Source organism: Nicotiana tomentosiformis, chromosome 12, assembly GCF_000390325.3.
Source record: "Nicotiana tomentosiformis chromosome 12, ASM39032v3, whole genome shotgun sequence".
In the NCBI taxonomy this organism is placed as follows: domain Eukaryota; kingdom Viridiplantae; phylum Streptophyta; class Magnoliopsida; order Solanales; family Solanaceae; genus Nicotiana; species Nicotiana tomentosiformis.
In genome coordinates this window covers 21,075,639-21,147,727 of record NC_090823.1, presented here as the reverse complement: position 1 = coordinate 21,147,727, position 72,089 = coordinate 21,075,639, and the positions used below count along the sequence as shown (strand labels likewise).

General features: G+C 37.1%; 5 protein-coding genes and 2 long non-coding RNA genes across 10 annotated transcripts in view; 5 read left to right on the top strand and 2 right to left on the bottom strand.

Moving 5' to 3' along the window:
- The first annotated feature begins 4,468 nt into the window (after positions 1–4,468).
- On the top strand, positions 4,469–5,077 carry LOC138902335 (secreted RxLR effector protein 161-like). Its single transcript, XM_070190188.1, has one exon. It carries the CDS (start codon positions 4,469–4,471, stop codon positions 5,075–5,077), a length of 609 nt encoding a protein of 202 aa, XP_070046289.1.
- A 1,278-nt stretch (positions 5,078–6,355) lies between these two features.
- LOC104110498 (probable E3 ubiquitin-protein ligase RHG1A) lies at positions 6,356–11,314 on the top strand. The gene is made up of 6 exons (XM_009620010.4): positions 6,356–6,509; positions 8,193–9,326; positions 9,424–9,474; positions 9,557–9,655; positions 10,089–10,253; positions 10,927–11,314. Exons 2-6 carry the CDS (start codon positions 8,217–8,219, stop codon positions 11,059–11,061), a joined length of 1,560 nt encoding a protein of 519 aa, XP_009618305.1. The 5' UTR covers positions 6,356–6,509; positions 8,193–8,216; the 3' UTR covers positions 11,062–11,314.
- A 16,147-nt stretch (positions 11,315–27,461) lies between these two features.
- On the top strand, positions 27,462–32,161 carry LOC104110499 (cytoplasmic 60S subunit biogenesis factor REI1 homolog 1-like). Its single transcript, XM_009620011.4, has 5 exons — positions 27,462–27,783; positions 30,425–31,021; positions 31,103–31,272; positions 31,579–31,797; positions 31,877–32,161. Exons 1-5 carry the CDS (start codon positions 27,679–27,681, stop codon positions 32,034–32,036), a joined length of 1,251 nt encoding a protein of 416 aa, XP_009618306.1. The 5' UTR covers positions 27,462–27,678; the 3' UTR covers positions 32,037–32,161.
- A 1,069-nt stretch (positions 32,162–33,230) lies between these two features.
- Positions 33,231–56,882, bottom strand: LOC104110500 (protein KAKU4). Its single transcript, XM_070192255.1, has 11 exons — positions 56,491–56,882; positions 53,665–53,720; positions 51,119–51,195; positions 42,290–42,408; positions 42,038–42,165; positions 37,195–37,368; positions 34,558–34,774; positions 34,400–34,479; positions 34,176–34,263; positions 33,943–34,036; positions 33,231–33,871 (listed from the first exon to the last, which is right to left on the bottom strand). Exons 1-11 carry the CDS (start codon positions 56,744–56,746, stop codon positions 33,556–33,558), a joined length of 1,605 nt encoding a protein of 534 aa, XP_070048356.1. The 5' UTR covers positions 56,747–56,882; the 3' UTR covers positions 33,231–33,555.
- A 4,361-nt stretch (positions 56,883–61,243) lies between these two features.
- On the top strand, positions 61,244–65,597 carry LOC104104770 (uncharacterized). Of its 3 annotated transcripts, none has more exons than XR_688192.3 (4): positions 61,244–61,410; positions 61,733–63,751; positions 63,948–64,804; positions 64,875–65,597. It is a non-coding gene; the product is annotated as an uncharacterized lncRNA (long non-coding RNA). The 3 variants fall into 3 exon arrangements; XR_688190.3 differs by having other exon boundaries at positions 63,909–64,804; XR_688191.4 differs by having other exon boundaries at positions 61,250–61,410; positions 63,568–63,751; positions 63,909–64,804.
- A 1,880-nt stretch (positions 65,598–67,477) lies between these two features.
- Positions 67,478–68,351, bottom strand: LOC104104769 (uncharacterized). Its single transcript, XR_688189.4, has 2 exons — positions 68,031–68,351; positions 67,478–67,930 (listed from the first exon to the last, which is right to left on the bottom strand). It is a non-coding gene; the product is annotated as an uncharacterized lncRNA (long non-coding RNA).
- A 2,126-nt stretch (positions 68,352–70,477) lies between these two features.
- LOC104104768 (U3 small nucleolar RNA-associated protein 18 homolog) overlaps positions 70,478–72,089 on the top strand; it is a 3,884-nt gene continuing 2,272 nt past the window's right edge. The window contains exon 1 of one of the 2 annotated variants that reach the window (XM_009612926.4): positions 70,478–70,728. The gene's annotated coding sequence lies outside the window, so the exon portion shown is untranslated. Of the gene's footprint in view, positions 70,729–71,853; positions 71,917–72,089 lie in introns of those variants that run through there. The other variant, XM_033658331.2, reaches the window with a different exon arrangement.

Here is a 72,089-nt window from a genome sequence, read left to right as displayed (position 1 = left end):
CTGCATTGATATATAATTTTTTGAATGCACTATGGTATAGTGTAACAAATTTTATCTAATATTGCTAGTGAGGCGCTGGTAAATTTTTTATATTACAGATAAACATTTATAGTAAAAATTATATTGAGATGACATGTTTATAAAACAAAAATAAACATATTTTTGTGTAATTAATTGTCAAAAATAAAAAGAGAGTCTATTATTCAAATTTCAAGGGGAGGTAGACCTTTTGTATTCTACATATTGAAATTGGAAATTGTAAGGGTTTTATTTTATTTTTTATAACATAGGCAGCCAATTTTAAGCGCACCTCATAATCATTTCACTAATACCAAATTGTAAGATCCATTTTCATTAAATCCTAGAGATGCAGTAAGGTTTTTCACCACACAAATTATATTGTTCTTCTTCAATCCAACTTTTCCACCACTAAAAGAATAAAAAATAAAAAAAATAAGGAAAGTGATTCATTATACTTTGGTAAAATTAATTTTTGTTATAAATATATTATATTATGGATGTTCAATTAGAACTCTATTGTAAATAAGCTTCTCGAAGAAGCTTATCCATATGGGACTCCACTGTAAATATATTTATCTATTTAGTACTCTATTGGAAATAAGCCTCCTGAAGAATTTTATCCTTTCGGTACTCCATTATGGATAAATATTACCCCCGGTAGAAGATTATCTATATCTGCTACAATGAGTTTATCCCTTCGGTACTCCGTTATGGATAAATATTACCTCCGATAGAAGATTATTTATATAGGGTACAATAGCAGCTTACACAACAACTTGCAATAGCAGCGTGCAGTAGCAGCTTACACAGCAGCGTGCAGTAGCAGCTTACACATCAGCTTCCTTTCATCTATAAATAGAGGAGATTTCAGTTCATTATGTACATGAGTTTGAAGTTGAATAATATATCAATCTCTCTCTATACTTGTCTTCGATTTATTTACTTCACAATATTTATTTTATAACACGTTATCAGCACGAGACTCTGCCATTTTGAGCACTTACTTCGAATTTAATTTCTATTTCAGTATTCATCTCCGATGTAAGGCGACAGTATTACGTCCGTGATTAGATCTTATTCATTCCGAGCATCATAAGGCAGATTATATCCTTGAGGTGGTGAGTTTTTCTTCTTGGCAGTTATAATGTGGATATTACTTACGCTTGGAGTGGCCAAATTTATGTAAAGTAATTTGAGCCTTTTACTTATATTTGGTTTAATATCTTTATCATCGCTTGCTTAGTTATATGCTACGTATACAATACCTATTTTGGTATTTGTTTTCATCCTTACTATCTTAATAAAAGATTATAAAGTGGATAATATTGTTAGATCCACTTAAACTCTAGCAGAGTTTGCAAGAAATATACAACCACCAGAAGTGGTTATGTATCTTATATCTTATTGTAACTAAATTTTATTAACCACCAGAAGTGGTATATGCCTATGACCACCAGAAGTGATAATTTAGGCTTTCTATGGTTACAATTGAAGATAAGCTAGAGAAATATTCTCTATATTACATGCATGTATCGATTTGCTCCTGAAGTAGCATTATATTAAAAGAGCTTCTAAGTCATCGCACAATTTGGTGTGATTAATGCACATTCAAATAATTATGTTCCGTTCCCTGAAGAATGAGAACTTTTGATAAGTATTAATCCATTCCCTAAAGTGAATGTGACAATATTAATAAAGCTTGTAAATATGAACGCACTCTTGATGTAAATATATAACAATTCACCTCCAGAAGAGGTAATATGATTGAGAGAATATATACTCAACATTTTATATTTTAAATTTGCTCCTGAAGTAGTAAAACAATTGAAATTTTCTCATGAAGTAAGAAAATATTTTGAAGCAGTGTCTTTATGTGGCTCCTGAAGTAGTAAAACAATTGAAATTTTCTCTTGAAGTAAGAAAATATTTTGAAGCGGTATCTTTATGTGACTAAATAAAATAATGAGCTATTCAAAGTTATTTTTGAAACATATTTTTATTCCCTTGAGTGAATGAAGAAATATCACAACTCACCTCTTGAAGAGGTGGAATAATAAAGGATATAAATATTATTTTTGTGGCATAAAGATCTTAGCCGCATGTACCTGTTGTACGTCAAACATCTTTGAAATTTTTTTATTCTAAGGCAAAAAGATTCTTGTAGAATACTTTCTATTATAACCACATTGATATGTTATGGTTAGTTGTTATTAACTATCTCGAAGAAAATAACAACTCGTGTATCTTTCCCTGAAGAATGTAATGATTATGTGGTTGCCGCTTTGATATAAAATATTCAGATGTTAATAGCGTTTCTCCCTGAAGGAGACACTAGTCACAAAGTTGGTAAAAATACTGAAATTCTTAATTTATGATATTTATAAATTTAGAATTGTCTTTATATTGTTCATTTGATTATGATTTTCTCTCATGATACCAGAAGTGTCTGAGCAATATTTGATAGTACAAAATGTATCAAAAACTCTTGAAGAGCTAACTGCTTGTCTAGAAGACACATGACACAAGTAGTGTCCGAATAATATTAGATTGTGGATAATAAATGAAGGCTCTCGAAGAGCTTATATACAAATATGTCATTCATATTATATGATTATGGTCAAAACATATGTTATGATAAACCTGAAGTTTACTAATACAAATGACAATCATACTGAGACTACAAATGATTGAAATATTGAAAATCTTCATGTTTTCACAATCATAAGGGGTAAATATATATGTGAGAAATTACCCCCTTATTATTTAATTTGTACTACATCACGTAGCAGTCACAGTAAACCATAAATTTTAACTGAGGCAAAAGTAACTATAGTAAATCAGAAATTTACTGATACAAAAGTAGCCACAGTAAATCAGAAGTTTACTGATATAAAAGTTTGCACCATAGTAAACTAGAAGTTTACTTAAAGATAGCATATGCCATAATAAATTGAAAGTTTTTATTTGCCATCTGGTTTAAATATGATGAGCTAATTGAGAATTCTGATAAGCATATATTGAAAAACTAGAAGATTCTTCAAGAATTCTATTGTGTTGTTTGTTCTCATAATAATATGATTATACTAGCCAAAGTTGGGACTATGACCTCTAATTCTGAAATATATAAAAGGTGAATATGGGTCCATTCACCTATCATGTGAACCACTTATAGATGCATATATGAAATGGTTACATGTGCGATCATTGTCAACCTGCAGTTTGGTATTTGAATTGCTTTTCTCAATTAAGAGCATAATTTTCAGATTATAAAATCAAGACAGTTCATCTTGATAACGCTGGTTTATATCCAAGATGGTTTTGCATTAAATACTTCCTATTAATGGCTAAACTATTGCTTATGAGAACAAAGCTTCATGTGTTGGTCTAAAATTTTCTAAATTGCATACAACAACACTTGTATGCATCAGACCAATAAAATATGATAAGTCTTCCCCTCAGAATTGGTTTAGGATCAGAAACCAAATATTTTTATTATCTAATAACTTTTGATGTGTTGTATATGATTAATTTCTCTACCATAATGCACAAAGATAGGTTTTCCAAAGAAGATTGGGGATATATGTTAGTTTTTCTAATATTTGGGGGATGAAATAAACAGCTGAAAAATATGCTATATGAATTGAATTACCATTAATATGATCCTCACTTAGAAGATAATTCAAGTCAAATGCCAGAAGTATTTGTTGATCCAAAATTATATATCATATTTCAGCTACAAATACTCCTATTAAAATTAAAGTGCCTGAAGGATAAAGTTTACTGCACGCATAAAGCGTAGTAAACCGATCGGTTCCAAAGGTAACAATCCTTGACAAATGATAGGAGCAAATGATCAAAATGATTATAATGAGGAGGAAATAAGATCTAGAAGAGCTCACGTTATAACATTTCATGAAACTCCAGAAGAAGTTCAGGTACCTGAAAATAAAGAAAGTGATGAGATCTCAACAAGTTATGTCGCTTAGGAACCGATACAAAATGATCGTCGATGATATATTTGATACAATATAATTCACAATATTATAAAAAATTATGAGGATCGGACATATAGTCCAGACACCTGAAGATGTCATGATATCTAAATGCTAGTCATAACCTATATAACTCATTTGATTAAGTCTATATGAAGATCCCTGAAGGATTTAAAATGCTTGAAGCATATAGTTCAAAGTATCATAAAATGTACTCAATAATATTACAAAGATCTTTATACGGTTTAAATCAATCTTGGCGCATGTGATATAATCGCCTCAGTGTATATTTGCTGAAAGAAGGTTACATAAATGATGTTATTTGTCCATATATTTTTATAAAGAAAACGGCATCAAAATTTATTATACTTGCTGTTTATGTTAATGACATAAATCTTGTTGGAACTTCAGAAGAGCTCCAAAAGACAATTGAATATCTTAAGAAATAATTTGAGATGAAAGATCTTGGAAAGACAAAACTTTGTCTTGGTCTGCAAATTGAACACTTAGCAGACAAGATCTTTATCCATCAATCTGCCTATATAGAAAGGGTCTTAAAACGCTTTTACATGGACAAAGCGCACCCATTGAGTACACCAATGGTTATTCGATCACTTGAAGTGAATAAGGTTCTGTTCCGACCTCCAAAAGAGGATGAGGAACTCCTTGGTCCCGAAATACCTTATCTTAGTGCAATTGGTGCACTTATGTATCTTGGTAATGCTACAAGGCCTGACATAATATTTTTTGTTAATTTACTAGCAAGATATAACTATTCTCCTACACATAGACATTTGAACGGGATTAAGCATATATTGCAATATTTAAAGAAAACTCTTGATATGGGTTTATTTTATTCTAATAAAGGTAGTGCGGATCTTGTTGGTTATGCAGATGCATGTTATTTATCTGATCCACATAAAGCTCGATCTCAAACCGGGTACGTATTTACATATAAAAGTATTGTCATATCATGGCGCTCCACAAAGCAATCTATTGTTGCTACTTCTTCAAATTATGCCGAGATAATAGATATTCATGAAGCAAGTAGGGAATGCATATGATTGAGATCACTGATTCATTTTATTCAAGGAAAATGTTGTTTGGAATGTGATAAAAGATCTACAATTTTATACGAAGACAATACTGCATGTATAACCCAATTAAATGGAGGATTTATAAAAGGAGATAGAATGAAGCACATTTCACCAAAATTATTCTACACACATGATCTTCAGAAAATGGTGACATTGATGTGCAACAAATCCGTTTAAGTGACAATCCAGCAGATTTATTCACTAAATCTTTACCAACTTTAATTTTTGAGAAGATAGTATACAAGATTGGAATGCGGAGACTCAAATATTTGAAACAAGATTTTTATCACGAGGAGTAAAATACGCGTTATACTCTTTTTTTCTTACTAAGGTTTTTCCCACACGGTTTTCCTTATAAGGTTTTTAATGAGACAACTAGTTATGCGTATTACTAAATATGTGTAGTCTTTTTCTTTCACTAGATTTTTTTTCCACGGGGTTTTTCCTAGTAAGGCTTTAATGAGGCACATTATCTTTTAATGAACATCCAAGGGGGAGTGTTATAAATATATTATATTATGGATGTTCATTTAGTACTCCATTGTAAATAAGCTTCCCGAAGAAGCTTATCCATATGAGACTCCACCGTAAATATTTTTATCTATTTAGTACTCTATTGGAAATAAGTCTCCTGAAGAAGTTTATCCTTCCGGTACTCCATTATGGATAAATATTACCCCCCGTAGAAAATTATCTATATCTAGTACAATGAGCTTATCCTTTCGGTACTATGTTATGGATAAATATTACCCCCCGGTAGAAGATTATCTATATCTTGTACAATACCAACTTACAAGCAACTTACAATCAACTTCCTTTTTTCTATAAATAGAGAAAATTTTAATTCATTATATACATGAATTTGAAGTTGAATAATATATTAATCTCTATATACTTATATACGATTTATTTACTTCACAATATTTATTTTATAACAATTTTTACGTTTTCATGTCTCCCTTAAAAAGAGAGAACATATTATCATTTTTTAACAAGAAAAAACTGAATATTTTACCTTTTCTTGTCCCTCGAAAAAGAGTGAACTCATTACCTTTTTTTTGTTTTGTTTTGTTTTTTCTAAGAATTGGTAGTCCGTGGTACTGTTTTAGTTGAGTGGGGACAAGTAGTAAAAGTGGTCCATATTTTTTGACTTTCTAATTAATTCTAATCCAACGGCTGATATCTCTTCTTGAATACATTGGTAGGACGGCATTTCAGTATATTTATCCGTTTGCTCATATTTTTCTCTCTCTCATATTTTTCTCTCTTATTAGTCCCTCTCCACCTGCTTAGGATCCTACATTATTCACACTTTTCTCTCTCTCTAAAAAGGCCTTTTCTTCACATTTTCTTTTCCTTTTGTGTAAAGAAGACGAAGAACACGAAAGAAGAGAACAAGGTAGAGAATAAAACTGTGTTAATCTCTTTTTTACGACTAATGATATGATAACTGGAATACACTATTTTTTATTTTATTTTTTTGTATTATTTGATATGGGTTTTGAGTGTAAAGAATTGAAAAGGCTATTCCCAATAGTCTTTTGACTGATGATATATCAATAATATGATTTTTGATAGGCTCTTATTGTTGTTATTTGTGCTCAATTTCATTTGGGATTCTCCCCCTTTCTCTTAATATTTTGATATTTACAGAAATTAAAAGCTATTTTCAATAGTCTTTGACTGATGATATGATAACTGTAATACACTTTTCTTTTTGGTAATATTTGATATGGGTTTGAGTTTTAAAGAATTGGAAAAGCTTTTTCAATAGTCTTTGACTGTTGATATATATAAAAAAAATGATTTTTTGTCCTTGTGTTTTTTCTCCAAGTTGCTAATTTTGATGTTGTCTGGTTTCTTCTTATTATGCTCAATTTTATTGGAGTTGATATTTCCCTTTTATTTTATCTTAGTATGCTCAATTTTATTGGAGTTACAGTTTTGTTTTGTTTTTATAATTTCTCATTGTATTTTGATATTTAGAGAACTAAAAGAGCTATTTCAATGGTCTTTGACTAATGATATGTGAACAGTATGATTTTCTTGACATGTGTTTGTCTCCAAGTTTCTGTCCGATGTCTTTTTCTTCATTTTTGAAGTTTGAATTTTAACTGGATTTTTCCTTGTTATGCTCAGTTTTATTGGGATTCTCTATCTTTTTATAATACTTATATGCCAAAGATGAAAATTTTTATATGTTGATTTTGTTTTGTGAGGTTTTCGTGATAGCTTTTGTTTCAAATAGGATGTAAAAGGTTCAATCTTTGAATGATAACTAAGTCCTTTTAAGTATTTTCTTTAGTTAGTTCTTTTTTTCTGATTGCTGGATAGTTCTTTATGTGTATGATTCTTGGATTATCTTATAAGGAATTGATGAAAAACAAGTGGTATTCACTGTTAGGCAGCTGTGGTAAATGCTTAGCCATCTTTATAATATTATTTGTGGGCAAATCATCCGGTCAAATTGAGGCATATATTCATAGATTATATTTGTATTATTCAGAGTTGTGTGAGCAATTTTAGTAGTACTTAGGTTTACTTGCCACCTATGCGAGTTCGGTCCCAAGTCCCGAAAAAGGAGAAGTGCTGCTAAAAATGGTCAAATTATGACAAATCCTCGTTATATTGAACGCATTTGGCCGTGGTCTCCTAGACACGCGCTATGTAGATGATAGTTGATTAACATGCAATAGATGTTATTACTAATTGCCACTATCGTTACTGTTGTCTTAATAGTAATACTACTATTGGTCTTTCCATTAAAAGATTCACAAGTTTCTGAAGAAAATACTGAGTTTGATATTAGGATTTGGAGAAAGTTTTTGTCATCCATGAATGGTTATGACTTCATGAATTTATTTTGCTTTGAAGTTTTCTATATATTTATCACCCTGAAAGTGAATGAAGTTTCTTCTCTATTGCTATGAACTTGATCATTTTTTTTGGAATTTGGAGATTGCTATAATATCTAATTGATAAAATTATTTCCTAGTCCTGTCTTAATTTGCTAAAGCAAGTGTTTAACTTCTTGATTCTAAGGCCTTGTTAATACTAACCTTCGGCTATTTGGTTTTAACAGAAATAAGGAGGTTGTATGTAATCTATGGATGAATATTCGAGCAAAAGAGCTGTTAATGGGCTTTACGTTCCCAGAAGAGGTTTGAGAGATATAGCTGACAGCAGGGATGAAAATGTTCAGTTGTGCTCCCGATATGGATGCAGCAGCCGACTCAACTCTATGAAGAGCCCGCAAGTTAAATGTACAGAGAAACCAAGACCTCTCAAGCCTTCTTTCACTTCTTCAAATGGAAAAGACGTTGTTGGGAGTTCATCTCGAACATCGTCTAGTGCTAGAAAGTCACTCAAGGAATCCCACATTAAATCCTTTTCTCACGTTGAAAATGATCAATCTGAAACTACTTGTTTACATGGTGAGCAGCCTGATGTTCCACGCCACATGAAGTCATCAAAAGCGCAGCAACCCCAATTCGATTCAGTAATGCGAGATACTGGATCAAGTAAAATTATATTGGCAGAAGTAGGTGGCTCTAGTGGAGCTTCAAGCAGTAAACCTCGTAGATTATTTAGTCCAAAGTATTCCAATCAAAACAGTCCAGTAGGTTCCTCTGTTTCTTCATCATCTAAGGCCATTGGTGCAGGGACAAGGGGAACTTCTAGTGGGGCTGGATATGTGCCGAGAAATCTAAAATGCAATTCAGGATCAGATGTCTCTTTAACAACAAATTCAAGATTTAGTAGAAGGGACATGGTAAAAAGAGGGAACTCAGAAGGTGAAAGCAGTTCATCCTCTAAAGGGAAGAAAGTAAGTGGGGCATCACCAAAAGAAGGAGATGTCATTCGTCCAACGCGTGGTGGTATCACAATTTCTGATTCAAGGGGTAGTAAAAACTTCGATGTTAGGGTGGATAATCGTGCTGTATCAGTTAGGACTCGTAGGTCAATGAATGTGCCTAGGTTTAGGGATTCAATACGAGATTCGTCATCTCAGCCTGAATCTCCAAATCTCAGTCTGCAATCATCAAGTCAGTTTTTCTCAGATGCCTCTTCGAGCGATTCCAGTGCTTATAGTTTTCCTGGAAATGATGTTGAAGATTTCCCAGCTGAAGTGCATGGCACTTCTGCAGAACTAGGCATCAACCAATTAATAAACCGTGACGCGTTGCAGCGATATAACATGGATGGAGTTGCTCAGGTATTTTACTCAGAGAAATCGCGGTCAACTCTGTATTCTTCCTGAGGCTTACCTGATGGTTACGGTATTTCATTTTGGTCACTGCTTTACTGTACAGGTACTGGTGGCACTAGAGAGAATGGAACAAGATGAAGAATTAACATATGAGGTATTCCGTCTTGGAGTATTTCTGACCACTCGGGAAATTCTTTATTTGTATTTATGATGACCTCTTATTTTTACATGTGCAGCAACTACTTGTGTTAGAGACCAACTTGTTTCTTGGTGGCCTTAACTTCTATGACCAGCATAGAGGTATGAGACTGGATATAGACAATATGTCCTATGAGGTCTGTATTTCCTCTCCAGTATATGATTATTGACTATGTTCAGCAATACACATTTTCATCAGAAAGTCAAGTTTTTTTGGGGATAATTACATTTTATGGCCGTCATAAAAATAATAGCCGGAAAATGTATATCTTTTGTATATTAAGTATTAATATACATATTATACATAATCAGTGTATATGTTTTGTATATTTGGGCTAGCGGCCATAATTATTTTCGGCTGACAGGACAAAAATGAGAAAGCCCTTTCTTTTGGGGAGGTGAGGGTGGGAGGGGGATGGGGCTGTGTTCACGCTTCACACGATAGCTCAAAGGGTTTTTGATTAATCTTTTCATATGGAGCAAAAAGAATACATTTCGGGGTCGTACAATTTGAAGTTTCCACTATCTTCTACCGCCTACAGAACGTATATCTTTTTTGCTTGTTAACAGGAATTATTAGCTCTTGAGGAAAGGATGGGCAGTGTTAGCACAGCTCTACCAGAGGAGGCATTGCCAAAGTGCCTCCGGAAAAGCATATATCAGGCTATGCCTTCAGAAATGGGGGAATTTGGTAGCGATGGGAATGAAGATGAGATCAAATGCACTATTTGTCAGGTCTTTCCCACTTATTTCAAGTGATATTTTCTATATTCCAAATTGCCTGATGCTTTATACTTGATCTAGTTCATCGTACGGGAGGTTTTTCACCTTCCTTTTTAAGTTCATAGCACCTTGCATTTTCACTTTGGTATTTTTTTCTATGTGATGTTATTTGAAGTGCAGTTAATATTAGTTTTACGTTGTACATACTAAGATGTTTTAGTTCTTGAATTAGGTAACTTTTATTTAGGGAAGGTTCTCTAGGTTTATGCCTTATCAAACTCTGTTCTTGACACGACGGGGTGGAGATATTTTTGACCTAATAAGAGACATAATTTGAGTGGATGTCTCTAAATTTACTTCTGCTATTAGTACTTCCAATCTTTCAACACTTTGGTCAAAGATGCATTCGACTGTTTTATGCAAGTCTATCCTATCCTAGACATAGTTCCATGCATCTAGTAACGTACGCAGGATTTTGTACATGTGGTGGCAACATATTATCACTGCTCGACTTTTATGTGGTTTCGGGTCTGGGTTATTAGAGGTTCTAAGGCTTTTTCACTTGTTCAAAATTGATGTTTTCTCTGCATTATTTTCGGATAACACCCGTTGTAGGAAGATATATCCGCCCTGGCGTGATCTAGGATGTTGCATATCAAAATGAATTCAATGACATGTTTTGCAGGAGGAATATATGATTGGAGATGAAATAGGAAGGTTGGAATGTGACCATGGTTATCATGTGGAGTGTGTACAACAGTGGTTGAGGCACAAGAATTGGTGTCCTATATGCAAATCTTCAGCAGCTCCATCATCTTAGTTTCCATTTTTAGATTTCCAACCCCAGATGTGGGAAAGCTCAAATAGTTTCCCTATGTACAAATTCATCAAGTTGGGTGGATTGCAACTAAACCTTTTCTTTCTGTTCATTGTTTGAATTTTTTTCTTTTTGTGTACATATACAGTTCTTGTTACATCAACCAATAAACCCAAGCCCCACTACAGGCTTTGTGGTGATAGCTGATAAACTTTGATTACTTATATACTTAAATCCTTGTGGTTTTTGTAATTTACTTACTGGTGTTGTCATCTCAACTCAACTTCTGGATTTTGATCTGCTACTCTATCCGCATTTGGTTTAAGGATTATTTAGGATTATAAGATAAGTTAACCTTTGGAGAGAGGTTCAATAAGATAAGTTAAACCTTAGGAGAGAGGTTCAATAAGATAAGTTAACCGGAGTTCTGGAAATGCAGTACCTTTTCAGCATTTTCTGTTCACATTTATTTGTTTTATTTTATTGTTGGAAATTTATTAAAATTGCTCACACCATTTGAAGTGGTGGTCAATCTAGACCGTTGGTTGATGAACTATCAAATCTCAAATATCCAAAGTAGGCAGTCAAACCAAAAGTACAGAAAATACACCTTCTAAACGTCACTTGTCTGCTTTTATTTTTCTATTTTTCCATGTAGTGGTTTGTGGTTCTCTTTCAATTAGGTATCTTGTACTAAGAGTTTATTGATGAAGTATATGTTTGTTACTAATTTCACAAGCAACTGAGAAGCAAAACACTGTTTTTTACTTCAATCGATATGCACTTAAGCACGGTCATACATAATACATAAATCACATTTGGAAAAGGTGGAGGAAATAACCATGTGGAAAACAAAACATGAATCCTCTACAATTATACTATCAAACAATTGAAGAGATGTGGCACAACTTGGTAGCGCGTTTGTTTCTGGTACAAAATTCACGGATTTAAATCCTCTCATATTTGAACCCAAATATCCAGGAAAAAGCAGAATATTGATGGAAAGACGAAAAAAACCTTTTGAATAATCTGTTATAGAAAAAAAGCCTTATATCTTGAAATTAATTCATCAAGTTGATGATAAAATTCATAGGTATTCCAGCGCTTGTTACACAACCCCTTAGAGAAAGAGCCAAACAGAGGGAAGAAGGGGTAGAGAAAATACCTCGAGCCAATTTTTAAACACCAAACGTTGAAGGAGTGGGTAGGTAAAGAATATCAAAAGGTGCGAGATAACTCTCTAAGGAACTCGGCAAAATAGCTCGTAACTTCACGAGAAAGGGTGCCTCCTCGCAAGGGGATTGCAGTGACCAAGCCCGAGCGACTGTTTACTAAAAATACAGGTCTTCGCAAAGTTGTAAGACTATGTATAGGGGATGACACCTGCTCAGTGCCTGAATGTCAAGGAAGTTGGTAACTTGTCGCCCGTAATGTTCTTCAAACCCTTGCTTGGATAAATTACTTTGCAACACACTTTTGCAAACTATTATCTCAAACCCTATGCATAGGTCCGAGAGAACTTACAGTAAAGTACAACTAATGCAGTTAAGGGCTAACGAACAAGGTTGCAATAAGGACTAAGGAGTTGTTTGGTAGAATGTATTAGAGAAAATGATGCATGCATTAGCTTTTGGTATTACGAATCCCTTGTTTGATACATTTTTTTAACCTATGTATTATTAATATAAGTATTAGTTATACAACCTATTTGATATTATCCTATGTATAACTAATACATAACAAACCATGGTATTAGCAATATCAAATCTATTAATGCATGCATTACCATGGTTAAAGACAAAATTATTGTTAAAGTCTCTTAAAATTAAAAACTATGGAGGGCATTTTTGTAAGCAACTAATTTTCTTAAAAATTATGCAATGCATTTTAATTTTTAATACACAACACCAAACAGTGAATAAGAAATAATATCTGCTTAACTAATGATTGCATTACTAACTCATATATTATTAATCCCTGCATTATTAATACACCTTATTCATCACTATTCTTATACACCCTGCCAAATGAGCCCCAAGTGTTTTCAATTCTGGCTAAATAGTGGCTCCTAACCTATCTCACCCAATTCAGAACCACTTTTTGATTATATACCATACTTAAAAAGAAGTTTTGTTGTTCCCGATTATATCTAACAATCAAATCAAAAAAATATTTTTCTTCTATATTCTGATATTTATACAAATTGACCCGAATATGGACATGTTTTTAGCCTAATTTATTAAGTTATATATGTAAAGATTCTTTACACTATAACCTGTAACATGTTAGTTACCACTATTATCATATTACACATTAATGTCTATCAAGATTCAAGAGGCTTACTAATACCTAACTAGTATTAGTACTCGCTCAATGCGCGGACATAAACCATATCAAATTATGATTTAGTTTATTTGAATTATGTGCAAATAACCTTAAAATTAAACCTTCTATATAAAAATTATAAATAATTATTTGATATTAATTAAGAAGCAGGACATGAAACCATTTTTTAAATCACATAGTGGATAACCTGATGTCACGACCCAAAATTCCAACCTGTAGTAATGGCGCCTATCTCGATACTAGGTAAGCCGATAATCTCGATAAACCACAATTTATCTTAAGTTTGAAAATACAATAATTTAATACAATATAAAATCTCATAAATACTGACACGAACACTCCCAAAAATCTGGTGTCACTGAGTACATGAGCATCTAATATGGATATAAATCTGGAGCATAAGGTATATAATAGTCAAAGACCAAAATACAGCAAACAAGGAGATAAGGAAAGAGAGACAAGGTCTGCGAAACACGGTAGCTATCTCTGAATCTCCTGAAAATCAACTGCGCGAAATGATCAACACCCGCTATGTCCGAAAATACCTGAATCTGCACACGAAGTGCAGGGTGTAGTATGTGTACAACCAACTCAGCAAGTAACAATAATAACTAAGGAACTTAAGATAATGATGAGCTACACAGATACAGTTCACTTTCAATAATTTCAGGAAAGAATAGACATACTTTCAAATTTGGCAGTTTAAGTCAAATTAATTTTATACAGTTCAATTTCATGTAATTCGGATATAAAATCTTTCAGATATTTCACCACAATGCCAGATAGCAATCAAGTGCAATAATAAATGCCAAGCAAGTACAGCCTCTCAGGCAACAGTCACTCAACTCATCACTCGGCTCTCAGCCCTCAGCACTCACACTCAATGGGTACCCGCGCTCACTAAGGGTGTGTACAGACTCCGAAGGGACTCCTACAATCCAAACGCCATAATTTGCACGGACAACTCACGTGCTATAATATCCTGCACGGACAACTCACATGCCATAATATCCTTACCTCACCGACAGGCCCTCGGCCTTACTCAGTCCTCAACCTCTCTAGTCTCTCGAGCTCTCAGAAATCACAAAGATCAACCCAAACAAAGATAACATAATATATCAATAAATATCCAGAAAGACTGAAGTATAATACGCAAGAAATCATAACTGAGTACAAAATAACAATTAGTAAATAATTCAACAAGTATGCGACCTCTGCGGGTCCCAACAGTACTATAACGTAGCCTAAACATTATTTACAGTCAAATTTCTTCAACACATAGAGAGCATATAGCTAACAATAAATTATTCAACTATACAATTTTCACGGGACGGACCAAGTCACAATTCTCTCGTTGCACGCCCACACGCCCGTCACCTAGCATGTGCGTCACCTCCAAAATAGTAATATGACACAAAAATTTTGGGGTTTCATACCCTGAGGACCAGATTTAAAACTGTTACTTACCTCAGAGCGTGAAATTCTTTACTCTGCTATGCCTTTGCCTCGCAAATCGGCCTCTGAATGCCTCGAATCTAGTCACAAATAATTTATTTCAGTCAATAAAATTTATTGAAATTAATTCCATAAGAAAATGCTAATTTTCCATAAAAATCCAAATTTTTAGCTCAAATATTGCCTGTGGGGCCCACGTCTCGGAACTCGATAAAAGTTACAAAATCCGGAAGCCCATTCAATCACGAGTTTAACCATACCAATTTTACCAAAATTCGACCCCAACTCGACCCTCAAATCTTCAATTTAAACCAAGAGGATTTTTAAACTTTTTCAACTTAATTCACCAATTATATGATAAACACAACCATAGATTCGGGTAATTTAACCAATATTGAGTTAAGAACACTTATCCCGTTGTTTTCCATGAAAAACTCTCGAAAATTGCCTCTTCCCGAGCTCCAATCCGTCAAAAATTAAAAATAGGACGAAGTCCAATTTGCAGAACTTAAACTCTTTGTACAGACCTCTCTTCTTCGCGAACGCGACAGGTCCCTTGCGTTCGCGAAGCACAAAATGTGCTTCCCAATATTTGCTCTTCACGAACGCGATACCCCAAACGCGAACGCAATGCACAACCCAGCTCTTCTTCGCGAACGCGAGACCCCCTCGCTAATGCGGAGAGTAAATCATGCCTACCTGAAATTCCTCTTCGCGAACGGGAGGGCCCACTCGCGAATGTGAAAGAGAAAATCCGAAAAATGTAGCAACAGATATGAGCAATCTTACCAAGGCCAGAAATGATCTGTTAACCATCCAAAACTCACCCGAACCCCTCGGGACCTCAACCAAAAATACCAACAAGTCCAAAAATATCATACAAACTTAGCCGAACCCTCAAATCACCTAAAACAACGCTAAAACCATGAATTACACCCCAATTCAAGCCTAATGAACTTTGAAATTTCTAGTTTCTACAAACGACTCCGGAACCTATCAAATCACGTCCGATTGACCTCAAATTTTGCACACAAGTCATAAATAATATAACAGAGGTATTTCAATTTTCAGAATCGGATTCCGACCCCGATATCAAAAAGTCAACCCCCGATCAAACTTCTCAAAAATTAAACTTTCGGCATTTCAAGACAAATTCTTCTACGAACCTCCAAATAATATTCCGGACACGCTCCTAAGTCCAAAATCACCATACGGAGCTATTAGAATCATAAAAATTGAAATCCGATGTCGTTTACACATAGATCCATATCCGATCTACTTTTCTAACTTAAATTTTCAATTATGAGACTAAGTATCTCATTTCACTCAGAATCCCTGCCGGACCCAAACCAACTAACCCGGTAAGTCATAAAATAACTATAGAGCATAAATTGAGCAGTAAATGGGGGAACAAGGTTATAATACTCAAAACGACCAGCCGGGTCGTTACATTCTCTCCCTCTTAAACAAACATTTGCCCTCGAACGAGTTTAGAACAATAACTTGAATCTCAAATAAGTGTAGATATTTGCTCCGCATCTCCTGCTCAATCTCCCAAGTAGTTTCTCCGGCTGGCTGGCCTCTCCACTGCACCTTCACTGGTGCTATGCTCTTTGACCTCAGCTTTCGATCCCGCCGATTTAAAATAGCCACCGGCTCCACATCATAAGTCAAATTATCGTTCAGTTGTACTGTACTGAAATCCAGAATATGAGACGGATCTCCGACATACTTTCGGAGCATGGATACATGGAACACTGGATGGATACCTGATAGACTAGATGGCAAAGCAAGTTCATAAGCCACCTCTCCAATTTTTTTAAGTATCTCAAAAGGCCCAATATACCGAGGGCTCAACTTGCCCTTCTTCCCGAACCTCAACACACCCTTAATGGGTGAAATCTTGAGTAAAACCTTCTCCCAAACCATGTGAATAACATCACGAACTTTCCTGTCGGCATAACTCTTCTGTCTAGACGGTGTCTTGCGAAGCCGTTCCTGAATTACTTTGACCTTCTCTAAAGCATCCTGAACCAAGTCAGTACCCAATAGTCTAACCTCACCCGGCTCAAACCAACCCACCGGAGACCGACACCGTCTCCCATATAAAGCTTCATACGGAGCCATCTGAATGCTTGACTGATAGCTATTACTGTAAGCAAACTCCGCAAGTGGAAGAAAATAATCCCAAGAACCCCCAAAATCAATTACACAAGCGCGTAGCATATTCTCCAATATCTGAATAGTGCGCTCGGACTGTTCGTCCGTCTGAGGGTGAAATGTTGTACTTAACTGAACCTGTGTGCCCAATTCTCGCTGCACTGCCCTCCAAAACTGTGAGGTAAATGGCGTACCCCGATTTGAAATAATGGACACCGGCACACCATGTAGGCGAACAATCTTGCGAATATAAATCCCAGCCAACCACTCCGAAGAATAATTAGTACCAACTGGAATAAAATGTGCGGACTTGGTTAGCCGATCTACAATCACCCAAACAACATCAAAATTTCTCAAGGTCGGTGGGAGCCGAACTACGAAGTCCATGGTAATACGCTCCCACTTCCACTCCGGAATTTCAAGTCTCTGTAGCAATTTGCCCGGTCTCTGATACTCGTACTTTAGCTGTTGACAATTTAAACACCGAGATACAAACCCAACTATATCTTTCTTCATTCGCCTCCACCAATAGTGTTGTCTCAAATCCTAATACATCTTCGTCCTGGATGAATAGAGTACCGCGAACTGTGAGCTTCCTGGAGAATCAGCTCATGCAAACCATCTACATTAGGCACACATAGCCTGCCCTGCATCCGTAATACACCGTCATCTCCAATAGTGACTTCCTTGGCATCACCGTACTGAACCATATACTTAAGTACAAGCAGATGTGGATCATCATATTGGCACTCTCTGATGTGATCATATAAAGAAGATCGAGAAACCACACAGGCCAAAACTCGATTCGGCTCAGAAATATCCAATCTTACAAATTGATTAGCCAAGGCCTCCGTCTGCCCAAACTGCCCAAACTCTCTGTCTTACGACTCAAGGCATAGGCCACCACATTGGCCTTTCCGGGATGATAGAGAATGGTGATATCATAATCCTTAAGCAACTCCAGCCACCTTCGCTGCCGCAAGTTAAGATCCTTCTGCTACTGGATAATTCTTCTCGTGTACCTTTAACTGTCTGGATGCATAGGCAATCACCCTACCATCTTGCATCAGCACTGCGCCGAGACCAATACGCGACGTATCACAATACACAGTATAAGATTCTAAACCTATAGGCAACACCAATACTGGAGTTGTAGTCAAAGCTGTTTTGGCTTCTGAAAGCTCTCTTCACACTCATCCGACCACCTGAACGGAGTACCTTTCTGGGTCAATTTAGTTATAGGCGATGCAATAGACGAGAATCCCTTCACAAAACGACGATAATAACTGGCCAAGCTGAGAAAACTCTGAATCTCAGTAACTGAAGATGGCTTGGGCCAACTCTGAACTGCCTCTATTTTCTTTGGATCCACCTTAATTCCTTCACTGGGCACTATATGTCCCAAGAATGCCATCGAACTAAGTCAGAACTCACACTTAGAGAATTTGGCATAAAGTTTTTCCTCTCTCAACCTCTGTAATACAATACCCAAGTGTTGTACATGCTCCTCCTGGCTACGTGAGTACACCAGAATATCATCAATAAATACTACGATAAATAAATCAAGATATGGTTGGAACACACTATTCATCAAATGCATAAATGCTGCTGGGGTATTGGTTAGCCCAAATGACATCACAAGAAATTCATAGTGGTCATAACGAGTTCTAAATGTCATCTTTAGAATATCCGAATCTCGAATTTTCAACTGGTGATACCCTGATCTCAAATCAATTTTGGAGAACACCCTCGCTCCCTAAAGTTAGTCAAATAAGTCATCAATACGCGGCAATGGATATTTATTCTTGATTGTAACTTTGTTCAACTGCCTATAATCAATACACATTCGCATAGTATCATCTTTCTTTTTGACAAACAGAACTAGTGCACCCCAAGGTGACACACTAGGCCTAATAAACCCCTTTTCAAGGAGTTCCTGAAGTTGTTCTTTCAATTCTTTTAACTCAGCTGGTGCCATGTGATACGGAGAAATAGAAATAGGTTGAGTTCCCTACACCAAGTTAATACCGAAATCAATATCCATGTCGGGTGGCATACCCGGTAGGTTTGCAGGAAATACATCCGAAAAGTCTTGCACGACCGGTACTGAATCAATAATAGGAGTATCAACATCAACATCTCTCACAAAGGCCAAATATGACAGACATCCCTTTCCAACCATACGTTGGGCCTTCAAATAAGAAATTACCCTACTAGGAAAAAAATCTAGAGAACCTCTCCATTCAACCTTTGGCAACCCCGGTATCGTCAACGTCACGATTTTTGCGTGACAGTCTAGAATAGCATGACATGGATACAACTAATCCATACCCAGGATTACATCGAAATCAACCATACCGAGTAATAAGAGATCAACTCTAGTCTCTAGTTCCCCAATAGTTACCACACACGACTGATACACACGATCCACAGTAATAATATCGCCCACGGGTGTAGATACACAAACAGGTGAAACTAAGGACTCACAAGGCATATTTAGATAATGAGCAAAATATGATGATACATATGAATAAGTGGAACCATGGTCAAATAATATAGAAGCCTCCCTGTGGCACACTGAAACAATATATGTGATCACTGCGTCTGAGGCAACAACATCTGGCCTGGCAGGAAAAGCATAGAATCAAGCATGCCCGCCACCTGATCGGCCTCCCCCTCTTGGGCGACCCCTAGCTGCCTGACCCCCACCCCGAGCTGGCTGGGTGGGTGATGTAACTGCTGGAGCTGGTGTCGTTGTTCGAGAACTCTGCTGTGGAGCCCCACTCAACAGCCTAGGACAATCTCTCTTGAAATGACCTAATTCTCCGCACTCGAAACAACCCCTCCTTTGACGGAATTGCTGCTCCTGATAACCCGAAGAATTACCTGTAGAAGCCTGAGCAGACGAGGCATGATGAGAACTCTGCGCTGGTAGTGCACTGAATGATGAATGGCCTGAGTGAGCACTGTAAGAACCGTGGCTAGCTGATGCACCGCGATGAACTGGACAACCCGCCTGAGCGTGTCTGTAAGAACGGCCCCTACCGCGGTAAAACTGACCCCTTGAAGGAACACCGCTGAAATCACCGGAACCACGAGACCTCTTAGCTCCCTCTCAACCCGTTCCTGGATGCAAACCATCTCAATCTGATGAGTAATGTCAACAACCTCGTCGAAAGTAGCACCAGACACTCTCTCTCTAGTTATAAGTAATCGCAGCTGAAAAGTGAGGCCATCTATGAACCTTCTAATCCTTTCCTTGTCTGTAGGAATTAACCAGATAGCATGACGGGCCAATTTTGAAAATCTCATCTCATATTGTGTCACGGATATATCACCCTGTCGAAGCTACTCAAACTGCCTGCGCAGCTCCTCTCTGCGGGACTGAGGCACGAACTTCTCCAAGAATAGACCGGAGAACTGCTGCCAGGTAAGGGGTGCTGCACCGACTGGCCTACACCTCTCGTAAGACTCCAACTATCTGAAGGCAGCCCCAGAAAATTGAAAAGTAGTGGATGAGACCCCACTGGTCTTTAGAATACCCGTTGTCCGAAGCATCCGTTGACACTTATCCAGAAAACCTTGGGCATCCTCTGACTCAGCACCGCTAAAAGATGGAGGTCAAAGTCTCTCAAATCTCTCAAGTCTCCTCTGCTCATCATCTTCCATAATAGGAACTACCAGGGCCTGAGCAGCTGCAACCAGATGGGCTGGTAGTGCCCCCGGTATCTGAGTCCCTGTACTACCTGTTTGGAGTACGGGCAACGGGGGTGTAAGTACCTCCCCCGGCTTGAGAAGAGACAGGTGCGGCCTGAGCCGAAACCACCTAAGCAAGACCAGTGCAAGCTACCAATTTCTGGGCCAAAGTCTCCTGAAGGCCTGGAATCTCAATAGGCACAGCTAGTGCCTTAGCTGATCCTGTCGGCTCAACTATATCTGAAATTTGCTCCTGAGCTGGAGCAACTGGTGGTACTACATGTGCTGGTCCAACTGTGGTATGAGCTACACCTCGACCTCTACCTCGGCCACGGCCTCTACCACTGCCTCGGCCTCTCACGGCCCTAACTGGTGGCACTGGTAGCTGAGCGTCTGATCCGGTAGTACGTGTCCTCACCATCTGTGAGAAAATAGATTAATAAAAATTTAGTTTCCGGAATCAACAAATTCGCATGACAGAATACAAGAAAGTGAAATTTTTCCTAAGAGTTCTGTAGCCTCTCGAAGATAAGTACAGACGTCTCCGTACCGATCGGCAAGACTCTACTAAACCTGCTCATGACTCGTGAGACCTATGGAACCTAGGCTCTGATACCAACTTGTCATGACCCAAAATCCCAACCTGTCGTGATGACGCCTATCTCGATACTAGGCAGGCCGATAATCTCGATAAACCACAATTTCTCTTAAGTTTGAAAATACAATAATTTAATACAATACAAAATCTCATAAATACTAACACGAACACTCCCCAAAAACCTGGTGTCACTGAGTACATGAGCATCTAATATAGATACAAATCTGGAACATAAGGTCAATAATAGTCTAAGACCAAAATACAGTAAACAAGGAGATAGGGAAAGAGAGACAAGGTCTGCGAAACATGACAGCTATCTCTGAATTTCCTGAAAATCAACTGCGCGAAATGATCAACACCCGCTATGTCCGGGAACACCTGGATCTGCACACGAAGTGCAGGGTGTAGTATGCGTACAACCAACTCAGCAAGTAACAATAATAACTAAGGAACTGAAGATAATGACGAGCTACACAGATATAGTTCACTTTAAGTAATTCCAGCAAAGAATAGGCATGCTTTCAAATCTGGCATTTTAAGTCAAATCAATTTTATACAGTTTAATTTCATGTAATCCGGATATAAAATCTTTCAGAGATTTCACCACAATGTTAGATAGCAATCAGGTGCAATAACAAATGCAAAGCAAGTACAGCCTCTCAGGCAACAGTCAATCAACTCATCACTCAGCTCTCAGCCCTCAGCACTCACACTCAATGGGTACCCGCGCTCACTGGGGGTGTGTACAGACTCCGGAGGGGCTCCTACAGCCCAAGCGCCATAATCTGCATGGACAACTCACGTGCTGCACGGACAACTCACGTGCTATAATATCCTGCACGGACAACTCACGTGCCATAATATCCTTACCTCACCGACAGGCCCTCGGCCTTACTCAGTCCTCAACCTCTCTAGTCTCTCGGGATCTCAGAAATCACAAAGATCAACCTAAACTAAGATAACATAATGTATCAACAAATATCCAGAAAGACTAAGGTATAATACGCAAGAAAAATCATGACTGAGTACAAAACAATAATTAGCAAATAATTCAACAAGTACGCGACCTCTGCGGGTCCTAACAGTACTATAACGTAGCCTAAACATGACTTACAGTCAAATTTGTTCAACACATAGAGAGCATATAGCTAACAATAAATTATTCAACTATACAGTTTCCACGGGACGGACCAAGTCACAATCCCCTCGGTGCACGCCCACACGCCCGTCACCTAGCATGTGCGTCACCTCCAAAATAGTCATATGACACAAAATATTCGGGGTTTTATACCCTCAGGACCAGATTTAAAACTATTACTTACCTCAGAGCGTGAAATTCTATACTCTGCTATGCCTTTGTCTCGCAAATCGGCCTCTGAATGCCTCGAATCTAGTCACAAAAATTTTATTTCAATCAATAAAATTTATTGGAATTAATTCCATAAGAAAATGCTAATTTTCCATAAAAATCCAAATTTTTAGCTCAAAAATCGTCTGTGGGGCCCACGTCTTGGAACTCGACAAAAGTTATAAAATTCGGAAGCCCATTCAACCACGAGTTTAACCATACTAATTTTACCAAAATCTGACCCACAACTCAACCCTCAAATCTTCAATTTAAACAAAGAGGGTTTTCAAACTTTTCCAACTTAATTCACTAATTATATGATAAAAACAATCATGGATTCGGGTAATTTAACCAATATTGAGTTAAGAACACTTACCCCATTGTTTTTCTTGAAAAACTCTCGAAAATCGCCTCTTTCCGAGCTCCAATCCGTTAAAAACTGAAAATGGGAAGTCCCATTTTCAGAACTTAAACTCTCTGTCCAAACCTCTCTTCTTCGCGAACGCGACACGTACCTCGCGTTCGCGAAGCACAAAATGTGCTTCCCAACATTTTCTCTTTGCGAACGTGATACCCCAAATGCGAACGCGATGCACAACCGAGCTCATTTTCGCGAACGCGAGACCCCCTCGCGAACGTGAAGAGTAAATCCTACCTTCCTGAAATTCCTCTTCGCGAGCGCGAGGGCCCACTCGCGAACGCGAAAGAGAAAATCCGAAAAATGCAGCAACAGATATAGCAATCTTACCAAGGCCACAAATGATCCGTTAACCATCCAAAACTCACCCGAGCCCCTCGGGACCTCAACCAAATATACCAACAAGTCCTAAAACATCATACGAACTTAGTCGAACCCTCAAATCACCTAAAACAACGCTAAAACCATAAATTACACCCTAATTCAAGCCTAATAAACTTTGAAATTTCTACAAACGACTCTGGAACCTATCAAATCACGTCTGATTGACCTTAAATTTTGCACACAAGTCATAAATGATATAAAAAAGGTATTCCAATTTTCAGAATCGGATTCCGACCCCGATATTAAAAAGTCAACCCCCCGGTCAAACTTTCCAAAAATTAAACTTTTCAAGCCAAATTCCTCTACGGACCTCAAAATAATATTCTGGACACGCTCATAAGTCCAAAAATACCATACGGAGCTATTGGAATCGTACAAATTCAAATCCGAGGTCGTTTACACATAGATCCATATCCGGTCCACTTTTCTAACTTAAATTTTTAATTATGAGACTAAGTGTCTCATTTCACTCAGAATCCTTGCCTGACCCGAACCAACTAACTCGGTAAGTCATAAAACAAGTATAGAGCATCAATTGAGCAGTAAATGGGGGAACGTGGTTATAATACTCAAAACGACCGGCCGGGTCGTTACACCTGATTTCTTTTTTTATATCTCTAATAACCTAACCTCTTGATTTTGACCCTTTTATTATATTTTACGTCAATATTAAAGAATACTAAACATGTAACGTTGTGATATGTCTTGCTTGAGCATATTAAATTATATTATTTTAATAAAATTATTATTACCACTTTATTTATCATCTCAAATTCAAATAAGTCTTATTCTTCTACCTTTTTAGACATAATTGTTTCTCTTTTTTGTTCCTTACTTATAGTTTTTGTATTATTTATTATTTAATATTGTTATACTGTAATGTGATATTTTATTACCCTTTTAATAATTATCAATAAATGTAAAAAAATTATTCTTGAAATTTAATATATTTTACACTATTTTCCTCTTATTTCGATATCTTTCATAATTTAAATCTATTAATAATATTTTTTAGTATTATTTAATAATTTTATTTATTTATGTTTAAATAAATCTAAAAATATAAGTATCCTCTCACTATCTCTATTTTTCTCTATATACATTCTCTTCCCTACTAAGAAAATTTAATTAGCTTTTTACATAAATATTTTACCTATACTCAAAATAATATCATATTTTATTTTCAAATATAACTTTGAATTAGTCAAAAAATTAATACATAATTTCTTTTATAGTGTTTCAAAGCTATTAAATTTTCTTATAATTATTTTTTATATAACGTGCATTTATTTTATTTTCCCTTTTAGTTTCAAGAAACAAATTTGACTTTTAATTTTCATTTGTGAAATGACCTACATGAGATATTTATTTAGTATATTTAAATTTTTAATTTAGTATCAAAATTTTATTTTTCTTTATCTAGCAAGACTTTAATTCTGTGGTCATATCCGTATTTTGAGCGTTTTTATCGTAACTTTAAGAACTTTTTAATCTCAAGTTCAAACAGTCTTTTCCTTTTATTTTCATTATAGATTTTTTTGAATTTTAATTATTTTTTCTTTTATCTATTAGACTTTAGTTATGTGGCCTTATGCACATGCATGTCATTTCTTATCATACTTAAACAAAACTTTCTCATCTCAAATTTAAATAAGTTTTATCCTTCTTTTTTTGTATGATAAAACATTTGATTTTTCTCTCTATTTGTTCCTTAGTTTGCTATTATATTATTCAATACTTAATATTATTACATTGTCTTGTAGCTTTTCATTAGCTTATTTAGATTTAATATCCATTTTTACCATACTCATTCTAATACAATACAAAAAAATATAAAAATATTTCAATAGTAACTTTGATTCTATTGCTCATATTTCAAAGTGTGATTTTTCTTATCATATTTTTTTATAAAATAAAATCTTATCTCAATTTTTTACAATAGTGGTTCCACTATCATTTATTTCTACATAATGTTTCCAAAAATAAATAAAAAATATGGAACGGAAGAAAACGGATCATGTTGTTAGTAAATAATTACTAAAATAGAAATTCTTATTTTTGAAAAGTTTTTGAATCTATTTACAATGAAAATAGGAGTCAATCTTAATTGATTTATACCTTTAGATTAAATTTGATCAAATCTGATTTGACTTAACTCTTATTAGATTTTGTCCTAAAAGTACCAAGTGATTTTTTTTCAGTACGCCACTTAAGTTTATATTAGCTTGACTACCGTCTTTTTAATATAATATAGATATAGATATTTATATATCTTTCAAATCATGCGCTTAAATATATATATATATATATATATATATATATATATATATATATATATATATATATATATATATATAGAGAGAGAGAGAGAGAGAGAGAGAGAGAGAGAGAGAGAATTAATTATACTTTATGTATATTCTTTCGTATAGTAATCTATTTACCATTTATCCAAGTGTTTAAAATTTGTTCTTGTTAAGTTTAAATTTTTAATTATATAAGAAATATTTATTTACTTATAAAATATTTGTTTTCCTGATTTTTCAATATTAATGTGACTTTATTATTCCTTCTATTAAAATATTTTTAATATTTATTTAAGTTTTTCTCTTACTTTATAAATAATTTTTATATTTTATGTAAGATCATATTTTTGTGCTTGAATTTTTTTAATTTTTAAAGTCTTCAAATCTTTGATATCTTAAGTAAATTTTAGTTTTATTAACCTACTCTAAAGTATAAATAGTCATGGGTTATCTCAACTTACGTCTTTCTATTTTTCTTATTTTTTATTATAGTTTTTAATTAATTCTTTACCTCCATATTTGTAGCTAATATGAAAGAAAATCTATGAGTGGATCAATATATATATGGATAGGTATAGATATAGATATATGTATATATATTAAATTTGTCTAAGGTATATTTCATTCAACTACTTCCATTAATTATGTTCCATTTATAATTCTTAATTATTAATGTTGTCCTAAAATTGCCAAGTGGCTTCTTTTTAGCTTGTCACTTGGCTTAAACACAATGCATACTACCCTCCTTTTAATATAATATAGATTTTTAATTATATAAGAAATATTTATTTTCTTATAAAATATTTGTTTGCTTGATTTGTCAATATTAATATGACTTTATTATTCTTTCTATTTAAGTTTTTCTCTTACTTTATAAATAATTTTTATATTTTATGTAAGATCATATTTTTGTGCTTGAAATTTTTTAATTTTTAAAGTCTTCAAATCTTTAATATCTTAAGTAAATTTTAGTTTTATTAACCTACTTTAAAGTATAAATAGTCATAGGTTATCTCAACTTACGTCTTTCTATTTTTCTTATTTTTTATTATAGTTTTTATTAATTCTTTACCTCCATATTTGTAGCTAATATGGAAGAAAATCTATGAGTGGATCAATATATGGATAGGTATAGATATAGATATATGTATATATATTAGATTTGTCTAAGATCTATTTTATTCAACTATTTCCATTAATTATGTTCCATTTATAATTCTTAATTATTAATGTTGTCCTAAAATTGTCAAGTGGCTTCTTTTTAGCTTGCCACTTGGCTTAACCACAATGCATACTACCCTCATTTTAATATAATATAGATAAGTAACTTAATTTTATTAGTGGTGAGCCGAGGGTCTATCGGAAATAGTCTCTCTACCCCAGGATAGGGGTAAGGTCTGCGTACATATTACCACCCTCCCCATACCACATTAGTGAGATTATATTGGGTTGTTGTAACTTAATTGTGTTAATATTTTAAAAATATTATGTTCGTACATAGACCTTATTTCAAAATTTTGAAATAGTAGGTGGAGATTATTTCAGTTAACTTCCAAATACTATTTTTTAACTTAATTTCAAATAATACAATTTTTTCAAATATCATCCATTTTATATCCAAACTCAATAAATTTCAATGAGCTAAATTTGATAACTTCCAATTGTTTGGGATAAATTTAATATTAACTCAAAACACAAGGACCAAAAGTGCCAAAAACCCTTTCCCCTGTAGTATCTGGCAAATACGTTTGTGCTTGCGACAGCATTTGGTTCAGAGTATCTCTTCCTTAATTTGGCCGACCTGCGATCAGCCGATCACCGCCAAACAACTCCTTACGCTGCTATATATGGAGCCTTCAATTTCAAAACGGAATTCGACTCAAACAAAGAAGGAAATAGAAAAAGATTTCAAATGCGGGGCTTAGCTTGTAACGCCTGTAACAAGGAGTTTTTTGATGAAAATGAGCAAAAACTTCATTACAAATCTGAATGGCACCGTTACAATCTTAAACGCAAGGTACTTCTAATACCCTTTCTCTTATTGTTTTTTTACATAAAGATTCTTTCTTTTTTTATAGTTTATTTAATGGGATTTCTTCTTTCTTTTGTGTTTTACTGCCTGCAAAAACTCTGTTTTGTTTGTTTGGTTTTTGTTTTTTTTGTTTTTTTTTACTTTTTAATGACTGATTATGAACCTTATCATGTTTGCTACTACTTGAAAATGAATACTAGATTTGGTTCTCTTGGAGTTTTTGTGTTGATCATTTTTTACTTGAATTATCTTTTTGTTCATTTAGAATGATTTTTCTTGCATAAAGATTCTTTTTTTTTCTCTGTATTTTGATGGTATATTTTCTTTCCTTTTTGTTGTACTTTGTTGAATGGTGTGATTAAATTTTTAGATGAGAGAATTAAGTTTTTAGGTGAGGTGTTCTGTTTTTGCTATTGATGCAAGTTGAGTGAGGAACTAAAAGCAATGATGATTAGAGAATTGCATTTTACCAAATTAGGATAAGTGTTGCATTAATCACCCGAGATGCACAGGGATTTCGGGTATTGTAGGCGCATAAGAGTAGTGGAGGTCGAGGGGGTTATGCGTAAGATGCACAGGGGTAGAGCTACCGGGCCAGATAAAATAACTGTGTAATTTTGGAAGAATGCGGGTAGGGCATGTTTGGAGTGGCTCACTAGGCTGTTCAACGTCATTTTTAGGACGAAGAAGATGCCCGATGAATGGAAGTGAAGTATGATGATTCCTCCGTATAAAAACAAGGGCGATATCCAAAGTTGCAATAATTATAGGGGGATTAAGCTGCTAAGCCATACTATGAAAGTTTGGGAGAGGGTGGTCGAAGTAAGGGTGAGGACCAGTGTGTCCATTTCTGAGAACCAGTTCGGTTTCATGCCAGGGCGTTCGACTATGGAAGCCATTCACATTGTGAGGAGATTGGTGGAGCGGTATAGGGAGATGAATAAGGATGTGCACATGGTGTTCATTGACCTAGAGAAAGCATATGACAAAGTCCCGAGAGAGGTGCTCTGGCGATGCTTGGAGGCTAAAGGGGTCCCGGTAGCCTACATTAGGGTGATTAAGGACATGTATGATGAAGCTAAGACTCGGGTTAGGGCAGCGGGAGGAGACTCGGAACACTTTACGGTTATGATGGGGTTGCACCAGGGATCAGCTCTTAGTTCATTCCTATTTTCCTTGGCGATTGACACTTTGACGAGATACATTCAAGGTGAGGTGCCATGGTGTATGTTATTTGCTGATGATGTAGTTTTAATTGACGAGACACGGGGTGGTGTTAACGAGAGGCTGGAGGTTTGGAGGCAAACCCTAGAGTCTAAGGGTTTCAAGTTGAGCAGGACCAAGACGGAATACTTGGAGTGCAAGTTCAGCAACGGTACCCAGGAAGGGGATATGGAGGTGAGGCTTGATACGCAAGTCATCCCCAAGAGAGATAGTTTCAAGTATCTTGGATCTATAATACAAGGGAACGGAGAGATTGATGAAGATGTCACGCATCGTATCGGAGCAGGATGAATGAAGTGGAAGCTCGCTTCCAGTGTCTTGTGTGGTAAGAATGTACCGCTGAGACTTAAAGGTAACTTTTACAAGGTTGTAGTTAGACCGACTATATTGTATGGAGCAGAGTGTTGGCCGGTCAAGAACTCTCATACCCAGAAGCTAAAAGTAGCTGAGATGAGTATGTTGAGCTGGATGTGTTGGCATGCCCGGTTGGATAAGATTAGGAATGAAGTTATTCGGGAAAAGGTGGGAGTGGCCCCTATGGAGGATAAGATGCGGGAGGCGAGGTTGAGATGGTTCGGGCATGTTAAGAGGAGAAGTATAGAAGCCCCGGTTAAAAGGTGCGAGGGGTTAGCCTCGGTAGGTAGCAGGAGGCGTAGAGGTAGGCCTAAGAAGTCTTGGGGAGAGGTTATTAGGCGGGACATGGCGCAGCTGGAGCTGACTGAGGACATGGCCCTAGACAGGAGGGTGTGGAGGTCAAGAATTAGGGTAGAAGGTTCTTGAGTAGTCGAGCGTTTCTCTTTGTCTTACTCAGTTCGCTAGCATTAGTGTTAGTATGATATCTTCTATCCATATATGGCTATTAATACCTAGAGTTTGACTGTATTCTTGGATTCAATCTTATTTCATCTTGTTGTTATTCCTACTTGTTGCAATTACCTTTTCTTTTTCGGTCATTCTCTAATTGAGGGTCTATCGAAAACAGCTCTGCCCTTCCAGGGGTAGGGGTAAGACTACGTACATCTTACACTCCCCAGACCCCACTTGTGGGAAACTACTGGATTTTTTTTTTTTGTTGTTGTTGTTGTTGTTGTTGCATTAATCACCCATTTTAGAATTCGTTAGTCTAATGGTAAGAGCGTAGCTCGTGATGTGTGGGTTAGGCGCACATCACGGGTTCAAACCCTGTTTTGACCGAAGGTTGGTATTTACATGAAGAAGAGTAGAGGAGCGGACTCATTATCCACTTAGTTTCGAACTGTGCACTAACTGGCTCTCGGGGATTACCGGTATAGAAAAAGCGCTTTCGTTTTAGAATCTGGCGAATAATTTGTGTCGTCGCCGTTATTTTTTACGTTGTGCACGGATAAGAACTCATTGTTGTGTTCCTTGGCTTTTATCTCAGGTTGCCAGAGTTCCTGGGTTGACAGAGGCACTCTTTGTAGCCAGACAATCTGCACTTGCAGAAGAACTTGCAGAAGAAAATAGAAGATTAAGTGAAACTCCGGTGCTATATAGCTGTGGTAATTGTGGCAAAGAATACAGAAGCTGTACGGCTCATGCTCAACATCTGCAATCTAAAAGTCACCTAGCACGGGCTTCGCGAGAGCTAGGTCATCATGATGAGAATAGCTCTATCATCAAGCCTCTTCCACGCCAACCTTCACGTGAGCCTTCCGACAAGGCAGACGAAGATATTAGCGGAAGCGATGAAGGCGAGTGGGAGGAGGTCGATTCAGAAGAAGAGATGGTTGGTGGGGCGACTGCCTCGTTGAATCAATTAAAGATGAATGGAAGTACTCCTAATGGTACTATTGATGAAGATAGTGATCTTGATGAATGCATTGATGAGTTGGGTCCGTGCTGTTGTTTCATGTGTGATTTAAAACACGATACGATAGAAAGCTGCATGGTCCATATGCACAAGAAGCATGGGTTCTTCATTCCTGATGTCGAGTATCTGAAGGATCCTAAAGGCTTCCTCACTTATCTTGGTCTCAAGGTAAATATTTTAGGTATCTTTTTTCTTTTCGTTTCTTCAAGTTTATTTTGATACTTATGTATGCATTCTTTATGCCCTCAGGTTAAAAGGGATTATATCTGTCTGTATTGCAACGATAGATGTCACCCTTTTTGTAGTTTAGAAGCAGCTCGGAAGCATATGGAAGCAAAAGGTCATTGCAAAGTGCGTTATGGTGGCGGTGGTGATGATGAAGAAGCGGAACTAGAAGAGTTTTATGACTATAGCAGCAGGTATGCTTGGTGATAAGATAGTTTCCAAGAGGGCAATGCAGCCTATATTTAACGGGTTCAAGTGAACCCGATATTATCAATATCGACACGCAACATAGATATATGTGAGAATTCGCTAAAATTTCAACTAATATTGATTCTGATCCCATGATTTCAAAAAATAAAATGTGTTAAAGTGCCAAGAACCTTAAAAGTTGAACTCGTCAAATTTAAATCTTGAATCCACCTATGGATTAGAGTATCATGCATGTAATTTTCATTCTCTATTTGTTGTCTCTTTGCTAAGACTTCTATTTCATGTTCTAGCTATGTGGATGCAAATGGACAGCAACTTGTTTTGTCCGATGATGTTGACAACAGTGTGGAACTTGGAAGTGGTGGATCTGAACTCATCATAACCACAAGAACTGATGATGGAGCGTCTGTTAAAGCACTTGGATCAAGAGAGTTTTTGAGATACTACCGCCAGAAGCCAAGGCCTACGCGCGCTAATGATATAGCTTTAAGTGCTGCCTTAGCCTCGAGGTATGTATTTGACTTGTTACATGGCACACATTGACAACTAATATTAGTCGTTTGAGCAAACAATCTTTTCTCGTCTCAGGTATCGAATCATGGGTCTAGCAACCGTGCAGTGGAGGGAGCGCATGGTTAAGATGAAGGTGTTGAAGGCCATGAATAGATGTGGCGGGGACGCAATGCTCTCTAAGATTGGCATGAAAAGCAATGTCATTCGTAACCTCCCTAAAAATACACCATATTAGTCCCTTCCATATGAATGCACCATATGGTTTATTTTGCAATATTTCTATGAGTGCTATAATATTATCTAGCAAATACTGGTTTTTGGATTACACCATATAGCAATGTTGTTTTTCCTTCTGAGACAGTTGATTGGTAGACTCCTTGCTGGAAATTGGTAGGTAGATTGATTGAACTAGCTCCAGGGTTAAATTTTTGCCTGGCTGGAGAACAGGAAAGTGAAGTTGATGAAGAGTTATAGCCTGTTTGGCCAAGCTTCTCCAACTATTTTTTTCAAAAAAAATTTGTTTTTTTTTTCAAAATTGAAGTGTTTGGCCAAGCTTTTAGAAGGAAAAAAAAGTGCTTTTGTGTAGAAGCAGAAGCAGAAAAAAATAGCTTCTTCCCAGAAACACTTTTGAGAAAAATACACTTAGAAACACTTTTTAAAAACTTGGCCAAACACAAATTACTGCTTAGAAGTGCTTTTCAAATTAATTAGCCAAACACAAACTGCTTTTCACCAAAAGTATTTTTGAAAAAAGCGCTTTTGGAAAAAAAAAACTCTCAAAATAAGCTGATTTTTCCAGCTTGGCCAAACAAGCTATAATTCATCTTGCTAGGTTATCTAATATGTATTAGGTATATTGATCTTGCTAGGTGAATTGGGAATTTTTTTGTTTTGGTGTGGAAGTTTCCAGCATCATGCCTTCTTTTATTCTTCACATCTTTTATGGTCATTTGTAAAGTTTTTTTATTGCTTTTTATTATATTTCGTTAACTTCTATAATAGCATTTCATGTATTTACATCACTTCCTTTAACAAATGTTTTCCCATAAAAAGAAAGAAAAACAGAGGAAGGAGCCAAAACTAAGGAAGGAATTTGTACGATTAAAAAACAAAATACTTGTACAATAGGAAAGAACCAAATCCAAGAAACGAATGATCTCGATATTGCAAATGGATTTGATGACAGAAACTCATGGACGAGCAGGTTAAAAAAGAAAAAGGCAAAAGGCAAAAGGGAAATAATTTAATTAAATTGCTTCTGATCCAAAAACAATCTCTCACCAGATACATTGAGTAGTTAAATCTTGATTGTTTGGGATTTAAAATCTAAACCTGAAACATCTGAAAAGGCATGAACTCCCAAATACCCCCTTAACAAAAATCAATCCTCAGAACCCAAATTGGAAATTAATAGAGATTTGCCTCCTGGTTAGATTTAAATGCTATATAAAAGCATACTTTTGCGATTCAACAGAAAAATAATTTTGTTACAGAAAACCTGGAAAGCAACATCATATTTTTGTGCTAATCGACACAAAACACACACAGAGAGAGTATTGGTAATAGTCCCCTACACGAACTTAAGAATACAACTACACAACGTGGTCTACAAAGAAAGGAAAAGATGAATCAAGGATTCTCCTACAATAGCTTAAATTAATCAAGTATACTCCTACAATTGCTTAAATTTCTCCTTCAAGCTAATATACAGAAGCTTCAGGTCTACAAACTGCCTGGTCTACGTATCCCATCATTTACCTCTTTGCTCTCGTCTTTCTCACATTTCTGACTGGTCTCTTTCCTTGTTGCTTCACAACTTTGCCATTCTTTGCCAACTCACGTACCAAACCCGGTTCCTCCTGTGATAATTCTTCACTAGGCATCGAAGCAGCTGGACTGTCGGTTGTTTCGTTCATTTCTGGTACATCCACAGCAGATTCGCTAAGAAGCTCACACTTATCCTCGACTTGGGTAGATTCAGTCAATTTCTGCTGAATCGACATTCCTGGTTTAGGCTTCTCACCGCCGACATGCACATTGTTTTGTCCTGATGTTAGACCTGCAGACAAACTGTCGACAGAACCAGCATTATTGCGGTTCCAGCTACAGAAAACTAAAAGAGCTACGCCATTAATTTTTACCTAGCTTCTATTTCTATAGATGCATATCCATTAGAACTTTGTGCTGCATTTGTTTGAGTCACCTCATGTGCATCAGCGCCAGTTATACGAAGACCTGAACACGTAAAAACAGTTAGATGTGTAAGAGAAATTGTCCTGGTAAGAAGTAAATAGTTAACTTTTGAACCCATTACTTCGAATTAGCTTCACATCATAAAACCAACAAACATATTATAAAGAATGGCCTCAAGTACCATCACTGTGCTCTGAGGGGAAAGCTGGACCATTGGGCCTGTGCGATTCACAAGCAGCATGCTCGCCAACCCTACTTACCTCAATACCCTGTAAAGCTTGAATAGTATTAGGACAAGAGTATAAAGCGAACATGATATTCTGTTGTCCATACGAGATGCTATATTTTTTTAGTCCATATGTTGCAAATACTGAATAAGGCAACTGAAACCCCTAAAACAATTACCTGATCATGGAGCTGAACGGAAGAGGCAGGATTTAGAGGCTGAGTGATATTTTCTCCATCATCTTGTGTTATTTCCACATCTGAAAGGGGAAAAGATGAGGTTCTACAGAAAGCGAGTAATTTGCAGCAGAAAGAGGCAAGATTAGAGCTTAACACACCTGACCACTTAATTGGTACATCTGACAGTTTAGTAAGTCTCAAAGAACTTGAGCTATTTATCTTCTCTCCGGTACTAGTTCCTGTCAAATTACCAACTGCAGATTTTGGTTCTGCCTTGAAAGGGCGAGCACGTAACAGATCCTCGGTTGCTTTTGACCGTACTTTTCGTATTTCATCATGAATATTCCATGAGCCAGATGCAAAAGAATTCTTTTTCTGTGATCCAGTTGCAAAACACATATCAGAAGATAGCAACAACAAAAAAAAAAAAAACCAGTGTAATCCCATAAATGGGGTCTGGGGAGGGTAGTGTGTATGCAGACCTTACCCCTACCTTATAAAGATAGAGAGGTTGTTTCCGATAGACCCTCAGCTCAAGGAACAGTAGAGATAAGATAAAGCAACCAAGTAGTAAACAAAGGTGACAACAATGTATTATGGTGACGAGCGTAAATGGCACAACAACAACAACAAACACAACATGTAATAATAAAAAACCATGACAAGATAATATAAAAATAGTCTTAGTACTACTGGTAAGCCTAGGAGGAAATAATAGAAAATTGATAAAGTAAAAAGGGTTTACTACTGCTTGGTAGCTGTTGCATCATCTTTGGCAACATGACATGCCCGATTTACTAAGTTCAGAAGCATGGAGCCTCCTTCAAATCACTACTCAAGTCATAAAGTGTGATCAAAGGTATAGCTTGGACGATGACATAATATAAGATAGAGATTTCCGAGGAAAAAGGTATTGTCGAGGGAGGAAGGTTTTAACAAAAGTGTTTTACCTATCAACCAAATTCAAACAAACACGTCAACTGCGCACAAAAAATGGAACACTATCTAAGCAACAACTAAACAGGAAAGCAGGGGCGGATATACCATGTATCCTACGGTGTGAACCCAGTAGCTTTTGTCCAAACCTTGTATATGTATTAAAAATCCACAAAATATCTATAAATATCTGATTGTGGACCCAATTATTATTGTACATTAACTTAAGGTCGTCATAGGAACCCATAAACTTCAAATCGTGGATCTGCCTCTGCTGGCAACCATTAGGAGAAAAAATTCACAGTAAAAGCACCAAGACGTTTTTGAGAAATTCTTGAAGTCAACATGATAAATCTCCGAAGAACTTTAGCTACCTTTATTATAAGCAATAACCCAAAAATCAAATAATGCAAAATTACAAAACCGATCATAGTTCTTTCAAAATGAAAGCAACACATAAGTGCCTAGGGAAAATGAACCACTCATGAGACAACAATGCAGTAGGAGACACCAAAAGAGAGAGAATGCAGTAGGAGGGAGTAATGGAAATTTTATAAGCCTTTTAGAAGTTTAGTCTGCCACCTGACAGAGGTAGGAAGTTTGGAATGGGAGAGACAAAAACAGTCATCACAGAGTATCCGAGTACTTCCCTCCACCACCTCCCAAAAAAAAAAAAAAAAAAGCAAAACAATTCCGAAATTTGTAGATAAAGAAAAAGGAAAGTAAAGCAGAATTGTAATAAAAAGAAAGCAGGAAAATAAAGAACCATTATTCGACACCAAAATATCAAATAGATGCACCATGATTTAGCCCTCTAGTATACAAGGAAAAGTGGAAATGACAAGCATGAAAGGCTGGATTTATGACAGCTATTGCATCCCCTTCCATTCTATCCTAGGCCATAATTACTCATTCTTTACTTCAGGCATAGAACATTAGAATTCTCCTTAGCATCCCTTCTTCACCTAATGATAAGATATGCTCTTATTCAAAAAACGAACTCAACTAAATGGTATACAAGACATTAAAGCATCATCAATTTCTAACGACGATATAAACTAAAAAGCACCACGTTTGTGAGTACTCCTCTATTTCTGTCTGGCGATCGGTCAGCATAAATATGCTTGGATTCACACCATATGATATTAGTCAGTATATACTGTTAAAGCATGTGACCATCTCATCTAAAAGTTTATAATGTTAAAGAGAGAATACTTCTATTATTTAGTTATCTCATCAATACACCCCCTCATGTGTGGGCTTGATTCTTTTCATCGCCAAGCACGTGGAGATTTTTTTGATAATGGGTGGCGGTGAGACTAGAAGCCAGAATCTCTTCCTCTCTCTGCTACCATGTGAGAAAGAGAAAATACACGGGAGAGGGAAGCTTCATCATTCTCCTAAGCTATTGGATGTTTAAACAGTACAAACAATTTTCTAACCTAAGAAACAAATTAAGACTACATGACTACAATTAAACAATATCTCCCTAATTGATTCTAACGAATATACACAATATTCTCAACAGCATCTAAGCAACCTTTCTTCTTTGTCACCTTCTCATCTTATTTTTTCAACTTTCTAACAAGAAAATAGCACCAGTCTCCAATTTATTGCTTTTCAAATCCTTCAAATCAGTTCTATCTGAAATAACTAACCAAATTTCGGCTCTTTGAATCATCAAATCTTGCAATGGTAATTTAGGACATTGTTGTCTAATGTTAGCAAACCAAGGTTTAACCACCATTCCATAAATATTATTTCTGAACCATAACCACCATTCCATACATAAGGGTGTACATCCTCCAAATTGAAGGTGAAACGGCAGCAATGAACGCGATTCCGAAATCTTCAAATACCTTTAAGGAAGAAGAAGAATCCCCAGTATACGGTGTTCCTTCCTCAAAGAGCTTTGCCTTCAGATGTGAGGGGGTTCCAAGTCCACTCTGATCAACAGTAGGAGAGGCCCATGGAGGACGAACCTTCATATATGACCTAGCCATATCTACCGGTGAGCCAAAAGTATCATCCACCTACGTTACACAAGCAAGATATCAAAGACAGCATCAAGACAAGTTATTGCATATGCTCCATTGCGTATCACATAGCTGACAGCAGTAAAAATTAGAAATCTTTGTTCAGGCAAATATTACATAGGAAACAACTAGCAACAATAAGCTCCTTAACGTAAATGATGAGAGCTAGAAGTAGCATTAATATTACAGATAAAATACACATATAAACAATGATTCTGATAAAGTACACATATAAACTACGCAACTAATTCAAGACTAAGCGGGAAAGAGACTGTCTCATTTTTCAAGTTTCCAGAATCAATTTATACTCAACACTACAATGACCTCTTCTTAAAGTTTTTTTTTCGTATTTACAAGCTAAAGTACGTAGAGACTCAAGGAAAATAAGCTTAGTGTTACGCGGCGCCTTTCTGAAGTTCCTTGGAAGGGCAACGTAAGGCTAAGCAACCGATGTCAGTACGGTTGCTATGCGCCAACTGAGGTTCCCTCCGTACGCTAGACTAGATTGTCAGTGTCGTACGGGAAAACCAATGTCGTGAGCAATTGAGCAGCGGAAATGAGCAATGATGATGAAAGATGATGATTGTATTGATGATGATGAAAGATGATGATTGTATTGATGATGATGATTGTATTGATGATGATGAAAGCTATTACAAAATGCAATGCGGTGTCGGGGGGGAGACACTAGTACAGAGAATTGTTTGAATGCTTTGGTTCCCTTTAATAATGCTTAAAAAAAATAAACCAAAGTTACATGAGTTGACCTATGAAAGCTGTAGAAACACACTGAAAATGAATGAAGTAAAACTACTCTATAATTACAATGAAAAGGACTTAGTCTTCTACAAGGTGGAAGCAAGTCCGATGACAGCAACTTTGCCTTGAGCATCAAGGTCTGCGCGCGCATTGCTGTTGGCGCGCGCGGCACTATTTGGATTTGCCAGCGGCTGGGCGCTGGTGCTTGGCATTGGATCTGCGAGCGGGGCACTGTCTGTGCGTGCGGCGTTGTTGGCAACATGATGGTTTGTGCTCGCGGCATTGTCGGTGCGCGCGGCACTGATGGCATTTGCCAGCTGCTGGGTGCTGGCACTGATTATTGGTGGGGCGACAGAGATGCATGCGCGCTTGTCACTTGGCGCTGCCGAGACCACAAGGCCGACCGTGGCGCTAGGCGTTGGGAGGCTTGCCAGGACACCACGGGGCACGTCCAAGGGGTCATGGGTTGATGATGGAAAGCAGCCCATGACATTCTCCCACACCTGAGTTGGCGACGTCCTCGGAGCCTTACTAACCGGATGATGATGATTGGTTAGGCTCTTGTTGGCTGGGAGGTCTGTTCCCCTCGGTGTTGTGAGGTGGCTTTCTGAATGATCTTCCATGTATTTCTGAAATGCTCGGAGGCGGCTGACATGGAAGACTGGATGGATTTTCCACCAGGCTGGTGTGTTCAGCTGACATGAAGAGTCGAGCTATATCTTCTGCCGATATGTTCTGTGGGGCTGCGATGAAGGTAGCATACTTGGAAAATTGGTCTACTACCACCATGATGGTTGCAAGATTGCCGACCTTGGGTAATCCTGTGATGAAATTCAGGGAAATGCTTTCCCAAGGTCTCTGTGGGACTGGTAGCGGCTCCAAGAGTCCCGCTTGTGCTGAGTGATCTGACTTGTCCTTTTGGCATGCTTGACAAGTCTTCACACACTGAGGGGCGCCATGAGTCGCTAGATGCCGATGATCTGATGTTTGATTGATGATGTTGAGGGCAGCCGGAACCGTAGGTTCAGGTCTTTTGATTCCCTTCTTTGACTGCATGGCCGAGATGTTTTCAGCGGTCATCTTTATGGGTATGCACGGTATGGTGCAGGGTTTGGCCCCATTGTCTCCCATCATTAGGAGCATGTTGGCATATGGTACCGGGATGGTGTTGGTTTGCATGAGGAATTCCAATCCCACTATCAGTTCGAAGTCATCGATGATAGCTATGCGTAGGTCGAATGTTCCCTTGTATGGGCCAAGCTTCATATTCCACTCACTGGGGAGATGGAGAGTTGATAGCCTTGACAAGACCCCTACTCTTTTTCACCGCTAGACCGAGGCGTTGCACCTGAGTTGAGGCCAGGTAGTTGTGGGTAGCACTCGTGTTTATCAATGCTCGAATAGGTTTGCCGTTTACTTTCATTTCGACGAACATTAAGGTCCTCTTTTGTGTGGTGGGAGGCCTCTCATCTGCCTTTTCTTTCCCTTTCTTGACGATTGGGCATGCGTTCTTCTTGGGGTTACCAGCACTGGTTCCCACCAAGGTATTATGAATGAAGCCAACAAATGCGTTGAAGGCACCTACTTGTTCTGGGCCGTCTGAGTCGTCAGTATCTGACTCGCCTCCAACAGTCTGTTGAGCATTGATTTGTGTATTGGGACATTGATTGTTCCAATGTTCCCCGCCGCAATGACGGCACTCTGAAGGGGGCTTTCTCCCCTGATTGTTGTTGACTGAAGCAGCATTGTTGCTGCTTGAGGAAGGAGTCTTGGATTTGGATGCACCTCGATCTCCTCCGTTTCTGTTAGGGCCACCGTTGCTAGGTTGGCTCCTGTTATATCCCCCTCGGACAGGCGGCCGGGACCTATCCTTCTGAGTTACCAAATGATAATCCCCAAGGCACTCTGCAGCTTGAATGGCCTTGGGCAGGGTATCTACCCTTTGTCTTTGCAGCTCCATACGAGCATGAGGTTTCAAACCTTCTATGAATGCAAACAGTTTGTCTTTGTCCCCCATATCCCGTATGTTTAGCATGAGTGCGGAGAATTCTCGCACGTAGTCCCGCACCGACCTGGTGTGGCGGAGTTCACGCAACTTTCTCCGTGCGTTGTATTCCACGTTTTCGGGGAAGAACTGCAGGCGTATGGCTGCCTTCAGTTCTGCCCAATTGTTGAGAGTATCTTCACTGGCCCTGATGGCTTCGTATTTGACTCGCCACCAGAGTTTTGCATCGCCTTGAAGATACATGGCAGCAGTTGCTACCTTTTTGGATTCTTCCAACTGTCCTACGGCATCGAAGTATTGTTCGATGTCGAAGATGAAGTTTTCCACTTCTTTAGCATCCCGGGCTCTGTTGTATGGCTTTGGCTCCGGAATTTTAAGCTTTTGTGGCATGGGGGCAATGTTCATGGCACCCCTGATTTGGTTTTCGCCTCCTTTGAGCAGGCTTTGAAGGGCAGCATTAACAACATTGAGCTGGCCTATCAAGTTGTCGATGGTTTGCTGCATGACGGTCAGTCTGTCTGCCTCTAGTTCCCGATGGGCTAAATCCTCGGCACGCTCCTGTTGGAGATCCTCGAATTTGCCATGAATTTCGGCTGCCTCGACGGCTGCCGTTTGCCAGTCTTCCTCAGAGTCGCGACTGATGTTTGCTATGTCAACTTCGGCCTGCCGCATTCTGCGGTCTAGGTCGTCCAACCTTTGCACTAGGCTGGTTTTTAGATCAGGCAACGTATCCACGATGGGCCGTAATGCGTCAACCGTCTCTTCTAGGGTCGTGATGCGATCCCCGTAATTCACCATGGTCAGAAATGGTGATGATGATGCCAATGTGTGTTCCCTCGTCCGATGTCGAGCCTAGGCTCTGATACCAACTGTTACGCGGCGCCTTCCTGAAGTTCCTTCGAAGGGCGACGTAAGGCTAGGCAACCGATGTCAGTACGGTTGCTGTCCGCCAACTGAGGTCCCCTCCGTACGCTAGACTAGATTGTCAGTGCCGTACGGGAAAACTAATGTCGTGAGCAATTGAGCAGCGGAAATGAGCAATGATGATGAAAGATGATGATTGTATCGATGATGATGAAAGCTATTACAAAATGCAATGCGGTGTCGGGGGAAGAGACACCAGTATAGAGAATTGTTTGATTGCTTGAATGTTTGAATGCTTTGGTCCCCCTTAATAATGCTTAAAAAAAATAAACCAAAGTTACATGAGTTGACCTATGAAAGCTGTAGAAACACACAGAAAATGAATGAAGTAAAACTACTCTATAATTACAATGAAAAGGACTTAGTCTTCTACAAGGTGGAAGCAAGTCTGACAGCAGCAACTTTGTCTTGAGCATCAGGGTCCGCGCGCGCATTGCTCGCGCATTGCTGTTGGCGCGCGCGGCACTATTTGGATCTGCCAGCGGCTGGGCGCTGGTGCTTGGCATTGGATCTGCGCGTGGGGCACTGTCTGTGCGTGCGGCGCTGTTGGCAACATGATGGTTTGTGCTCGCGGCATTGTCGGTGCGCGCGGCACTAATGGCATTCGCCAGCTGCTGGGTGCTGGCACTGATTATCGGTGGGGCGACAGAGGCGCATGCGCGCTTGTCACTTGGCGCTGCCGAGACCACGGGGCCGACCGTGGCGCTAGGCGTTGGGAGGCTTGCCAAGACGCCACGGAGCGCGTCCAAGGGGTCATGGGTCGATGATGGAAAGCAGCCCATGACATTAGGTATGTGAAAGAGAGGACAGAAATCTGGTCAAGAAACTACAGGAAGACATTCGTGCCAGTGAAGAAAAAAATACTGTAAACAATTTCAAGTTAATAAAGCTGGAAAATCATAATGTAGTAAATTAAAATAAACCATGAGATGGTTGCAAAATGAAAGACTTACACAGAGAGATAAAGATTTTACTCACGTTTTTAACTCCAGAGCTTAAACCTCCGTGAGTAATATCTAAACCCAATCCGTCTCTCTTTTCCTCTCTCTTTTCCTCTAACCATTTCCTTGCTTCTACAATTGCACGACTGCTGAGATCCAGCGTATCTGAATGAGACATAGATGACTATTCAGCTTTTATGCAAACACTCTACGGGAAGAACGGCAGCCATACCACATGAAAGATTCTTTGAATTATTTTTTGAGAATGAAATATTCTTTATGTTATTACCATCTGCAATTGCTTGATCAGGTATTGCGGAGCGCAAACCAAAGCTGCCTTCTCCTTCTAGTGATGAAAAATCAACAACCCTGGAGTTGATGATTGTTACTAACCTATCACGCTCCTTCCTGCAAAGTTAACATTAGAATAAGGTCGAGAAAGAAATTTAAACAAAAATAACCATCTTTTTTTCCGCCCTCTTTTTTCTATTTTTCTCCCCATATTTTGCTCGAATGCTACACATGCATGTCATCTGACTGTCAAAGGTTGGAGTCCTATTCAATTTTCCATTCAACTTGCATCAATCCACAGCAGTATTTAAGGACAACTCGCAAAGGAACGATTATATTGAAGACAAACATACAAAGAAGAAACTGTCTTTTTTTTTCTATGAAAAACATAGACATGCATACATTAAAAAGAAGCAAAAATATGCAAACTGTATGCTTATTTACAAACGTACATGTAAAGGGATGAATGGACTTTTTAAGTGAAAGTGTTCTTCAGTTCTAGGGCAAGTACAAGGTAATAGCATCTACCACCATATTCAATGCAAAATGGGCAATCACCAGTATTACATGAGCTCAGCTTCTGGTATGACACTTACCACAAGATGTAGCTGTTGAGAGAGCCCTACCCGCTTTATCTAGTTGGACTTGCTTATCGTATGTACTAAACATGAATCCCATTTTCCTCAAACCTGCTAATATCAAGTCTAAACCTTTTCTTCCAAATCGCTAGCAGCCCAGACCTGTTTCTTACTCGTCTTCCCCCCACCCCCACCCCCACTCCCCTAGTGCAGAAAGAGGAAGAGCAACCACATTACTATATTCTTCCTTGCTCGTCTTCTTCATTTTCTTCCCCAACAGAAAATTGAAATTCCAAACTCCATATTCTGTATTATCTCAGATTCAGAGGTTACTTCAAATTTCGGAAATGACACAAGTAGGCAGAACAATTTCTTGCCACAGTAGTTTACTGTTCAAGTAACCTCAACTGTACATTTTTATTACTTTATTTGTCCGGTCCAGCTTGCACACCTTGACTATTCCACCGAGTACCTGCTACCTCCCACCAGCACATGTACGAGTAACTCTGCTCACTAAGTCTTAGGTAGATGGAAAAATATCACCTAGTATTTTTTGTCTCTGTTGGGATTTGAACCCTAGTCTCTAAGGTTTACACCCACTTTGTTGACTAGTAGCTCACACCCTTGCGTGCATTTTTTACCCTTTGATTACTACTTAAGACATCATGTGGTAACAGTTGCCAGATGTGCTGGGAAATCTTTCTTCTGTTCAATAATTACTACATCCAATTTATGTGACACTTCCCATTTTGGATGTCCCAACACACTCCTACAGTTAGAAATATCCTAGACGACTTTCACATCATCAAAGTTAAAATTTGATTTAGCAATTCAGATTTAAAACACAATACATGGTATCCATCTACACCAAGTTTTCAACTACTACTTTCAAGCTTTTTTCAACTTTTTACAAGTAACTTCTTTCAACTATTGATAATAGAATATACAAGCCAAACTAACTTTTTAATCTCTGAACAGAGTCAAACATGCTGCATAAGCTGTGACAGACCATGTAATTGACAAGTATTAGAAATATATATGCAACTTGTTTTTATTAGGAGAAATAAGTATGCAATTAACATTCGTAAATCAGCTTGAGAGAGCAATATACATAGGTACTTTGCTAGATACTCTAACCTTTATGCAGATATTGAAAGATTTTCCTCACTGCTCACTTTCTTTCTAGATTCTATATAACTTTCTTGTTATCCAATTCCTTCTTTTTAGTTTTTACGCAATCATAACATTTTCTTCATTCTTTCAATATTTGAAGTACACAATTATATCAACATCCTCATAAAAAAAACCATTCAATTAGATAGTCTAAGCATCTTACTTTGTTAGATGGTAGGTCGTAACTCTGTGTGTGCGCGCGCGCGCGCGCATGTGTATGTGCGTATTTTATTCACTGAAGATATGACTACGAATTGATCTTCTAAATCTATTGGTATTTGGGTTCAGGAGCTAAACTAGCTTCAAAATTATATCCCACTGAAATTTAGGACAAGCATGAGGGTCTTCCTCTTGTTAAAACCAAACAAGATATGACGATAACAGATACAAAAAGAGAACCATATGGTTCAAAAATGACAAAAAGGGTTAAAAAGATATGAAAATAGGTGTCAGTTGATAGTACTTCAGAACACAAAAGAAAAAAGAACAATTTCAAATAGAATGGAAAAAGAGAAACGTAGCTCTAGGAAGAAGAGACGTTCTCTCAAATATTGCTAGATCTCTTGAGCATCAAGTGAAAGAGTAAATGCACTTATTCCTATGCATTGGAGGCATTGCAAACCATTTATATATTAAGAACTATGCCAATTGCAAAAGAATTTCAGAACCAGCTAACCAATTAAACATATTATGCTACCCTGGAACTCAAACCATAAACAACAACTCAACCCCAAAATCAGACACAAATGACACCCATTTTCATCAAATTGCAGAAATTTTATAAATAAAAAAATAAGCCTGAACAAGGAAAACTCATAAAAAGTTAATCTCTCTTTTTCCCTATCTTTTGAGAAGTGTAATAAAAGTTGATGTTTGAAAAATTTCCCGATGACTTTTTTCAAGCCGACCTTCTGATGGAAAAGAAAATCTTTTTTTTCTGGCAGGGGAGAAATCCTTCGAATTAGCAGACATCGGAGACAGTCTAACTCGATGGTTCGTCCTAATCGAGCGAGGACATCGTTTCACTAGCAGGTTGAAGATAGATGATGAAAACCTCAGATGGGTTTGTGAAGCCCTCAAATCAGCAACGAGGAGTAAAGGAAACAGATGCAAGAGATGGGGAAGGAAAATACAATCGTATGTGTACAGAGTGTACCAAAACTTCAACATCTATGGTCGCTTTGTGCGAATCGAGTCTTGGTTGGGAGATAAAAAATCAGCAGTGATTATCCCGGAGTCAGATTATAACTGGGGTTGGGGAGATGTGGCGGAGAAAATACTCAGGTTTCTGGGTAAACCACACAACCCAGTTTTAAACTGATTTGTAAGCATTGATAGATCCTATGTTGTTGCAGCTGATAGCAACAAATGGCCAGAGCCAGCACAGCATTCGAAAGAGGAAGATAATACTGTCAGAGGTGAAAAACTTCAGTTCCTTTCTAGCTGTTTGGTCGGAACATTCAATGACCCTTCAATTCGAGCCCAAGATGTGAAGTCATTCAACCCTGGTTCATTCGTAGATGGGGAATTCCAGCAGGACTCAAAGTTACACCACTCACCCACAATCAGTTCCTCTTTGAGCTCCCTTCTAGGCAGGAGGCGGAGAGAGTCAAAACAGGTGATTGGTTTTGGAATGGAAGGAGATTGTCTCTTAAATGATGGTCACCAATGGTAGATTCTAGACCCAATATACAGCAGCCAAAGCAACGATGGATTAGGGTTTTTGGCATTCTCTTACATGCATGGTCAGAGAACACCTTCAAACCCATTGGTGATAGGTGCGGGGATATATTGGTGTCGATGAAGATACCAAGAAAAGAACTCATTTTTTCTGGGCTCGAATCTGTGTAAAGATCTCAGAATTTGCAATACCTGGGAAGTTTGAGTTGAAGGTTGAAGATGGGATCTTTGAAATCGCCATTATCAATGACGGCCATACCAGTCCAGCAATCGCCGGAAAAGAAACAGTGGTACGGGTTATTGGCCAGGTGTCTGTTCCAAAACCCACAACTGCATTGAGTCCCACAAAAATAGTAGCTGACCAAACTACTACTAGGCACATGCCTCAGCACGTGGGGCCCCTGAAAGGCATCTTAAAATCACAGCCAGGTCCCTCTAACACTAAGCCACTTCATAAGTCACATTTTGTGGATCGGGCTTATTATAAAAAGGGCCCAATAAGAAGAAAGGCTAAAAAACAGGGCAAGGGGAAAACAAATGGAGTGGAGAAAGATTGGGCCGGCCCAATCTTTATGTTTTAGCCCTACTCTTTTATGTCATATGGCCAGCTCACCACAGGCCTCCTCTATCCAGACAGAGATGGAGCAAACCCTAGAGCTCATCACTGGAGCATCCGAGGAAACTTCTCACGAGGCAGACGATGAAGCAGACCAGTCACAATGCATGTCAATATCATCGCTCCCACGTTTGAAGCTGACATTTACTCTGGTTAGTGCTTCTGAGTCGGACCTCTCCTCCTGCAGTCAGTTTTTGCCACTTCCCTGGTACGAGGGTAGCTCTCAGAACAACCACTCTATTGCTGATCCTTCTGTGATTGAGACAACACAGTGGACAAAAATTGTCATGGCCAAGGCTTGCAAAGCTTTTGGTATTAATGTCTCGGGTTTTGAACATGAAATCCTTAACATGATATTGAGGATGGAACAGAAGAGGAAGGATCAACTTCAGCTTCAAAAAACCAAGGCAAGGGCAGATAAAAAATCGAAAAAGAAAGGGAAAATTGAGGTAAACAACCTTAGGGGTATGATTAATTATGAAAGAGGTAGCTGCAGTTCAGGAGAAAGGCTTATGAGGGGTAGGAAACGAAAAGCTCTTTCAGAATGAGAGTTAAAATTATCACCTAGAATGTGTGGGGGTTACATGATAGTGGTAAAAGAAACACTATTAAATCTCTGGTGCAAAAGTGGAAGCCAGACATTTTGTGTATACAAGAAACAAAATTGGAAGACTGTTCAATTGCGATGGCAAGGAGCATCTGGGGTTCAAGATGGGTAGAATGGGCAGAACTCCAGGCAAATGGTTCTAGTGGGGGAATAACTATCTTTTGGGACAGGAGATTATGGACTTGTATTGGTGTTCAACAGGGTTTCTATTCTTTATCCACAATGCTTGAAGGGGTCCAGATGGATCTTAGGTGGTGCTTCACTGGAGTCTATGGGCCTCACTCCAATCGGGAAAGATCAGATTTTTGGGAGGAATTGTCTGCCATAAGGAGCTTATGGAGTGAACATTGGGTGATAGGCGGAGATTTCAATGTATGTAGATTTGAACATGAAAGGTTCAACTGCATAAGAAGATCCAGAGCTATGAGAAATTTTTCTGACTTCATCCAAGATATGGAATTGATTGATCTCCCACTCCAGGGAGCCAAATATACCTGGTTTAGGGGAGAAGACTCTGCTCAAACATCTAGGATTGATAGATTCTTCATCTCAAACGAATGGAATGACACCTTTGGCTCTGTGAAGCAATTAGCTCTCCCAAAGGTTACATCAGATCACAGGCCAGTAGTGCTGGAAAGTGGTGACTGGTCAACATATCCTTCCTATTTCAAATTTGAAAATATGTGGCTACAACACGAGGGTTTCAGGGAAAAAATTGCAGAATGGTGGCAGAGTTACATGGTTAATGGTACCCCTGACTTTATCCTTTTCCAAAAGCTGAAACATTTGAAGAAAGACACATCCATATGGAACAAAGAAGTATTTGGCAAAATAGAAACAAGGAAAGCCAGAGCTTTGGAGGAACTAATGCTACTGGAGCAACTAACTGAAGGTAGGATCTTGTGCCCAGCTGAAAAAACAACAATGTTGAACTTAAAGATTGAACTACAGCAGCTCGCAAAGACAGAGGAGATTTCATGGAGACAAAAATCCAGGTGCTTGTGGCTTAAAGAAGGGGATAGGAACACAAAATTCTTCCAAAGAGTTGCTAACTCCCATAGAAGATACAACTGCACAGGCATGCTAAAGGTGGACGATGAAATCATTGAGGACAAAGATCTTATCAAAGGTGAAATACTCGAGTACTACCAGAATCTATACTCTGAGGATGAGGATTGGAGACCTACAGCACATTTTGAGGGTCTAGCGCGCCTAACTCCTGAAGAAAGGGTGGGTCTAGAAAATGCATTTTCAGAAGAAGAAGTGAGAGACGCTATAAACATTTGTGCTCCTGACAAGAGCCCCAGTCCAGATGGCTTCACAATGGCCTTCTATCAGAAGTCATGGGATACCATCAAGCATGATGTACTTGCCGCCATTAACCACTTCCATCAAAACTGTCACATGGTTAAGTCTTTCAACGCATCATTTATTGCATTGATCCCTAAAAGAAAAGGAGCTATAGAGCTAAGAGATTATAGACCTATAAATCTCATAGGCAGCATTTACAAGATTGTAGCTAAAGTGCTAGCTGAAAGACTCAAAGGGGTGATAGAGAAGCTTGTTTCTGGTCATCAAAATGCTTTTATCAAGGGGAGGCAAATAACTGATGCTGCTCTTATAGCAAATGAAGTTTTGGACTGGAAAATGAGAACTGGGGAAGCTGGACTTTTGCTCAAGTTGGATGTTGAAAAAGCTTTTGACAAATTGGGTTGGTCTTATCTATTCTCAATTCTTAGAGAAATGGGATTCGGAGAGAAATGGATCAAGTGGATTAGATACTGCATCACCACAGTCAAGTACTTCATTCTTGTTAATAGAAGCCCAGTGGGATTCTTCTCTCCAAAGAGAGGGATTAGACAGGGGGGCCCTCTTTCACCCTTCCTTTTTATATTGGCTATAGAGGGACTCAGTAAAATGCTTGAAAAAACTAAACAACTACAATGGTTTGAAGGGTTCTCAGTGGGTAACAACAGGAGCTCTCCTATTTCTGTGTCACACCTTCTGTTTGCAGATGATACACTCATCTTCTGTGGAGCAGATAAGTCTCAAGTCCTCTACCTAAACATTACTCTTATGATATTTGAAGCTATGTCTGGCCTGCACATTAATATGCTCAAGAGTGTTATCTATCCAGTGAACTCGGTCCCAAATCTGCTAGAACTAGCAGACATTATGGGTTGCAATACAGGCTCCTTCCCTACCACATATTTGGGTCTTCCTTTAGGTGCCAAATACAAGTCCACTGAGATATGGAATGCAGTAGTTGAAAAATTTGAGAAGAAGTTGGCTACATGGCAGAGGCAATACATATCTCTTGGTGGTAGGCTTACCCTTATCAATAGTGTATTAGATAGCATACCCACCTATTTCATGACACTTTTTCCTATCCTAGCAAAGGTTCAAAAGCAATTGGACAAAATAAGAATGAATTTTCTATGGGAAGGGAATAGCATCAGTCACAAGATTCACCTAGTGAAGTGACACAAAGTCACACTTCCGAAAGCACTTGGCGGACTTGGAGTTAAGGACCTCGCCTTACATAACAAAAGTATGTTGATGAAATAGCATTGGAGGTTTAATCAGGATGATGATGGCTTATGGAAGGAGGTTATCATAGCAAAATATGGTAGACTCAACCATTGGTGTACCAATAGAATTAGAACCCCTTATGGCACAGGATTATGGAAGAGCATACACAATTTATGGGGAGCTTTCTCTAATAACGTACACTTTCAGATTGGTGACGGGGCCACTACAAAATTCTGGACTGAAAAATGGATAGGGGACTCAACACTAAAGGAAGCTTTTCCAAATCTCTTCCTTGTTGCAGGAAATCCAGAATCCTTTGTTGCTCATAACAGAGAAGGCAACACATGGAGCCCGATCCTCAGAAGGAACCTGCAAGATTGGGAGGTGGAGGATTACATAGACCTGCTAAAGTTATTGGAGAGCTGCACTATAAACACTCAGCTGAAGGACACACTGAAATAGGGAAACGCAAAGGATGGAACTTACTATGTCAAGGCAGGGTATGCTAAAATTGTGCTCCAACAATATGATGATTGATCTATGGCCTTGGAAACTAGTATGGAAGACAAAACTGCCACCCAAAGTCTGCTGCTTCAGCTGGTTGGCCTTAAAGAATGCATGCCTCACCCAAGACAACCTTACCAGAAGAAACTTTCAACTGGCCAACAAGTGTTACATGTGCCAAGTTAACTCAGAATCTGTTAACCATCTTCTCATCCACTGTTCAATAGCCACAGACATATGGAACATGTTTCTCAGTATTTTTGGTCTACACTGGACTATGCTATTCTCTGCCAGAGATGCATATGTGAGCTGGACCTCAAGGGAAGTTGGCAGAACCATCAAAAAAGTCTGGAATATGGTACCTGCAAGCATTTTTTGGTGTATTTGGGTCGAAAGGAATAGTAGATGTTTTGATGGATTATCAACTTCAATAGGTTGCTTAAAGGCTAGATGTTTGGTTAATTTGTTTCACTGGGCTAACCTTACTACTATAAAAACCTCTGATGTTTTCTTGGACTTTGTCAGCTCTCTAGTTTTGTAGCGCTTAATTGTAAATGAGCTGTCAAACTCACTTCTTTTGTAACTTTTGCATCTTCTTGATGCCTTTAATGATATATTCCACTTACTTCATAAAAAAAAACACCAAAAAAGGCCTCTAATAAAATATAAAGAGAATGTTTATCATGAGTGTGAATCATGGAAGAATCATGAGTCTGAATCACGAAAGAATCCAAATTTGAACTTCCTGTTATCCTTTTCCCAGAAAATTATACAAACTACATCAGCATGACGAGTTTCAAATGTTAGCAAACCCTAGAAGAACTACCAAACTGGCCAAAGGGAGCAGACAAGCGATAGAACAATAAAATTAACTTTAAGCTCCGCATCAAGTAAACTTAGGAAGCAATAAAAAAAATTCAAACAAATCAAGGCCAATATGACACTCGCATAAAAAGCTAAGATATAAAGTTAAAGTTCAAGAATAAGGTAAGTGAACTTCCACAAAGACTGTAGACGGAAAGACAGGAAAAATCACAGAAAGATAAGACACAAGTCTCATACAAAGAATATAGATCAATTTAACACTAATAAAACAGAAATTTCAGCAGACTAAATAAATAAAAGGTTTGTACTAACCTTGAAAATGTCTCCTGCATAAGTAGCTGCTCAATTAGGTGCTTCGTTGTACTTCTCTCTCCACTTAATTGAGGATCCTTCATTCCAAAAAGAAAGTTAAAAAGAGTATAAATATTTCTTTTTTGATAATCCAAAAGTAATTAATCATATTACACCAACTTGGTGTCGAAAACTTTGCAAGTAAATCTTTCGTTTTCAGCTCAAAAGTATCTACCCAACTCTACAAATGGTATTTTCCTTTTCTACAAAAAAAAAAAAAATGACGAGAAAGGGGCCTTTTTATTCTCCATGATGTGTTCAAAAGTGCGTCTATTTCTCTCTCTCCGTTAAACAAAAAAGGACATGTTGCAATTACAACTCGTGCTTCCTTCCTAGCCTTGTTCATCCTCTTCAATGTTCTACTTGCTAAGGTACTCAGTACTCAGTAGTGTATTCAATAACACTCAATTTATGCCAAAAAATACAAAAGTCCATAAATCATGAACATACTAGTAATGCATATACATATGATCAACATCCTCTTCTTGTTTTTTTTTTTGCATAAAGATGCGGTCTCTTCTCTACATTATTGTTATGATGGCGTTTCAAATGCACAAACTCATAGTCGTGACAATATGTTGATGGAAGGTGATGGGACAAGGTAGACCTAGCCACCTAGGGGAGTAAGAGAATGAATTTTATGAGACGGATTCTCAACGATGGACAAGGTAGACCTAAAAATACATGAAGAAACGTTGTCTTAAAAGACCTACAATCTCTGGAATATTATGGAATTGGCCAAGAATAGAACACTATGGAGGAAAAGGGTCCATCTAGACGATACCAACTAGTTGGTATTAAGGTTGAACTATTCTATCACACTTACTTAAGGTCTAGTATTTACCAGGAATTTTATTCCAGTTAAAGATTTGTGTCCGTGTACGGATAAGCAAGGTATATAGGTAACTTCTTGCTTTAAAGAACCTCTAACTTGCCTCAGAAAACAAATAATTTAGTACTAAATGAAATGGACATGAACAGAATGCAATGCTTACAGAGTATTCACATGACCTAGCTCAACTAGTTTGGGACTGAATGATAGTTGATTGATTATTAGGAAGACATTCCATGTTGAACACCATGCAATAGACCTTTCTCAAGACACGAGTTGTATATAAATTACCATGTAGGCATTTCATATCCTTCTAAAATCTTTCTGTCCGTGATGACCAATGGAAGGATATGAAATGCAACAACAACAACCATTGGTCATCACGGACAGAAAGATTTTACAAGGAAACTATATTTTCTAGATCAACCAACTCTTTCCTGCGATTAACTTAGGAATCAATTTAAGATATAACCATAAAATCTTTATGAAAAAGTCCTCCAACTTGTCCAGTTCCTGGCCACGGTAAGGTCTCCTGAATTGTAGGTTCCACGATATGTTAACATTATTCCTGGTTAGGAAATTTGCCATCATTATAAACTTTTTTCTGTGAAACATAATTCACTTTCAATTTCCTAACTAAAATTAAGTAGTCTCCGATTCAACTTGCGCACAACTCGACTATTCCACTGGGTATCTCCTACCTCTCATCGACATAGGTATCGAGTAACACTATCCACCAAAGCTTAGGCAGAAGGTACAAATCACCTAATGTTTTTTGTCTCTACTGAAATTTGAACCCTATTCTCCAAGTTTGCATTCACTTCATTGACCACTAAACTACTAGACCACTCCCCTCACAATGTTTTTCAACATATTTTCCCCATATGAGTACTTCTATTTATATAAGCCTATATGAGTATGTCATCTCTTCTAAAAGTTATTCACTCATACCACTCCCGTATTTTATAACAATTATGCTCTCCCATGAAGTATCATCTTTTAATAGCAAATCCCCATAGACACTTTCCTAACCGTGCTTTACTTTTTGGATAAATTCTAACTGTGCTTTATTGAAAGTAGTTTTTTTTGCGGTTACCTAGGCTTACTTCGAATAAAGGGGTAGTCACCTAGTTCCATTCCACAGGAGGATACTACTTCACTCCACTTGTGTAGAAATTCATGACTAGTTCTTCAGTTCTTGCCACTACTATTGGAATACAAAATAGAGAAAGATAGTATGTAGGAATATTGGATTATGAGGACTATCTTTCCTCAGAGGTAATAATCTCCTAACAGCACAGCTCAAAAATGAAAACAGGTAAAAATGGTCCTCTATTTTTCTCCTTTACATTGACAGAGGGCAGACAACAAAGGCGAACCACATTAATACATGCTAACCAACTCACCTATCAAAAAAAAAAAGAACATCCAAACCAACGGTATCCCCATTAAAAAGGAAACCCTATATGCTACAGATAACTCTCATCCAAACCAACCGAACAAACTAGTATCACAAGGAGAAATATGGTACAAAATCACAAACACTTAAATATGCAACAGATAACTTTCACCCAAACCAACCGAACAAACTAGTATCACTAGGAGAATCATGGTACAAAATCACGCAATTCTTAATGCTTGAAAATCAATAACATAAGCAGATTTGTGAAATTACCTTGCTTAACTCATCCACTTCCAAGCCAATATCATTATGTTCTCTAGCATCATCCGCTACAATAAAAGCCAGACGTCAAGCTAGTCGAGGAACAAATAGAAAATGAGAGGACAATCCCATGAGAACTAGTTTTATCAGCCACTATGGTATTTGAATTATACAGAGATGAAACAATGCTAAATTGTCAAAGAGATAGTTAATAGTACCGGCACAAGAGAGCTTTACATATTTAAAGCTTGAATGAGGCATTCTTCCTACACATGTCAAGACTATATAATGAATGCAAGGGAGTTTCAAAATTCCAAGTGGCACATAGAACAAGCAATGCATCTCGACATGCATAACTCATACGCGGGATATTGCGAGCAATTTGATTTGAGGCAAAACCATAGTGCAATCGGCGTTAAGGGCTGCACCAAGTACAGTAGGCGAGATTTTTCCTACTACCTTTTCCTTGGGGGGGGGGGGGGGGGGTATAACAAGTCTCACCGCGTCTTTTTCAGTGCCCACTTTATTTAAGCCCTAAGAAAACCACACCATCTTGTACAAATGTTTAGACAGATACCATATACAACCTTTACTACATATACTACATCTATATTTTTAATACAATTCACATGTGCAACTAGTACTTTTTTCCAAGTGAGGTCAATTCAGTCGAACCGCTTAGCTGAATGTGCATCAGTCAAGCGCAAAAGAATTGCTACACGCTTTTACTTGTCATTCCCTTTTTAAGTAACAAACGGGTCTCCTTTCTTCAAAAAGACAAGATAAATAAAATCAAATACTCAAAGGCAAGGCAGAGTTATAAACATGCAGCACTCACAGGTGTAATACCACCTAACCAATACATTAAGTCACGTCAATGTATCAAGTGGGTTTAACCTTTACTACATAATACATATACTATATTTATGATTTTTAAGGCACATATTTGCCTCGGGGCTTTGGTCTAATGGTAAGAGCGCAACGCATAATGCGTGGGTTAGGCGTAAGTCACGGGTTCAAACCCTACCAAAGACAAAAGCATAGTAGTTAAGCGGAGAAGGGCAGAGGAGGGGTCCATAATCCACTGAGTTCTGAACCGTGTCTCACCGCCCTTGGGAATTTCTCAGTTATTAAAGAAAATGTATCAAGCAGGTTTATCCTTTACTACATAATACATATACTAAATTTATATTTTTTCAGTACAAATTACATATGTAAATATTATTGTTTTCGCTGACCAGTGTTGTGAAAAGTGTGAAGCGAGGAAAAGCGACAAGCCCTTTTCGCTTAAAGCGAGAAGCGAAGCGCTCGCTTTTTTGAAGTGAAGCGGAATTTAAAAAATATATTAAAATAAATACTGCATAGACAACACATGTAACTGTAAGAAAAAATGGGCAGCATTTCATTCTTATTATCACTGAAACAGTGCAACAAAATGAAGAAGAAGAAGAGGAGAAGAATGAGAAAGAAGAACTGAAGGGGGGGGGGGGGGGGGAATTAGCTAGCATTTCGTTGCTATTTGGACGCTGAAACAGTGAAAGAAAAAGAAAAAGAAAAAGAAGAAGAAGAAGAAGGAGGAGGAGGAAGAAATCACATACCTGAGACCAAACTTGATGATCTTGAAGTGAAAAGTGTAGAAAACTTAAACCCTAGGCCGCCTCTTTCTTTCTCTGTTGTTGTTGCTCGATAGTGTTTTAAAAAAAGACAGTTTTTTTAATTAAATATGTTGGTAGCCCAGTTATAAAGAGAAGCGCTCGCTTCTTACGCTTCGCATCGCTTCTCGCTTTTTCAGGAGAAGCGAGCGCTTTTGTAAATCTGCTACGCTTCAGCTAACAGAAGCGCCAGATACCTCGCCTCGCTTCGCTTCTCGCTTTAACGAGGAAGCGCTCGCTTTTTACAACCATGTCCCTGACTACGCGGATTCAATTGAATTCCCCTTTTCACTGAACATGCATCCACATCTATGTTACAAGATGTCTGTGTCCATAAGCGGATTCAGGATTTTAAATTTATGGGTTTTAAATTCTAGGATAAAACAACAACTTGGTTCGAGATAGATTATTTAGACATATAAGTGAATTTCTTAGCACAAATCCAAGATTTAGACCAAAGGTATTGCCAAACTCGTAACTTCAAAGAAAGATCCCCCCTATCAATGTCATAAAGAATGCTCAAGAAATCATGTCAGGTTCGGGCATTAAACCTTTATAGTCCAAACTTCATACTCTTAATTATCAGTTCCATAGTTCTTTAAAAAAAAAAATAACCTTTTGAGAAGTTATTAACGAATACTCAAACAAATACAAAAACCATGAAAAGATAAACTTTTTACATAATACTCAAACAAATATCAAAGAGACCAAAATGTAAAAAATAAAATATAAAATTCCACTACTTTAACATGAATGTTAAGTGGTATTTTGAAATCTATCCCTTTTTAGATGACGAAAAAAAAATTAAATGTACTAAAATCTCTCACATACAGACTAAACTAAAAACACCTAGCAGAATACTATAACATTTCCAGCAAAGTTGGTATTTTAAACAAAAATCGCAGAAATTAAGCCAACCTACTATAATTTATTTACAACACAAAAAACATGAAAAGAGGAACTTCTTACAAAGTACTCAAACAAAAAAAACAAAAAAAAAAAACAATTATAAAAAAAAAAAATTAACACCAAAATGCAAACATAATACTCAAACAAACATCAAATAAAGGCACCAGAATGCACAAAAAGGGAAAATTCACTACTTTAAGATGAATATTAAGTGGCATTTCGTAATTAATCACTTTTTAGATCACAAGAAAAAAGAGAGAGATTTGAAGAAGAGTACCAAACATGGAATCAGCGTCGGAGGAAGACGAGGAAGAAGAAGAGTCGGAATTGAATACAGATGTTAAAATCTTCGCGGCGCCGGAGAGAATCGTACGCGTCGCCGGAACAACACGGCCGGTAAGCCAATTAGGGCTTTTAGGAAACGGTTGCTGTACTTCCGGCGGCGGCGGTGGTGGTGGTGGACGGTCGTATGGACCGACGGCGTATCTCTTTCGCCTATTCGTCACAATTTTTCCTCCGGAACGGGAATCCATGGCGTGGTAATTTCCCCAGAGTGAAAGCGGGTGTTTTTTTGTTGGTTTTCTGCGTTTTTGTTTTGTCTGAGAAAGAGAGGTTAAGGGGATTCAAAAAGAAGTTGCATTTTCAGGTTCTTTCTTGTTATCTGTTGGCAGTTTCTTTTTTCTTTTTTTGGTTTCTTCTGATTGTGCTTTTTTTTCTTTTTCTTTTTTGGAAGTTAAAACCGAAAGCTTAAAAAAATAAAATTTTGAGCATAACTTTTGAAATCCGAAATTTATTCAGTTAGCAAACGAGGACGAGTAAAAAAGAGAATGGCTAATACTCCGGGGTCATTTGGTTCACGGAATAAGGCGATATAAAATTTAGGATTAAATTTATATTATATTTGAAAAAGGCCTAAATATGACACTCAACTAAGGTTGTCCAACGTCCCGTCCCGTTCCGGTCCCGTCCCGTCCCACTTAATTTTAAACGGGATGGGCCCATGCTAAACGAGACACGCGATGGGACGGGATGGCCATTTCGTCCCGTTTATCCCGTCCCATTTCATCCCGTTTTGTCCCGTCCCGTCTCGCCCGTCCCGTCTGTCCCGTCCCGTCCCACCTGTCCCGTCCCGCGTCCCTTTTTTTTGAATTATAGTCGTTGGGCAACGGCTATAATTGCAAAAGGAGCCGTTCCCAACGGCCAAAAACAGCCATATTTGGCCCCACCCCACCCCCAAAACATCCCCTTACCCCCCAAACTTTTAATATAATCCCTAAATTTATTAAATTACACTTTGGCCCTATTTTCTACTATAAATATCCCAATCCTTCTTCATTTCTTCCCACAAAAATAAATCGTTCTCTCTCAAATCTCTTACATTCTATCTATATTATTCTCTCAATTTTCTCGCAATCAAGTGATAAGTTTCAAGTATTTGGATAAATTTTTGGAGCAACTTTCAAGCTTCAAATTAATTCTTTACGTATTTGGAGCAATATTTTGGGCAATTTCTTCAAGTTTCAATATTTAATCACGGTGCACTCGTTCCATCTCCTAATTTTAATATATATTTTTTGCGCATTATTTTAGTGCTTAATTTTTGTGTTTACTTTACGTGTTCTATTTTCGTATTTCATTTGTGTTTTTAATTTTTGTGTTAACTTTTTAAATTTAATTTCGTATTTAAATTATGGCACCTAAAAATGTATTTGGCGTATTTAAAAAAACTAGTAAAAAAAATAGTAAAGGTGAAAGTAGTAGTAATCCTAATCCTAGCCCTTCTCCTAGCTCTTCTCCTATAATTAGAAAACATATAGATGAAATGACTCATGTTGATGAAACTTCATTTTTCCAACCCCGCATGTTATAATATTAATTTCGGAGAACAACTAGATCATGAAACTTTACAAAGACAATTTGATAATGATATTTTTATTGAGGACGAAGAAAATGAGGATGAAGAAAATGAGGAAGAAGAATTGGATGAAACACCCACTAGTCCCGCAACACAAGCTCCAACTCAGAGTCAATCTCGGTCCGGAGCTTTATCCCTTGTACCTTCTGTAAGGGATAAGCCTAAGGGTGAACGTCCCAAAACATCACTTGTATGAAATTTTTTTAAACATGATAAAGTCAATCAACGTGCTACATGTGAAATATGTAAGCAACGATTTGCGCACACCAAAAGTGGTGGGACGGGGGGGTTATCTAGGCACTTAGGTAGGGACCACACAGCTTTATGGATACAAGCTAAAATAGAAGCCGGACAAATACCGGATCCTAGCACCGGTACTAGCACTCCTAGTGGATCTGGCGGGGGTTCAAATTTTTTACAACAACAGCTTGACCCTGCTTCTGGTACTATTTTACGCCCCTATAACAAAGATAGAGATCGTGAGAACTTAGCAAAAATGGTGGATGTCTGTGGCTTACCTTTTACTTTTCCTTCTCACCCTGTTTTTGTGCATTAAATACAAGAAACTTATAATCCTGCTTTTCAAGGTTTTTCTAAGACTACAGTTAGAAATGATGTTTTTAAATTTCAAACCGAATATCTTCAGTATATTCGTTGTGTATTTTTTTACTTAGATTGTAAAGTGTCTATCACATCTGATATAGGTCGTAGTCCTAATGGTTGTGATTATTTAACTGTTACAAGTCATTGGGTTGATCATCACTTGAACATGCAAAAACGTATTATTGGTTATAAATTTGTTGATTCAAAACACAGTGGAGCATATATTGCAACTACTGTTCTACAAATACTTGATTTTTATGGACTCATTGATAAAGTTTTAACTATCACCTTAGATAATGCTTCTGCTAACACAACTGCAGCAACTAGCTTAAGAACTAGACTTTGTCCAATTAATCCGGTAATTTTGAATGTTAGATGTGCATGCCATATTTTTAACTTGGTTGTAAAAGATGGTATTAATTTATTTTCTGATGCTTGTAGTAAAGTACAACATGCTTGCGGCTATATTTTTCGGGCTAATAAAGCGAGTAGAATTCGTGAATTTGCTCAACAATGTGCTAGTGCTAACCTTCCATATAGAAAAGTTCCAAAAGATATTTGTACTATGTGGAATTTTACTTATGAAATGCTTAAAGTTGCTTATGATTATCGGGTGCCTATACGAAAGGTATTTAATATGCATAATGGTATCCCCGCTAATCAAATTGTTGATTCTGATTGGGATCAGATCAAAGAGCTTACTAAATTTTTAGAAATTTTTTATTATGCTACAAAATAATTTTCTGGTATATATTATCCTACTATTACATAAATATTATGGTATATTTGTGGAAATTTTGTTGTATTTGGTAAGTATAAAACTAATCCAACTTATGCACCGGTCATTAATGAAATGATTACAAAATTTTAAAAGTATTTTTTCCCTATTCCCCAAGTTTATTTAATTTCTACTATACTTAACGCATCTTTAAAATTAAGAGGTGCAAAGGGACTTGTTCGTAAAATTTATGAGAATTTACCAATTCAAGAAAATGAACAACCATCTCTCGAAGAATGCCAAGCTAACATGTATTCTTATGTTAGATCAATGTTTGATAAATATAAATCTATGAAAACAACAGGTGGTGAAACTGCTCCTTCTACTTCTAAGTCTACAGTAGAAGTTCTATGGGAAGATATGGATGATATAACAAGTTTTGATTCCTCTATTGATGATGAACTTGATTCTTATCTAATCAAGGATTGGAAAGTATTAAAGACGAAGAAGGCAACGAACAACTTTTGGCATGGTGGAGGGAGCGTGGCAAGGCTTTTCCAACACTTTCAATAATGGCCCGAGATATTCTTGCTATTCAAGCATCATCAGTAGCATCGGAGAGTGCTTTTAGCGCGACAAGATTTCAAATCGGAGATCATAGACATTCATTAGCGGAGGACAGCCTAGAGATTTTCGTATTATTCAGAGATTGGATTAATTCAGAAAGAAGAAATCTTGGTTTTGAAAAATTAACCACTAGGGAAAAAGAAGAATACAATGAGATACTTAGCACTGAGAGCGATGACGGCATGGAACTCATGGAACATCAATCAACATTGCCAATTCCAGAACAATGTCCGAGAGAAATTATAGATAAGTTACAACGAAGTTATATTAGAGCTTATAAATATTAGTATGATAATTTGTTATTGGCTACTAAGAGGCCTAGTTCAAACAGAACCCTTCCTAGAAGGCCTAGTTCAAAAGAATTATATTTGTATGTGATATTTGAAAGTTCTATTAATAAAATAAAAGGCTTTAAGCGTTGAATTTGTTTTATGAATTGTCTTACACTCTTACTTAGTTACTTAATGGATTAAAATTATATTAAATAAATTATAACTCTATTATATATTTATACTTGCTAGAATATTTTATTACAAGTCTTTTGTTTTAATATTTTATAATTCTTTACTTAGTTTTCTAATTTTTTTTTAATTTTAAAATTTATTAAATAAGTCAAAAAATTAGATGCTGCAAACTTTAAAAACTTAGTCATTGTCAAAAGAATATCCGTTGCCAAACTCAATGCTTAAATAATTTTTTTTTTAAAACGGCACTTAAGGCCCGCGAACCCGTCTCGTCCCATCCCGTTTGTTAGCGGGACGGGATGGGCCTACCGTCCGTCCCGTCCCGTTCCGTCCCATCCCGTTTGTTAGCGGGACGGGATGGCCCTACCGTTTCGTCCCGTTTGTCCCGTCCCGTCACCGTCCCGGCTAAATGTCGTCCCGTCCCGTTAGACAACCATACACTCAACTAACATAAATGACATATCGATGTCATCCGTTAAAATGTCGATATTTCCATGACACTAACGTTAGACTTTTGGCCTATTGATGCCATTGTCCACTAACGGTTCCAATATTTTAATTTTAAATTATAAGAATTGTTTTTTTGACCTCACTTTTGCCACGTATATTTATAGTATATTAGTGAATCTCCTTAACTTGACCCTACATGTCTTTAACCCTGGTTATGTATTATTAACCAAGCCCAACCCGCTAAAATCCAACCACATAACCCAACCCCTAATTCATTCACTTTAGTCATCTCTTTCTTCGAACAAACCCCTTTCTCAAAATCCCTCTTTAGTTTTATTAGGATTTTGGATTGAAAGCAGGCTATTGTCAACAGTGGTTTCAAAATTCGATTTTGTGGGAAGATTGATGTAAATTATCAAGGTTAGTAGCATATTTAAATATGGAAAAAGTTATTTAATTTGGTGGGTGGGGTTTAATATGGTGGGTGTAGATTTTGTTCATGTGTGGATTATTGCGCATGTGGGGTTACTTATTTTTGTCTGTATAAATGAAGTGTAAATCATTGTTTATTCTTTGAAGTTCCATCCTTTTATGTTTTTATTTTTTTTCTATTGCGGTCCCCAAAATAATTGTATTTCTAGGGTTTTATTATCCTTGTATTTTTTAATAGTCGATAGATAATGCTAATGTGGTCGCTCAATTTTCTGTTTTCTTTTCCTTTTGCATGTGAACTTTGTTGAAGCATGACTGTTGACTGATGGGTGAATGGCTAATTTCTCCAGAGTTATTGTATAGTAAGAAGTTGGTCCATATGTGGAATAGGTTTGACCCGGATTTGTTGTCTTATAAAGATTTATGTGAAGAGTCCACAAAAGAGTTAGGGTTTACTAATGTGAAACGGCTTTTAGTTGTTGGGCCCTCGGGTAGGTTCTATATAATTGATGGAGATGATGGTATCAGGGCGGGCTTTACAGTGCGTTATATGTTTGGAGTTCAAAATTGTAAACTTGTTTGTTGTAGATGAGTTAGATTTGACTGTCCATACTCAAAATATTCCGCATCATACTGAAACATATCATGTAGATGTTAAAGCAGTATCTGAAAATGAACATGTTATTGGGGATTATGATTTTGATGTTGATGCTACATCTAATGTTGATTATGATTCTGAAGGACTTGAGGTTATTAGCAAACAAAGGATGAGGGTAGTTGTTTGACCAAAAAGTATAACTTTCGGCTGAAACTATTATATTTACGTAATAACGGGTTAAACCTAGTTAATGATAATATCTCTAGATGCGAATCTTGAAAACGGGTGTGAGGTGGGATAGATCCAATAAGGGGTTGACAATAACAAGCATTAAATAGTCATAAAGTATAAGCAATAATGGAATGAAGAGTGGCTGATAATAAATAGCAATAAATGGAATTTGAGTAAATAGGAGGAGTGATTCACCCAATAAATAATGAGCTAGGTGATTATTCCTTCTCACAATGATGAGTGATAGACAGATCTTAGAACATTCAAAATCTTCTCGGATCTGATGGAAAAGTGTAGGATAATATGAATAAGAATCTTGATAAAAGAGTGTTCTTTGTATCTTTTCAAGAGGAAGGGAATCGTTTTGCAAGGTCTGCTCTTATCATAATGAATATCACATGCCTCTATTTATTAACTTTTTCTATTTATATGAGACATACTCCTAGTAAACCCTAGCAGTACAAGTGCAGAGAATATTCAATGGAATATTCTCTTTAATTCCCTATTCTAATAAATTAGTCGTTACAACTCTTTCTGCGGTGCTTGACATCGGCCATCATTTGCATATCGACCACGAGCCTCAATATCTCCTGGTCGACCTCGGATGACTCTTTTCTCGATGTTATTTTGCCCTAAGTACTGAGACAGATTTCGACTTATACAGTAGTAAGTGATAGGTTGGAGAATTTTAAGGAGTTGGATAAGGGTATGACATTTAAGGATATTGTGGAAGCTAAAAGGGTAATGAACTATTATGCAATTGCTAATGGGTATGGCTTGAAGATTGAAAAAAACAAATCCTATTAGGGCTAGATATATTTGTGATGTTGGATGCCCTTTTAGATGTTCTATCTCAAGGTATAAAAAGACTAATGAGTTTAGTATCAAAAACTTGAAAGCAATCCATAATTGTGATCCTTGTTATAAAAACCCAAGGACTGATGCTAAGACATTAGCACAATACTTTAATAATAAACTACAAAACAATCCCAAGTACACTATTAGGGATATGAGATAGAAATTAGAGACTGATTTTAAACTGGTAGTGACAAAATTTAAGATTAAAAGGGCTAAGGTGATGGCCCTTGAGAAGTTAGATGGGAGTTTCAAGGATGAATATAACAAGCTTAACGCTTATGGTCAAGAACTAAGAAAGTCTAATTCTGGGAGTGATGTTGCAATCAACATATCAAAGGATAATTTGGAAGAAGGAAAAAGAAGGTTCTTGAGATTGTACATATATTTCCAAGCTTTGAAGCTATGCTTCAAAAGTGGATTAAGACCACTTATTGGTTTGAATGGTACTTTCTTGAAAGGAAAATACAAGGGTCAGCTATTGGTGGCCATGGGACAGGATTCTATGAATCAGTTCTATCCACTTGCATGGGCAGTGATTGACAAGGAAACAAGCAGGACATGAAGTTGGTTTGTTGAGCTTTTGAAAAGGTTTTGGACCTAAATAATGGGGCTGGAGTGACGTTTATACTAGACATGAAAAAGGTACCAATTTTCACTTCTGAAATTCCAATTCTGTTTTTTCTATTTTTAGTTGTTATAATTCTTTTTTTTGTCAATGCCTTATGACTTCTTTAGCTTTTGGTTGTTCTAATTCTTTTTTTTTTTTGTCAACGTCACATGGATTATTGAATGTTGTAAGCACTGTACTTCCTTATGCTCATCACATGTATTGTGCTAGACACATTGAAGCCAACTGGTTAAAAAAAATGGAGGAGTGGAAAAATGAGGAAGTTGGTGTGGTGGCGTGCTTGGAGTACTTATGAAGAAGAGTTTAAAGATCAATTGTTGAAGCCTGGGGGATGTCAATGGATGCTGCAAGGGGCCTGATCAACTATCTACCAAAAGCATGATATAGAGCCTACTTTGATACACAGTGTAAAAATCTAATGGTGGACAACAACTTTACTGAGTCCTTTAATGCATGGATTCTGGATGCTAGACATATGCCAATTATCAAGATATTGGAGGCAATAAGGATCAAGGTCATGAAAAGGCTTGCTGATTATGAAGGCAAAGCTATGTGCTGGAATGCAAATTTCAGTCCACCATGTATGAAATTATACAGTGACTATAGGGCAATATCACATGCTTGCACTTTGAACTTTAATGGAGACTATGGCTTTGAAATCACAGAAGGTAAAGACAAATATACTGTGAATCTTGAGAAGAAGAGATGTACCTACAGGTTGTGGGATTTATCTGGGATACCTTGTCCCCATGCTATTAAGGCATTAATGTATGAGGAGATTGAACCAGTGACACAAATACACTGGTGGTATAGTAATGAGGCTTATTTGCTGACATACAAGTACAATTCAGCCTATTAAAGGGGTGCAATTCTGGAAAGTTCTGCCTAGTCAAGCCATAGAGCCACGCGAAATTGTCAAGATGGTTGGAAGACCCAAAGTAAAGAGGAATAGGGTTGCGGATGAAGCTTTGAAGAGGAAAGGTGAATGGGGCAGTTCAAGGAAGAGGATTATAATGACATGCAGTAAGTGTGCATATGAAAATCATAATGCAAAAGAATGTTACAAGGTAAAGATTTATATAGTACTATTTCTTGTTATTTATGAAGCATGTACTGACTATTGTCTTTGGTTGGCAGAGTAATAGTGTTGGGCTGTGTTCAAAGAAGAGGAAAGACTTGGACAATACCCCCACATTGACATCTTCAGAAGATGAAACACGAGAGCTTGGACAGAGCTGAATGTTTAGTGAAGCATTCTTTGAAACTGAAGTGGGAACACAACGGTCAGTCTTTAACACTCAAGCTCGAACACAAGAGTACAACATTTATGGACCTGGTATTGGAGATGATGAAGACCTAACAATTAGGCTGATGGTTATATTTAAGACTGTCACAAGACTAACCATGAGAAAGGTACACATGAATCTAACTGGTATAAGAATGATTCAATTTACTTGAGATGAAACAGGTGCAACAACACCAACGAACCTGCTTTATTCACCAACAAAGGCTACTTGAAATGGAAAACCAGCAATTACATCAAGCCAGCTTCAAGCATAAGTTAGAAAAAGAAGTACAATATGAAGGCAATAAAGGGCCAGGGAGAACCAGCAAATGATTGAAACAAGCATTTTAAGCTACTGTTTGTTTTTTGTGGATTAAGTTTTTGTAATGTTCAATTATACAGCTAGACTGTTGAAGCATGGTGGTATTTAAAGGTTAAACTGGTTGACTATTTGGCTTTTTGTTGTTACATTTAGTTTAACCTTGAAATACCAATTAGATTTTAGTATTATGTATTTTGAAGACAGTTGATGTTAGACATCTTATTTAAATGTCAGCTTTGATCAGTTTAGTTTAGCTTCTATTTTAGTCAGATTATTTTTTAAGTCAAGATCAATGTAGATGTATTCATATTGGACTGTTATATGTTCAAAATGATGTTCTTAATACTGGTGTTATATTGAGGCTTCGAAGTCAGTTACTGGAGATGGCCAAGTTCAAAATGAGCATGTCCTGAAGAGGACTGTCCTAGAACTAACAAAGCAATGATCATAACAAACAAAAGACCAAACTATAGAATTCTAATAACATGGAGTATTACCAAGACAACGAAACTAAAAATTGAAGCCATTCATGAGGAGAAAATTCTTCTTTTATTACATGAAGTCAAACTTACATAGCACAAAAATATACCTAACATAACAAAAGACCAGACTATAGAATTCTAAGTAAGGGTGTCATAATACCGGCCGAACCGAAAAAATCGGCCGAACCGTGAATTTTAATTTTTCGGCTCGGTTTAATCGGTTTCGGTCGGTGCACGATTTTTAAATTATTAATTTTCGATTTTTCGGTGCGGTTTACGGTTTTGATATTTCGATTTTCGGTTTAACTGAAAAACCGAAATTTTGGGTATTAGTTATTACCCATTTTAGGCTGAAGCCCAATACCTATTTGAACTTTGAAGCCCAATTTAGTTTACCCAAACTCAAACTTACTGATAGTCTGTCTAATACCCAAACTCATCGGTTACACTGACTAAATCACTAATACACATTACACTTAGTTACTTCCCAATTCCCATTTCCCAAACCTAAATAAAGAATTAGATTTAGGGTTCCCAAACCTACATCAATTGAAAAGTTCGCCTCTTTGGTTCTTCCTTCTTCCTGTGCGACTGTTGCGAGCCTGCGACTGCTGTGACTCGTCGTCGCCGAGACACCAACTGCTGCGACTGCGACTGCGACTCGTCGTCGCCGACTGCTGCGACTTCTTCTGAGTTCCTATGAGTTCTGCGCCTTCTTCCTCAGCTCGACTGTGACGCCTTCTTCCTCAGCTCGTCGCTTATCCTTCATCCTCGGGTTAGTGCGGGTTCTTCTGAGTTCTGAGTTGAGTTGGGTACCGTCAAACACAAACCACTTCTGAGTTTTGTGTTTTAGTTCTTTTTTTCCTTGGAATAATTTTGAACAAAATCAAGTTTAAGTTTAAGTTTATGAAGAAAGAAAATGTCTTAGTCTTTTATGTATGTTGATTTTCAATTAGTCTCACTGTTAGTCTTTTATTTATGTTGATTTTCAATTAATCTCACTGTTAGTCTTTTCTGTATGAAAGAAAGAAAATGTATCACTGTCTTAGTCTTTCACTTCAGTATATTTCAAAATCAGGTCTAACCCTAAAGGATATGAACAACTTTACTTTAGTATTAAGCACCACAATTTCTCTCAAAATTTCAAAAAGAAATCAAGTACACCAATAAAATAATAAGCTGCTCGGAAGTTTCTGCCAAAGGAGGTTTCTAGGTAGATGGCCAACCTAAAAAGCAAAGGATTTGCTTTACATACCACTACAATAAATAAGTTCTGTAAATAAACTCTAAAGTTAAAAGAGAAAGGTAAAGATTAAACAACATGTTTCCACTTCTCTATAGTCTATTCTCGGTTTCATTTATAGTGTAGTTTCAAATTAGAGTGTTATTATCAGCAAAACTCGTATTAGACTGTCGTCTGCCACTATCTTTCTCTGTTGCTGGGATGGACGAACATCAACTAAATGACAATTTGTTGGGCTGTCTTTCTCAAAAGTCAATATGACAATTTACTGTTGGGCTGGACGAAAAGCAAATAAATTCCAGCCTTGTTTATTGATGTTCCTACAAACCGTAAATACTTGTTGTTCCTATAACAGTTCAAAAAAATAAACCGGAAATAACCGAACCAAACTTTGAAAAAACCGCACCGAACCGTAAATAGTTTGGTTTGATTTGGTTATTAATATTACAAAATCGAAAACCGATAAATCGAACAGTACTTTCATAATAATCGACCGAACCGACTGACGTCCACCCCTAATTCTAAGCAACAAACTATGTCCCATATGATCATTTCATAACCCATGCTGCCATGAACACAATAAGGCAAGCAAACAACAAAATCAACTGCCAGAATACTTTTTCCCGCAACTCCACAATCTTCGAGGTATCCTCAACAGCAGACGCTTCAAGTGCATCCAATCTTTCCCTCAACTCTGGTATCGTTTCAGCATCAATAACATCAGGGGCTTCAAAATCGGCTATCTTCTTCATCAACCTATTTCTTCAATTTTAAAAGCTTCTAATTTTCTCCTTTGACTGCTAATGACGATTACAGCTCTTGTGGGAAATTCAACATCGTCCCATTCCCAATAAGCACAACCTTGTTTTTGCCAAACAATTGCACAATAAAATCACCGATTATGTCCCAATAAAATATTACACCATAAAAAAATAGAATGCTTAATGTTAATTATACTTACTTAGGGAAATTGACACTTGTAAAAACGTCTCCCAACATTCATAGGAGTCGCCGTAAAATGATACGCTACAAATCCACAACGACACTTCCTCTTTGACTTTGAGTCAATTGAGCCGCTCGACCACGCAGACATTTTGAAGAGTTAACACGAAAAATGCACTATGAAGATGAATCGTAATTGAACAATAGACCTAAACCATATTAAGAATTTCAGGATGATAATGGAGAAATTGGATTTTAGATTTTGTAGAGGTTTGCTAATTTTTTTTTTTTGGGGGGTTGTGGGGTGTTCATCGAGCTAGGGTTTAGTTTTGGGTTATGTGGTTGGATTTTATCGGGTTGGGCTTGGTTAATGATACATAACCAGGGTTAAAGACATGTAGGGTTAAGTCAATGGGATCTAGTAATATCAATACATGTGGCAAATGTGGGATCAAAAAAATAATTCTTATAATTTAAAATCAAAATCTTGGAACCGTTAGTGGACAATGGTATCAATAGGACAAAAGTCTAACGTTAGTGGCATGGAAATATAGACCTTTTAACGGATGGCATTGATAGGCCATTTCTGTTAGTTGAGTGGTATTTTTAGGCCTTTTCCATATTATGTTTGATTTGTGGTATTAGTCAATCCCAATATGAAATTATATCACAAACTGAGATTAAATTATCCCATCCGAGATTAGTTATCCTGAGATAAAGTTACGAAATGATCACCTTATCCTTCTTCCTTTTTAACTGCAACTTTTTTATTTTTTTACCAGGTTTAAAATAGGAAATAAAATATTATCCAAGCTTATCCACCTTCAAACCAAAACACACTTTCAATTGTATATGGTATATCCCATTTTTAATCCAATGAACCAAACAAAATAATAGTATTATATAATTCAAAGGATTATTAATCCTAGGATTACAATCCCAAGATAACCTTATTCGCGAACTAAACGATCTCGTAGGAGTCGTCTGGTAGGTGTATAAGAATGATACTGAATATGGTATATTAGTAATGTTGAAAGTACTTATGATAGGATTAATTTTTACCGACTGTTTGGTTTGATGTATTAAAAGGGCAGTTTTATCTTTATACATGCTTATCCATGTATGAATAGGGTGTACAAATAATACAAACATTAGTTATGCATAAGTTGAAAAATACTACAAAACAAGGGATTAATAATACCAAAGCTAATACATATATTATTTTCCTTAATACGTCCTACCAAACGACCCCTTAATTTTGAAATGTGTAGTTTTAACTCGGGTGGAAGTTTAAAAAAAAGTAGGACTTTTAAAATTTATGATCTTAAAAGCTTAAATAGTAAGAGCTTTTGTGGTACTTTCAATTTGTATGGCCATAAAAATTTCTCATTAAACGTACAATTGGTAAAAAATTATTTTTAAATATATAAATGTACTATTATTTTTTTAAAATGGAGGGAATAGTTGTTAGTAACCAACGGGATAAGTAAATAAGATTAAGGGGTTACAATAAGAATTTTTTTTGATTTTTCACATAAGGAAAAATAAATTTGAGATGAAATTCTACACTAAATACTATTAGGCATCATATCCATTTAGCTAGTGATGCTCGCATATATTATGTGGAAAGTTGTGTATTCTTGCTATTGCATTTAAAATAAATATGAAATAAAAATAAATATAAGATCAAATACATGAATAAGAAGACTTTATATGTTAAGAAACTCTCTTAATACAAAGAACTTTATTTTTTTTAGTAATTCTCTTTGTTGTAAAATCCAAAATTTTTAAGCCAATATACATCATAAATCTTATTAGTTATAATAAATAAAAATGTAAAGCTTTTATAAAATCAAATCCAATGTCCTTGTACTTTTTAACGTTCTAGCGTGTATGTGTGGGCATAATACCGGCCGAACCGTGAATTTCGATTTTTTGGTTTCGATTTAATCGGTTTTTTGGTTGGTGCACGATTTTTAAATTATTAATTTTTAGTTTTTCGATCCGGTTTACGGTTTTGGTGTTTCGGTTTAACCAAAAAATCGAAATTTTGGGTATTAGTTATTAATCCCATTTTAGGCTGAAGCCCAATACCTATTTGAACTTTGATGGTTACACCGACTAAATCACTAATAAACATTACACTTAACTAGCGTTTGGCCATAGATTTCTAAATTTGTTTTGAAAAATCTGTTTTGGATGAAGTTTGGCTTGAAGATGAAAATGTGTTTGGACATATATTTTCAAAACATATTTCTCAAATTTATTTTGGAAAAACATGTGTATTATTAGGGATTTGGCCCAAAAATAGCTATTGAGCTGGTTTTGAGATTTGAGATTTTATCAAAATATAGGCAAAATTTATGGTCAAATATGTATTTGCCAAATAAAACCTAAGTTTATTTTTGACAAAATATACGGCGAAACGGCTGCTTAGTCACTTCCCAATTCCCATTTCCCAAACCTAAATAAAGAATTAGATTTAGGGTTCCCAAACCTAAGTCAATTGAAAAGTTCGCCTCTTCGCCTCTTCTTTCTTCCTGTGCGACTGTTGCGAGCGTGCGACTACTGCGACTCGTCGTCGCCGAGACGCCGACTGCGACTCGTCGTGGCCGACTGCTGCGACTTCTTCTGAGTTCCTGTGAGTTCTGCGCCTTCTTCCTCAGCTCGACTGTGACGCCTTCTTCCTCAGCTCGTCGCTCATCCTTCATCCTCAGGTTAGTGCGAGGTCTTCTGAGTTTTGAGTTGAGTTGGGTTCCGTCAAACACAAAACACTTCTGAGTTTTGTGTTTTAGTTATTTTTTTCCTTGGAATAATTTGAACAAAATCAAGTTTAAGTTTAAGTTTATGAGGAAAGAAAATGTCTTAGTCTTTTGTGTATGTTGATTTTCAATTAGTCTCACTGTTAGTCTTTTGTTTATGTTGATTTTCAATTAGTCTCACTGTTAGTCTTTTGTTTATGTTGATTTTCAATTAGTCTCACTGTTAGTCTTTTGTGTATGAAGAAAGAAAATGTCTCACTGTCTTAGTCTTTCACTTCAGTATATTTCAAAATCAGGTCTAACCCGAAAGGGTATGAACAGCTTTACTTAAGTATTAAGCACCACAATTTCTCTCAAAATTTCAAAAAGCAATCAAGCACACCAATAAAATAATAAGGTGCTGCTGGGCTGGACGAAAGTCAACATGACAATTTGCTGCTGGGCTGGACGAAAAGCAAATAAATTCCAGCCTTGTTTATTGATGTTCCTACAAACCGTAAATACTTGTTGTTCCTACAACCTTTTAAAACCGAAAAATAAACCGGAAATAACCGAACCTAACTTTGAAAAAACCGCACCGAACCTTAAATACTTTGGTTTGATTTGGTTATTAATATTAGAAAATCGAAAACTAATAAACCGAACCGTACTTTCATAATAACCGACCTAACCTACCGACACCCACCCCGTAGCATGAGCTCTAGAAGGACAAATATGCTATCTCTTAGTACTATTTTTGAATTAATTTGCATTTTTCACTTAATCAATTGATATTCAAAATTAATTGATCGTATTAAATAGTTCTTTATTCTCAGGACTGAAACTTGAGATCAATAGAGAAATTTCAACCAATTCACCATATCATTTGGAAGTGAACTATTTACATCCTAATTCATAATAAATCAAAAACCACATTTCAAGGGCTTATAAACATACTCGACTTCAATAATTTTTGAATATCTTGATCAAGAGATGGCCATATCCCCCGCTTTTCCTAGAAAAACAACTTGAACCGGAAACCTTGACTTGACCCGAGCCCGTTCCCTGTAAAAGAACAAACATAAGCCCTAATTCGAACAGCTCCTTTTTTAACAAAAAATTAGGCAAAACCCTCTCTTTATACATTTGCTCCTCGCCGCCCATGTAAGTTTCTACCTTTATTTTGAAAATTGTATGAACAGATTTTAGGTTAGTTACAAAAAAAATTGTGGTTGCTTCTATTTTTGAGGTTTTGGTTAGATTAGATTATGGTGCATCTTAATCGAAAAAAGTACCGTGTTTGCTTCTGTTTTTCTTGTTATTCTTTGTGATTTTTA

Coding starts and splice junctions, on each gene's coding strand:
- LOC138902335 (XM_070190188.1), top strand. CDS start 4,469: ATGAAAGATCTTGGAAAGACAAAACTTTGTCTTGGTCTGCAAATTGAA.
- LOC104110498 (XM_009620010.4), top strand. CDS start 8,217: ATGGATGAATATTCGAGCAAAAGAGCTGTTAATGGGCTTTACGTTCCC. Junction 9,475..9,556: donor ATGAAGAATTAACATATGAG/GTATTCCGTCTT, acceptor TTACATGTGCAG/CAACTACTTGTGTTAGAGAC. Junction 10,254..10,926: donor TCAAATGCACTATTTGTCAG/GTCTTTCCCACT, acceptor CATGTTTTGCAG/GAGGAATATATGATTGGAGA.
- LOC104110499 (XM_009620011.4), top strand. CDS start 27,679: ATGCGGGGCTTAGCTTGTAACGCCTGTAACAAGGAGTTTTTTGATGAA. Junction 27,784..30,424: donor GTTACAATCTTAAACGCAAG/GTACTTCTAATA, acceptor CTTTTATCTCAG/GTTGCCAGAGTTCCTGGGTT. Junction 31,022..31,102: donor TCACTTATCTTGGTCTCAAG/GTAAATATTTTA, acceptor TTATGCCCTCAG/GTTAAAAGGGATTATATCTG.
- LOC104110500 (XM_070192255.1), bottom strand. CDS start 56,746: ATGGATTCCCGTTCCGGAGGAAAAATTGTGACGAATAGGCGAAAGAGA. Junction 34,264..34,399: donor CCGTTCAGCTCCATGATCAG/GTAATTGTTTTA, acceptor CAAGCTTTACAG/GGTATTGAGGTAAGTAGGGT. Junction 34,037..34,175: donor CCCCTCAGAGCACAGTGATG/GTACTTGAGGCC, acceptor TTACGTGTTCAG/GTCTTCGTATAACTGGCGCT.